General features: G+C 43.0%; 1 long non-coding RNA gene across 1 annotated transcript; it reads right to left on the reverse strand.

Annotated features, from left to right (window-relative positions):
- Nucleotides 1-3,901: 3,901 nt before the first annotated feature.
- Nucleotides 3,902-57,388, reverse strand: LOC140911927 (uncharacterized). The gene is made up of 7 exons (XR_013635879.1): nucleotides 57,194-57,388; nucleotides 54,043-54,138; nucleotides 50,370-50,396; nucleotides 48,952-49,083; nucleotides 20,234-20,432; nucleotides 6,454-6,605; nucleotides 3,902-4,013 (listed from the first exon to the last, which is right to left on the reverse strand). It is a non-coding gene; the product is annotated as an uncharacterized LOC140911927 (long non-coding RNA).
- Between the last annotated feature and the right edge of the window lie 14,701 nt (nucleotides 57,389-72,089).

Below are 72,089 nucleotides of genomic sequence, written 5' to 3' on the forward strand. Positions count from 1 at the left end.
CTGTTTCTTGGGATCTACCCCCATCCTGTGTAAGCACACTGTGGTTTCTTCCTCAGCTAACCTCTCACAGTCCAAGGGTCTCTGATCCCGTTTAGGAGTTAGGCTTTTGGAGGTCACTCCGTCCTCCAGGCCCCTCAGCTACGGCATGGCCTGCCATCCTTTCTTCAGGCTGTCCTTGTGTGGGTCACCCCTGCTCCTTTGCCCCCTTTTCCAGCTTCTCTTCTGCTCTGGTACTCTCTATCTGGGCCTCAATTTCTTGGTATTTGTCTAGAGTTCTCATTTTCCCACTTCTCCTTTGCCTGCACCTTTCCTCCCTGGTCCCCACTTTCTTGGCTTGTTGACTTCCATTTAGGGTTCTCTCATATCTCCCCCAGGAGGCTCGGAGTCCCATGCTTAACCCCAAGCCCTCTTTTCCTCCATTGAGGTTCCTTCCCTCAAGGTCCATTCTTCTCCTTAAAAGGAATGGGTTCCAATCAGTCCCCATGACCACAGGATGTAGCAAGGTTCTTATTACCCCAGCCCTTTCCCACCAACACCTCCCATGTACTTCCAATGGGACTGGTGCCACTGGATAGGTTCTCCCCCACCCCTCATGTATGCATTCTCTGCCTAGAGCATTCCACTCCTGAAACCAGCTAGCATGCTCTGCAATAATGAGCACTATGCAGCTGCAGTCTGCATTCCACATATGGGCAGTCCCACTTAAAGTGACCTGCTACCTGTGAGAGGGACAAATGATTTTATTCTGGCTGGCTGAAGTGGCTTTCACACCGTCTCACACTCACGGGCCTTACTGCTTAAGGAATCTTGCCTTTTTTCCTCCCCTTCACCCACTAGCATAGGACAAGCCACTTTCTTTAGAAAAAAAAAAAAAGAGCTTCTATACACTTTTTGGCCAATTTTACTGCTGCATCCAGTGTCTCTGGTTGGTGTCTCCTCACGCAGACCTTAGTGGTATCTGGGAGGCTCGGCATAAACTATTTAAGATGACAGTACTTCAACATCTTGCCCCCTTTGTCTCAGCTGTTGTTTGGTCCAATCAGTCAACTTCTGCTCAAATGCTCTGTGCCTTACCACGTGGCTGCCTACATTTCTGCCAGTATCTTTTGGCTGACAAACCTAGATGGTCTAACATAGCAGCCTTTAACATATCAAAGTTCTTAGCGTGTTCCTCATACAATGCTCTGTAAGCCCCTTGGGCTTCTCCCACCAGATAAGGAACTAACTGTACAGCCCATAACCCTTTATCCCAGCCTGCATTAGTAGCAATTCTTTCAAAAGTCAGGAAGAATGCATCAGGATGATCCCCAGGGCCCATTTCACAGAGTCCCAGCCTCCCCTCCCCCATGGCAGGACTTCTCACATTTTGTATTATATGCTGCTGTACCTGGGTCTGTTCCATCATGAATTCCTGAAACACTCACTGTTGCTCCGCCCAGCAGGGATTGTCACTCTATCTGCTGGATCAGCTAGAACGCCTGCCATGTCCTCTTTATCTCCTTCCGTTGTTATTCTGGACACCACATCAGCTCCCTATGTTTTTCCAGTTCAGCCTGTCCTCACACAGGCTACCTCTCAACCTTCCTGGCTGCCAAGTGAAACCCAGAGAAGCCCCCATTCAGTTCCTGGAAACTCTTGGCTAGTTAGCCCTCTTGGTGAATTAAGCAGCACACAGGTCCACCAAGGTACACTGACCACTTGTGTTTATAGTTTGTCTCCTAAAACTCCAGACACAATATAACTTTATAGCAGCAGTTATGAGGGACCATCACCTGGTCCCTGGGTTTGCAATTTATACTACCTGCTTTCCTTTCTGGCTTCTCCAGCTGGTGAGCTAATTACCTCATCAGCTCATCGAGCTACCAGCAGGTGTAAGTGCTCCTGTCTACCTTAGTCACACTCACTGTGTAATGATAACATATGCCTCTATAAATGCTTTACTGCCTGGGCACTCCTCTGGATTGTCTAATTTTTCTGTTCGAGTAAATGTTTCTGTGGTTCAAAGCCAGGGGTCACTCAGAACACACCAGAATCATTTTCAGGCTAACATGCCTTTGAGTTGCTATTTCAGAAAGTAAGCTTGAACTCCCTGAAATCCTCTGTGTGTATAGAACAGGGATCGGCAACCTTCCCACAGCCCCCATTGGCCTGCAATGGTGAATCGCGGCCAGTGGCAGCTGTGATCAGCCGAACCCGCAGACGGTGCAGGTAAACAAACCGTCCCGGCCTGCCAGCAGATTTCACTGACGGGCTGCGTGCCAAAGGTTGCCGATCCCTGGTATAGAACAAAATTCTGCCATGCCCTCACCCACATGGGCTGCATTGTGAGGAGGGGCAGAAGGTGCCAGCCTCCTACAGGTACCCTGCTAGTGGACAGGGGTGTGTGAAGAGGGAACATGTTTTGCAGTGCACTTTACTATTACTTTGACAAGGAGAAAACTTCATCCCCTCTTTGCTGCATGGGGACTACCCAAGAGATCATAACACTTCATAGCCAGGGGCCAGTGGCTGCCTTAGTTACTCCCCCTTCAGGGTGAGAATCCTGCCCTGTCTGAGGTGAATGTTCAGGGGCAGGGTGGTTTAGAGGCTCCCTGTACTTTCTTCCACATAAACGAGGCAAGATTTAACCCACAGTTGGAATGCACTGAGAAGGAGGAGACTATTTTATTGTGAGCTCTGACCTCCCCCTGAACTAGAAATGGGTGGTTAAGGGAAAAATAACACATTCACACACAATAAGTTTCCCAAATCTTTCCCCAGAGAAGAATAAAAATCAGATAAAATCAAGAAGCATCACCTGCCAAGGAAACTTCTCACTTCATTATTTTTGCTGCTTTTCCTGCAAATCTTGAAAACTAAAGGAAAAATTCAAACTCTCTGGCAAAGTATTATCCACATGTTCCAGGGCATCCATAATAACTGATTTACAATGCTCTGAAGACTGCAATTGCCATTAACAAATCTGCATTTGCCAATGACTGCCACACGATCCCATCTGGGTTTCCATACTTTCTTCCTGTACTTAGAATAAGGAATAACTCTTTGGCATCTGTTCTCAAAATGTTGACTTTTTAAATGGTGATCATTTTACATTAGGCTCTGAAATCTATGGGACCTATATATACCCCTTATAACAAATAAAATAAGCAGTACAATAAACATGAATGGTGAAAAATAAATAGTAAATTATATTCCATTCAATCAGGTCTACTAAGCAGATTGCAAAATTCATGGTAATTAATTATTCCTTCTCAAATTATTCTTATGTTAAAAATTAATGAACTCACATGACAAGGAGGGCTTGTGAAAAGCTTATCAGGAATAAATATTTAGGAAGCTTTGCTATTACAGTATCATTACTGACAAGTTTATCTTAAACGCTTTTGCTTTACATGAGCTTCCAGGCCAGTATTTGGACAAAAATGGACATTCAAAGTAGTTTCATCTACAGCATATTCATGATTTCAGTATGTGTTTCTAATGTTTCCCCAGACACAACTTAGAACTATTTAGGAAATCTCCAAGGTATTTAAGAATGGTGAACAGAATGGCACCACAGCCTGGGAACTAAATAAGTTTGAAAGAGAAATGCTCGCATCATGAAATAGTTTGTGGGTGCCTTGAATTATTCTCTATTATAGTCCACACTAGAAATAACTGTTGAGTGTTACTATTCTCAGAGCACAGCAGGAATTTTGGAACATAAGCAAATTTCCAAACTCAAAAGGTAACACCCAGAACAAGACAGGAAGGGCCCTCAATTGTTCTCCTCTGCAGAAAATATTAGTTTCCTTACATTTTTTAAAAGTTTTTCAAAAATGCTTTTTTATTAAGTCCAAACTTTTAAAATATCAAAGATCTCAATGGTTTTTATTCAAGTAAATTAATAACTTACCAGAACTCTCACGCATTTAATCTTTATTCCTCTTACTTCAATGGGACTGCTTATGTGAGTGAACATTTCTCATCGGTGTTAGGGATGCAGGACTGGGCTTCAAATTAATATCTTTCACCTGGAAGGGAGGCAGAATTTGTTCTATATTTGTTTTCTGTGATGGATCATTATTGGCCATTCCTGGAATCGTGCTAGTTAGAAGAACACAAACATGAAAGGGCACACATGAAAAAGGAGTGCTTGTTCATAAGTCAATGCAACTACGCCTTCCATTGCGTGCAATGGCAGCAACAACATCTGGATTCAATCCGGCTAGGGGTCCTTTTTCTTAATCCCCCTTCCTGCTACTAGCTCTGTGAAATTAAATTATAACCTGTCTGGTCACCTTCGCAGATGGTTCGTTCCCACTCACAAGCATACAGGGTCCTTTGGAAAATGGAACGACAAGTATCTTTGTATTTGGGGGAAAGGGAAACAATTAAAAGAAATATGACAACTCTTTCTGTATTTACATATAGGAAAACAAGTCACTCAAACCAGTACATCAGGAGTGTGCTCACCTCCGCAGTTTCCAACAATAAGCATCCAACTTTTTGAGAATCTTTAGTCCTACCAGAAACCCCACAGAACTGAACCACACTTACAGGTCCAGTAAGACTCAGTGGTAGTCAGGAGGTACCTCTCTTCTGCTAGTCTGCTCTACTCCATGAAGAACTACTCTACCAGTTTTTGCTCTGACATACAGCTACTTTGTTCAGGTCTGTAATGTAAGCTCTGCTTCTGCTGGCCTAGTAAGCCAGTGTACTGCAAAGTCAGTTCTGCACTATCACTACTGCTAGTCCAGTCAGGCTTCTCTAAAAGCTCAGCTCCTATAACTCATTCTACACAAGACCCAGAATTGTAAGGTGGGAAACCTAAAGCAAAACAGGATCTCTGTTTCTTGGGATACAGTTCCTGGTATCCTTTCCCCCTTCTTTGCTGAACCTGAATTTTGTTAACCAAACCAAAATCCACTACCTATACACACGTGGTGACCCACACATTCCAGGGCATATCTTGCACATTACCTGTGCCATTTTAGGAATACAGTAATGATAATAATAATCTATCAGATATACAATCTCCCATCTCCCAGTATCCCGTTCTTACACCAGAGTTGCCCTGCTGCTGAATAGTAGAAGATATACAGAGCCCTGCAGATCGGCTTCTTAGTAGAGAAGAAATCAGTGATGTGAAACATTCTGGGTATATTGTAAGTGTAGCTTGTCATATTCACACATATATACCAGCCCTGGCACAGGTGAGTTCAAACAGCCGGGTAATCCCTTCTTTCAGGAATCTCAGCTGAACACACTTTTCCCAGGGAGCAATTCTGTCTCAAGAATTGACTACAACCAATGACCAAGACAGAGAGCAAACTCTCCTGTTGCTCACACAGCTTCTTCTTCATGGACCATTGCCTCTTCCCAGAATGTTGCATGATGTAAATCAACAACAACACAGGATATGTCTTCTTAGGACTGAACGTTTGTTCACACACTAAGAAAAAGAATGTGGAAGACTTTGTGTAACAGGGCTCCGTGATGACACCTGCCACAGCAATAGCAAATACACAAATGCTTGCTATAGACCACACAATAGAACTCCATGGTTCTAGTTCTCAAGGGTTTGTGCAAATATTTTCTTCAGTTTATAGTCACATGGCATTCATTGAGTTTCAGGTTATGAATGAACCCAAAACACCCAAAGTAAAACTCAGTTGGAATTGTCAGCTTTCACCTGGTATTGCAGTGAAACGCTGCAAAACTATTTTGTATTTAGTTTTTTCTTTTGGTTTTTATTCCAGACAATCCTTCATGGAAGGCTATGAAACAAGTTATTTTAAAAAAGAGTGCTTACATTTTGATAAGCTGTAGTATTAAGGCTCATTGCACACTGTTACAACAGATCTAGAACTTTTAGGTGGTAGGTTGGGAGAAAATACACACTATACCCTAACGGAGCAACAAGTTGTCAAGACCATGTCATCATTAATAATATTGTTAATAAAGATATATTCCCTTCCAACTTGCCCAGTCACATTCAAATGTGTATGGCCATAAACCATCATGACAGATGAAATCAGGACTGATTGTGGTCCCTGTTATTCCAGATGCCTGTTAACAACTCAGCTGTATAAGATGTAAGGTGTTATTGGTGTATGGTTATACTCTTGTTATGTATTATAATAAATGTTCTTGCAATTCAACATGGAGTCTAAAAGTTCAAGATGGCTTATGTAGTAGGAGAGGTTTGAACTCCATCTTGGTATCCTTTCTTCATGGCATTTTCCCGCCAAAACTCTGTTTCCTGCCAGAACTTGAGAGCTGGCTGGAACCGGCTGGGGGCAGTGACTGCCAGAGTGTGCCTCAGGAATTCATGCCACAGCAAGTATATAAGGAACTGTCAGCAATGACGCAGAGGCTATCCACCATCGAGGCAGCCTCGTCCAGTTTCTTTGCACGGCCATTGGATCAAGACTTTGGCCACTAATACCTGACAAAGCCGTTGATACTTACCTGATATCTGATTCCTGTATTCCATCAAAGGATCCAGTGAAGACTTTGCTATCAGCCTAGATCTGTTGATCTCCTGCTTTGGTGGTAGAGAGCCAGATCCTCTGATGTTTCTGAGACTCTGAGATGGTCCATCAGTTGCTGGTGACCTCCATCTGCAGTGAATGAGAGACAGTAATTGTTTTTCGGGTACTTAACAGTTTAACCAAGGGACGGTTTAAGGGTCTGGGCTCTATGCCCCTTGCTGGAATCTATTCTTGGGTATTTGTAGTGATCCCCTTAGTGGAGCCTCCTCTCCCCCACCCAGTTGTAACTATCCCTAATAAATCTTCTTTCTATTTAAGGTTATATTCTCTCTATCCTTTATTTCAATGCAACACGGGTGGGAGGCACACAAATTTCTAACTCTCCCAGTTGATAGATGCTGATAGGAGTTGGACCTCTTTATTATTCTACAACAGAGATTTTGGGGTAACATTTACTGGCAACTGCAGAAGGACTCCTCAGAGATTTAGCTCTCTGATTGTGGTCCTTAGGTTGAATAGATTCCAGTTTACAGTCCATAGACTCGGGGAGGGAAGGGTTTGAAACAGTGTTGGTGACGGCGTCGACCGGTTGGTTGGACAGGTTCCCCAGGTCACTGCCTGTTCAGACATATGTTGTCTCCCCACTTGGTTGTAGTTTATGTAGAGTGAGCTAGAGGCCCACAGGCCGAGGCTCACTGCAGTGTAGGATTCTGCTTACACCAGTAGCCTGGGAAGCGGACCCAAGCAGCCTGCAGCAAGGCAGACTGTTAAGTCCTGCGTTAAGTAGACCTGGCCAGTCTCTTAATCTAAGGCAGAGGTGGAGGGTAAGGCCTTAACCGTCCATCTCGAGGACAATTGTCTGTGATCATGACTGAGCACTGCTGGGTTGGGAAGGAGGCAGCTGTGGGGTCTCGTGAGTTACTGACCATAAGCGAATAGCCACCACAAGTCTAGGAGGTGGGCTATTCAGCTTTGACATAACTACAGTCTATTTTACCTGTGGTAAGATAGAGAAGGTCTTCAGCCTAGAAGGATGGTCCCGGCAGTCTAATAAAAATAGTTTGGCCTATGCAGTGTCTGTTTTGGGGAAATCTCAAAACCCTTGGAAGGAAGGGGCTTTCCAGGGAGATGAGGCACTACAAAAATTACAAATATTGTGGGGACGATATTTGGCAAGCAAGCCGGTTCCCAAGAAAAAAATTACAGAAGCGAGCATTGATTTATGGTCTCGCCCTGGTGTGCAGGGAACTGGATGGTAGGGTCAGACACCTAAAAGCCCTAGCCAACCAGGCAAAAGATCAGGAAAAAACAAATGGGTTGGAAATGGAGAAGGCAGTGGCACAACATCAGATGAATACTGCCCAAATGAAAAAAGCTAGGCAAACCATGCAGCTAGAAGAACAGCTGCAGGAGGCCAATTCATGCAGGGCAGAGGCAGAAAGGGAAAATCAAATCCTGTCCACAAAATTAGAAGAGGCCCCAGCTACTATCAGGCAGCTCCTGAGGGAGGCCAAGTAGGCTCAAGGATCAGAAGTAATAAATCATTCAGACTGGTTGAACAAGATTCAGAGGCTGCAGCAGCAGCTAAAGATGTCTAGGGGTATGATTAGCATGATGGAAACTAACCTGCTAGGCGAGTTCACTTTTGGGGAAGGTTCAGACGTAGAGTCTGAGGAACACAGGAATGATCCACCATGTTACTCTACCGCAGAGAAAGGCCTTATTTCATCAGCGCCATTTAATTTGGATGAAGGCCCAAAGATGACAGGACAAAGTAATCCACCGATTGCCCCGATCACTACTATAGTCACACAGTATGGGGCTGAACGGCCTACTGAGATGCGCTATGAAACAAAGGTGTTATCGGCAGAACAAGCAAAAGCTTTAGGAAAGCAGCTGGGCCAGCTTGATCGGAACAATGCTTTGAATTGTCTAGCATGCTTAAGCTGCTTACCTAACTTTAGCAAAGAAGATTCCCTTATGCTAGTCAGGGAATGTCTGAGTATAGAGGATTTCAATGCCTTACCAGATGGATTGTCTATGGGACATGTCACTGAATTTGTAGATATATATATATATATATGCGTGTGAATAAAATGTTTTTTCCATACGATAACCTTATTGGGAAAGTGTATTCAGAGAAACAGGAAGCTACAAAGTGTCCAGAGACCTATATAGCAAGGTAAATGTTCTTGTATTGGTTAGCTGGTATAGCACCAATAGACCGTAATGGTAATGTGCAGTATAATGTGCCAGCATTTTGTGAATTCGTACTACAACGGCTTACATCTGCCCTGAGGTTAGCTATAGGACCAGTAAATCCAGCAACCATAGGGCTCCAGCAATTGGAATCAAGAGTGAGAGAGGCCTACGAGCTAACTAAGGATGCAACCAAATTAACTGGTACAATCTGTAAAAAGAAGGTATCAGCGGTAAAAGGGTCTCTGAGTTCACAAAATGGAAATTTGGCCATAAGCCTGGTAACAATAATAATAAGCAGAGCAACGGGTTTAAGGAAGAAACAGCAACTTGGTTGCAAGGTACCACTGAAGAGCTAAAGGCTTTCAGGAATGTATTGTGGAAAAGACTTTTAAAATATGAAACCAGAAAGTAATTAGATCGAGTTCCTACCACTGAACTCTTTAAAAGACTGCTTAAATATGAGGGAGAGAAGCAGCAGGCAGAGGGAAATACACAATGGTGTTCTCCCTGCCTGGAGCCCCAGTGAAGAGGCCCAGATTTCACTCCCCCAGATTTTCTGGCTCCCATCATAAATGATGAGTGGGGGAGACCAACGGTTAACATCATGTTGGAAGGAAAGTTTGGATCATTCTGTCATCAAAAGGTGTTGATGGATACGGGGGTGTCAGCCAGCATCTTGTGCACTGATGGTTCACCACATGCTAAATTGCTGCCTATTAAGTGTGTAAAGACTCTTGAAAGTTACAATTGTAAGAACAGTATTGTACCCTTTTCTTAGGACATAAAAAGTGCTTTAGGACATTTATCAGTATTAGTTTCTTGGGGATTACAATCCTTAGGGGGCTGTGGAATATTAGGAATTGATTTACTGAAACAGCTGAGAACTATTGTGGACATTCCTAACCAATCCCTTAGCGAATCCTTGGAACAAAACCACGGTACAGTAATATCTGTTCACAGACTATGTGCTTTAAAGGCACCTGCAGATTTTGTTCTTCCCACATGGGAGAGTGACATACAGATGGCTATAAAGAGTTATCTACTGGTTTTTGCTAAAAACAAACTCAGCTGTGGAAAGGTGGTAGCAGTGGTTAAAGTCATAGGACCTGACCCTAAGCCTATTCAGCTGAGGCCAAAGAGGGTATAAAAAAAGAAACTATAGTAGAATTACTAGATCAGGCTGTGCTAGTTGAATGCGAAAGCCCATGCAATGCACCAGTGTGGCTGGTTTTAAAGCCGACAGCAAAACGTGGCATCTCACAATAGATTATCGAGCATTGAATAAGGTAACACCAAAGCACTGGAAGTGGGGTGGCAAGGAGGCAGAAGCTATATACCAATTGAAGCAGGCATTAACTGAAGCATCTGCCTTGGCATACCCACAGCCCGACAAATCTTTTTACTTACTCAGAGAGCCATTAGTGCAGTGTTACTCCAACATTAAAGCACCACTCTACAACTAGTGGCTTATGGCTCAAGAACTTTATCAGAAATAGAGTCCAGGTTTTCTAGTTGTGAAAAAGAAGTCTTAACATCGGTATGGGCCTTACAACACTGGGCTTATATTATAGGTATGTCTCATATAATACTAAAAACAGCACACACTCCTGTACAGTGCATCTAGTCAGGAAAAGCGAATTCAGGGAAGGTCAGCAATCCAAGGCTGGTAATGTGGACTTTAACCCTTTTAAATATGGATATAGAACTGCAAAAGGTTCCACACTTGGCTGCTGTACCTTATGCTTTGATGACTGCGGGAGAAGCTCATAAATGCCTATTACCTGAAATGCATGCACCAGCATTTAAGACTCCCTTTTTCCTTGAAGTTAAAGATGAGGATGCTAAAGAACACTCTTGGGAAATCTGGGTGGTGGATGGATCCAGTTATCACCATAATGGATCCCCTTTCACTGGTTTTGCAGTATGCAGCCTTTTTCAGGGAAGGCAGTGCAAGACACCATCTGTCATCACTCAGTGCAAGCAGCTGAAATCGCAGCAGTGATAGCTGCTTTAAGATCAGCAGATCCACAGAAGAATATCATGGTGTGTACAGATTCGGACTAGGTCCTGGGGGCATTCATCGATTAGATGGCAGTTTGGTTGGAGAGGAACATGTGTTCGGTGGATCAATGCCAATAGCTCATGCTTCGTATTTACTGTACACTTGGAAGCTGGCAAAAGAAAGACAAGGAAAAACTTTCCTATTCAAGGTCAAAACCCATAGGAAAAATCAGTCAGAGATATCCACCTTGAATAGTGCTGTGGATAAACTGGCAAAACAGGCTGCCTTATTGAGCATGGACGCTGAATGGAACGTACCAACGGATGTTGTGAATGCTGTCCATCCCACCAAAACCTTGCAACATCAGGATTGAAAGCAACTTCAGCAGGACACCAGTAGACAGTAATTGCTTTTTAGGCACTTAACAGTTTAACCAAGGGACAGTTTAAGGGTCTGGACTCTATGCCCCTTGCTGGAATCTATTCTTGGGTATTTGTAAGTGATCCCCTTAGTGGATCCTTCACACACACCGCCTCCCCCGTTATAACTTTCTGTGTAAGGTTATATTCTCTCTATCCTTTATTTCAATGCAACACGGGTGGGAGGCACACAGATTTCTAACTCTCCCAGTTGATAGATGCTGGTGGGCATTGAACCTGTTATTATACGTCACCTCATTATTCTACAACAAAGATTTTGGGGTAACAAGGTGCAGTGGTGCTAAGACCAGGAGGGGAGTCAAACAGACCACAGTTGAAGCGCTAAGCTTGATATTAATATTTAACAAATAAATATTAAATGGGAAGAGCTTCTGCAGTTTTTGCTGAAACTCTAAGACCTGAAGCAATGATAATAGAAAGGAATACCTGAGGAAGGAATGTGAGCTCAGGCTGAACATGCACATATGAAAGAAGAAAAGATCAGGGCCTTGTCTAGACTAGTAAACATGTTATCTGACAGGTGTTAAATAAGTATGCAGTGTAGGTGTAGCCATGTCGGTCCCAGAAAAATAGAGAGACAAGATCTCTCTAACATATTAAGTAACAAATTTTTAAACACCACTTGGAACACAGGATACTCCCTAAGTTGACCACAATCAGCTGACAAGATTTTGAATACCACTGTTTTTGTCTGTGCTAGGGATAATATTTTCAAAAATGCCTTAGGAACATAAGTCTCCATTTGCGAAAAGCGATTTGGGCCATGTCTACACTACAAACTTACGTCACCCTAACTTACGTCAGTATGCAGCCACTGCAGTCATTAAATCGCTTGTGTATGTGGACGCTTGGCTTCTTGTGTTGGTGGTGCATGTCCTCAACAGGAGCACTTGTACTGATTGTATTGTCAGTATGGGGAATTGTGGGCTGGCTCCTGAAGGCCAGTAACAGTTGACGTAAGCAATGCAGTGTCTACACTGACACTGTCAACCTAATTACATTGACTGTGACTCTACACCGCTTGGGGAGGTGGTGTTACTAATTGACACAAAGAGGGACTTATATCAGTTTCAGAGTAGCAGCTGTGTTAGTCTGTATTCGCAAAAAGAAAAGGAGGACTTGTGGCACCTTAGCGACAAACAAATTTATTTGAGCATAAGCTTTCGTGAGCTACAGCTCACTTCATTGGTTGCATTCAGTGGAAAATACAGTGGGGAGATTTATATACATAGAGAACATGAAACAACGGGTGTTACCATACACACTGTAATGAGAGTGATCAGATAAGGTGAGCTATTACCAGCAGGAGAGTGGGGGGGAGGGGGCGGGAATCTTTTGTAGTGATAATCAAGGTGGGCCATTTCCAGCAGTTGACAAGAACATCTGAGGAACAGTGGCAGGGAGGGAGGGGAATAAACATGGGTAAATAGTTTTACTTTGTGTAATGATCCATCCACTCCCAGTCTCTATTCAAGCCTAAGTTAATTGTATCCAGTTTGCAAATTAATTCCAATTCAGCAGTCTCTCGTTGGAGTCTGTTTTTGAAGTTTTTTTGTTGAAGAATTGCAACTTTTAGGTCTGTAATCGAGTGACCAGTTCTCAGACTGGTTTTTGAGTGGGAGCCAAATTTAAGTGAAAACATTTTCACAGCTAGGTCGGCACAAGGCATCTTAGGTTGATCTAACCCTGTAGTGTACACCAGGCCTTAGGCACTTAGAAGCCTACGTGTTAGTGAAAGTCAATGGGACTTATGCTCCTAAGGGCTAGATTCACAAATGGACTTAGGCTGCTGCTTTAGGCACTTAAGTCCAACATTTAGGCACCACTGGCATTCACAGAACCCCTGCTCAGCTGCTGCCTAACCCTGCAGGTGCATAAAATCCCTAGGTGCCTAAATTCCCACTGATAAAATCGTGTAGGCAGCTAAAAATCTGTTACTGAGCATGTGCACAGTTGCTTAGTCCTGACCCCCATGCTTCTAGCTAAACACTGGTGGAATTCTCAAACAAGCTATTTCCCACCTATTGCGCCTGCAGGGCCCAAACCGGTAGGCATGCTCTGAGCACTGCAGAATCCACACAGAACAGCTGGAGCAGGCAATGAGGCCACATTTGATAACTTTTAACCCAGTGGTTAGAGCACTCCCTCAGGAAACCCAGGTTCAACTACCTCCTCTGCCTGATGTCGAGAAGGGAGTTGAACTTGGGTGTCCCCACTCACAGGAAGGGCCCTACCACTAAGCTATAGGGTTATCTGGAGCAGGTGTCTCTCAGTCTCTGCTGTCAAAGCTATTCCACTATGTATAAAATACTTAAATATGCATTGGAGCCGGGGAACTGGCACCTCTGTCTCCCACCTCCCAGCTGAGTGACCTAACCACTGGGCTAGAGAGTCATTCGCACTCTCTTTCTGGCCCAATAGATATTTAATTATTCACGCACAGTGGAATAGCTTCAACAGGAGTGACTGAGAGAGCCCTGCAAGAAATGGCTTAGATGCCCAACTCCCGCATCCCTCTCCTGGGCATTTCCTACTGGCTAACTTAGGCAGCTCCCTGCTCAGCATGCTGGCTTTTTTGGATCCCATTCTTAGGTGCCTAACTCTCCCCACACATTGTAAAAGGAGCCTGGGCACCTAACTCAGGGCTGTGAATTCCACTGGTGGGCAGGGCACCTAAAAGTTAGCTGCTGCAAAGCTCAGTGATGCTTTAGGTCACTTTAGACTCCTATGTCACTTAAGGTATGTCTACACTACAATAAAAAAACCCTGTGGCTGGCCCAGGTCAGTTGACTTGTGGTCTAGGGGCCCAGGCTGTGGGGGCCATAGAATCATAGAAGTATGGGACTGGAAGGGTCCTTGAGAGGTCATCTACTCCAGTCCCCTGCACTCAAGGCAGGACTATGTAATAACTAGATCATCTCTGACAGGTGTTTGTCTAACCTGCTCTTAAAAACCTCCAATGATGGAGATTCCACAACCTCCCTAGGCAATTTATTCCAGTGCTTAACAACCCTGACAGGATTTTTTTTCCTAATGTCCAACCTAACCTCCCTTGCTGCAATTTAAGCCCATTGCTTCTTGTCCTACCTCAGAGGTTAACAAGAACAATATTTCACCTCCTCCTTGTAACAAAATTTTATGTACTTGCAAAATTGCAGTGTAGACAATTGGGTTTGGGGTGTAGCTATGATGGGAGAAGGTCTAAGACCCACGCTCCAGCCCAAGCCCAAATGTCTACAGTGCAATTTTATATCCCTGCAGCCTGAGCCTCACAAGCCTGAGTCAGCTGACTCAAGCCCGCCATGGCTGTGCCTCAGGTCTTTTATCACAGAGTAGACATACCCTTAGGCATTTCTGAAAAAGTTTCCCTAAGTGATAAGTGTTAATTAACACATTAGGCATCATGTTTGCTAAACACACTTCATTTTCCTAGGCCAGATCTACACTAGAAACATCTAGTGTAGATGCACTTATACTGGCAAAAAAATACTTTTTTGCAGGTATAAACTCACACTAAGAGGGTTTGCTGCTATAGCTATACTGGCAAAGCTTTTCTAGAGTTCACCTGGCTATAGTCTAGACAGGGCTATAGTGGCTGGGAAAAATGGTTTATTTTTGACAACCGTGCACTAAAATGCTCAGCAAGAACATGAACACTTTCCAGAATATGGATAAAGTTCTAAAGACTGGACAGCATAGTGTGGGAAGATGTAGCATTTTCATCACATGCAGATACAAGGAATCAGACAACAAGGAAAGTGAGCAAACCCAGCCGAAGCACATTTTGAAGATGAGGACAAAGCTAAAGTGCTAATGTCACAAGAAACCAGTTGCTTTTGCATAACTTATTTCGTCACATTTAGCCCAAAGAAGAGACAACTGGCAGTGTCATGGGTAGGTCTTTATCTTGAATGAAATCTAGATGATGACCGAGGATAGCATAATGTAAAACACTATTGGGGTGGCAATTTAAAGAAACATTGCAGATATAAAAGAAAGGTATAGAGCAAATCAGAATGGTCAACAAAAGACTTGCACTAAGAGTCAGTAGTTACCCAGCACTTGCTGTTATTGTATTTTAAAGGCAGTTATAATGTGCAGTTTCTCCTGTTACAATAGACAGTTATGCTCACCCAAAGCATTAGTGATGTACTGTACTGTATGTCATAGTATTCTGCTGCTGAAAAAAAGTTCTAGCAACAGCAACAGCCCATTTCTATTGTTTGTTCCAGAATAAATACTGGTCCATTTACCACTCAGTCTTTCCATTGTGGTAGAGGGGCATGCTTCCATGTGACTTCTGACCTTTGTCACCTTGACTTGTGGAAACTTTTGTAGATAAGATTTTTTTATTAAAGCACTCTGCTTACTGCTGCAAAGGATATGTGTCTGGATCCATTTGCTTGTTTGTATTCCTCACTAGGGTTTGTGACTATCAGGAAGAGAGAAGGAGAGAGAGAAAAAGGGTAGTAGAAAGTGAAGAGTGATTCAGAAATGTGTCTGTTCTTTCCATTCAAGCCACTGTACAGAAACTGTGCCTCTATTGTGGGACAAAGACCTTTGAGCAGAGTGAGATGTGTTTATGCTGCTCCTATCAAAGAGCCTTTCATCTCCACAAAGCAAATTATTAACACATTCCATTGAAGATGTGGGGGTGGAGGGCAGGCCTTGGGAAAAAGCTGGCCAAAAATGAACATTTTTTTATAAACACTTTTAATGATAGTGAATGGCTCCTTGCCAAGGCTCTTATGCCCAGTGAAGCACTGCAGGCTGATTGTTTGTCTGGAGAAGTCCCGTGGGCTGAGCCTTTTGTGCCGAGGAATTTCCAATTTGAAAGCCAGTGGTGTGGGAGGTGTAGGCCTTTCCAGGTTCAGTGAGTTAAGGCATGTGTTGGCAGTTGCCTTAAACCTGTACCAGAGATGAATTTTTGTTGGATGAATGACCATCAGCCACTGTTCCAGATAGTAAATCTTTGCCTTTTGAGACAAGTTAAAAACAGGGGGAGAAACCTACACAAAATATGTAGAGTAGTGTTCTGGCTTTGTTAATGGATTACTCCTCATGGCAGACATCCTTTGCAGATGTCTGGTTACCTAGCAAGTCTTTTCTAAGCAAGAACTTAGATTTTTTTAAAAATGAGAATATATCTTATAAGCTTTGTTCCCAAATGGAGCTGTGCTATATTTCCTTAGAATAAGGTTGCTAAAAAAGCTGAGGTCTTAATTGAATTTACTTATAGCTGCTGTAAAAATCCAAGTTTAATAGCTCTGATATTTTGGTTTCTCTTCTGCCATGTCTTCTGTTGCCACATAATGCCAACTCAGTGGTGCCCATGTGAAAGTCACTTTTTAACATCACTCGTTTCAGAGTAGCAGCCGTGTTAGTCTGTATCCGCAAAAAGAAAAGGAAATTTATTTTGTTAGTCTCTAAGGTGCCACAAGTACTCCTTTTCTTTTAACATCACTGTGATTGACATTATAGCGAACATGTGAATGGATTCAAAAATCACCTCTCAAGTTCCTCTGCAATTCAATGGCCGGCCTTTGGAAGAAGAGGTACTCACACTGAGCGTTTAGGTGAATCCAGAAGGTGATGGCTGGTTTCCTTTTGGTCAACTTTCCACCTCCTCTTGTAAATAGGAGGAGATGTGTAAATCATTTTTTCTCCAGCAGTACAGATTTTGGAAACACGACTTTCCCACTTAGAAGTCAACAGGGCAGAAAAAAACAGCATCTCTCAACTGGTGGCTTCCAGCCTGCAAGTAGGGAAGGCAGCTGTTGCCAGGGTTGGGTCAAAGATAGGTTTACAACAAACCCCCTCTGATGGCCAGCCAAGAAAAACCCCAGGCTCAGCAGAGAGGTGAAGGAGCTGGAGAATGGGACAGAAAGCGGAGTCTACAGCCAAAGAATAGAAGTTAGGCAGGTCTGTTCCTGGACCTGCCTAACTTTACTGAAGTACTGACTTCAGAGATCATCATCATAAATGGTAGCATCACTGACGGATGTCTTCTTTGTTGTGTTTTCAGTCACAAGATAAACGAGGCACCATTTAAAGAACCATAGGTGTATCCTAGCATGATGGCTTCCTGTATTTCACATTTTATTGGTTCCCCTATAAAACTTTGCAAGCTATTCTCGTAGCTATGACTTTATATTAAATCTGGTTTAGCCCACGGGGTATTTTTCCTTTCCTGAGGAGCCACATTAAGATTTCTGATTCATTATTCTGAAGATCAATGTCTTGTATGTACCCTGGGAACTTCCCCAGTTGTGTTAAGCATTGCTATCTCTATTCAGCATGTTTTCTCTTTGACCCTTAAATGCTGTTATTGTCAATCATTTGTACTTTTTTGTATGTGACCCAGGTGCTTAACTTCAGCAGACAGTTTTCAAGAATGTGTTTTCCTTTGACCTGGTGCTCCACGCAGTTGGAAACACTTAAGTGATAACACACAGGCGGGTATAAAATCCAGGATTTCCCTCCACCTTTGAGCTGTTTAAGTTTGAAAGTTCTACATGAGTAGAGTGGAAAAGACATAAACAGTTGAAATGCTGAGGTACAGTCCTTAAAATAAGAAAGGATAATAATCTTCTGACCTGGCCCTCTGTCTCAATCTGCTTTCATTCATTTTTATCATGAAACTGGTATAGGAAAGCCCAACACTTAAAAGTAGATGACTGACAATCCACCCCCAGAGCTCTGGGGACAGACAGCAAGGGTGTAATAGCAGACTGAGTAAATCCTGCAATGGGACAGTGAAGGGGTGGCAGGATACAGATCATTCCCTATTTCCAGTAACTGCATGCCCTGCTTCCTCGCACTCCCAGTCCCACTCACACTCTCCTCTCTGTGGTCCAGGAACAGACCTGCCTAACTTCCATTCTTTGGCGGTAGACTCTGCTTTCTGTCCCATTCTCCAGCTCCTTCACCTCTCTGCTGAGCCTGGGGTTTTTCTTGGCTGGCCATCATAGGGCGTTTGTTGTAAACCTGCCTTTGACCCATCCCTGGCAGCAGCTGCCTTCTCTGCTTGCAGGCTGGAAGCCACCAGTTGAGAGATGCTGTTTTTCTCTGCCCTGTTGACTTCTCAGTGGGAAAGTAGTGTGCTGAGGCAGAGAATTGCTGAGGGAAGTGAGCATGTTGAGGGATCAGCTAGGAAAGGAGGAGAGGGAATTCCTGCTAGTCCACCAGCAGCACCAGGTCTCAGTGGTGTTGGAATAGTTTTCATAGTGGGGGTGCCAAGAGCCATTGAACAAAACTATAAACCTTGTATACGATGGAAACCATTTCAAGCCAGGGGGTGCTGCAACACCCCCAATACCCCTAGTTCCAGCACTCCTGCCAAGTCTTCTCCATCCCTTGCAGAGTTAAGATCTTGGGGAGGAGGGATAGGGAGAGGGATAGGGATGAGAAGAACGGCTGAGGGAAAAACCTTAAGCAGTGGAGCAAGACCTGGAGGGGCAAAATCCTGTATGGGCGAGAGAAACTGAGGGAAAACTGGGGAGGAATGACCTTGGTAAAGAGGGAATAGGGAGACTTAGTGAGGGAGATAGAGCAAGAAGGTTAGAACACTATGGGGAGAAGAGAGGTGGGGTGGGGCACTTCTGAGGAAAAAAGGTCTCCAGCCCCCTGGGAGAAGAGAGGTGCTGCCCTTGAGATCACTGTGGTTGGGAATGAGCTTGCTGTCTGTTCACTGAGAGCACCACCTACTGAAGGTTTGTGAGAGTTAAAAAGGCTTCATTTTCTGAAGGCTGTTCATAAATGTATGGAATTTTTATCTGCATTTATGCAAATTTTATACGAATATGAACTTTGAGCTCTTTTGATAGCCTCAACTTGGCATGTTTGCTCAGGGATGAAGAGGGAGAGTTCCAGATTTAAAGAGTTATAGTACACAGCCAGGCTGACCCTCGTTCTTCGTCTCTGGTGCTTTTCACTAACAGCATACAAAACCTACCATACCGTAACCTGAACTGCAGTTTGCAAAGGTTACAAAATTTAAACAAACTATAAAAATTGATGCTTGAAAAAAGAAGAGGCAGACAGCTTGGAGGGTGAGCCCCCAGCATCACTTCCTAGACCACATAGACTCTGTGGTTGTTTGGACAAAAAGGTCTTCTGCAGGAACAGAATCTAGGGCCTTCAGCTGTAAAAAGCATGCCCCTTCTCACATGAGGTAAAGAAGCATCTCCAATAGCTGCAGCATTAGTAGGTTATATCCTCTGGGGATTGCAGCCACTAGAGGGTGGCATGTTAACATACACTGTGAATATCTGACATTGCAACCATTAGAACAAAGTGGGGCACACACGACCAGTCTATTACAACACCGCGCATATATACTAATCTAGTTCTTACATATAACTCAGTAACACAGATCTGTAGCATTTCAACTGATCTTTAGAGAAAAGTATCAATTAGATGACAAAGGATTTTGTTGCTTATAACCATTTCAGGAATAAATTCAACTTTTGTTAAAGACGAGCAAGTGCTGGGGAAAATCTGCCAACTGAACATGCTCACTTCATTGATATTCTTTTAAAAAAAATTACTGCAGAGATAACCTCAAATAAATAGAGTCCTGCAAATCTGCGGATATCTGCTTTATATCTGCAGATATCCACGGACCATTTTTGTGGATTGGATGCGAATACAACTGCGCAGAACTCTACTCACTGGTGGTGTTGCCTGGTCAATGGCGTCCAGCTCAGGCAGCCCGGGAGACGCAGCATGGTTGAGGCCGGCAGCAGCAGCCAGTAGTTGGGGCTGGGCGGCAGGTCAGAGTTGGGGCGGTCCTGCAGCCACTTGCAGCGCTGCTTCCTGTCCAGCAGCTTGGGCCTTTTGGGCAGCGCCAGTGTCTGCACCATGGCCTGGCCCAGCAGCACTGGCCATGCTCCTAGTCCTGGGCCCAGCCCTCCAGCTCCTGGGCAATAGGCCTGCCCCCTGGCCATGGGGCTTAGAGCAGGGGGGACCCTGGCACCCCATCCCTCCGCCCCACTGTGATGCAACACGCACTGCTGCTGCCGTGTGCCATTGCTCGTGAGCCCCCGGGAGCAGCACGCAATGCGACACTCCTTCTCCCCAGCCCCCATCCCCGTCCCCACACGGCCCCTTACCCCCATGTCCCTGCCCTTGCGCTCTGCCTCTTCCCTTCAAGACACACACACACACTGTCGCTAGCCCTTATGAGACAGCTTGCTGCTGCGGGTGCAGATACTGGTAAAAGATGGCTAGCAGATCGCGGGTCGGATTGTGGGTTGATCCTAGTGGATGCAGATCAGATGTGGATCCACATTTTTGTATCCACGCAGGGCTCTACAAATAAAACCAATAAATACAAAAATAGTAAGCATTAAAAGAACTCTTTTATAGCATCTGCATTTATTATTTTGGTTTATAGGTAATTTTAGATCTGTTGTATTATTCATAAGGATTCATCAGAACACGTAGTTGATAATCAGCTAAATTGTTTTTAGTCTATATTCTATGGAGTTCAGACTGAGCCAGTTAGTTACCAGGAATTGCTCAGCACTTCCCAATCTACAATGCAGCAACCCCAAGTGCTGAGAAGCCTGAGGAGTGCAAGGGACAAAAGTTCAGGGTCACAGTTTTCTTTAGGGCCTCTCTTCCTCATTGATATCATAATGATTGCATGGAAACTGGGGCTACCAGGTAAATGGTAGAAAACTTGCTCCTGAGAGTGGGCAACAACCATGGCTCTGGGGAAGACTTTGCACTGCTTTCTCCCAATCCCAGAGTGGATACGCTAGAAAGCATTTAGATGCAAGGCACTGCACATTATTTTGCACTAACAAAACCAGCTCTTAAAAGGTACTAAAATAGTGCTACTCTCTGCAGTGACCCTGTTAACCAAGAATATTTGAAAAAACAAGCTGCTTCTTCTTTGGCATTCATCCATCATGTTGTATCTGAAAACTAGGTCAGAGAAGACTGACTTTTTGACACTCACTCTCGCATCATCACTCTTCATTTTGAATTGCAAGGTCACCCTGATTCAGTGGCCTGAGGAGAGACGTAGCTGCCAGAGCAGCTGAGAGCTCCTATTCATGGCAGATTACATGTTATGAATGAACTGTGACAAAAAAGCCTACCTGTCAGCTCTGTGGCAGGCTGATTAGGTTAATTAAATCCTTGTCTACAAGTACAATCATTAGAACTGACAATTGTTTAAATGAAAATAAAAGAAAGGTAACATTCTAGGAGCAGCAGCAGAGTTCGGAAGTACTAGTCAGATAGGAAAGGAATCTGTAACAGACAGTGACTAATACTTCCCCTTAGGCAGTCTCACTTATGAATAATGTGTGGTGCGGAGGGGGGTAGGGGGTGGGGGAATCATGGTCAGTTGGGTTTGTTTTGTTTTGCACTTATAATAATGAGGATCAAAATGGACAATGAATTTTTAATCAGTTTTATGGGCTACAAACATAATGGTAGCCTCGAGGTAACCTTGGGAAAACCTAACTCTCTGTTCATGAGAAAGGTCTGCTCTACAAACATATTCGCCTTTATTTTTTGAATTTTTCTAGTCAAGGTGTAAGAGTCTCTCTCATGTAATCCTGAAGGGCTCGATTATTCAGTAAAGGCCTTGGGCCTAAGTGATCAGGAGGATGGTAGCACTGTCAACGGGAGGAAAAAATGTGGTACGAGACTATGGTTTGGGAGTAAAGAGAAGGAACTCCATTTTGGGCATATTAAATGGAAGTGACCAGGGAGGTATGCAACAGGAGATGTCAGCGAGAGCAGTTAAATGAAATACAGTGGTGGATGGAGAGAGACAAATCACAAGCAGAAAGGCAGGTTTGTGAATCGTTAGCTTAGATAGCAGTTGCAGCCAGGAGTGGATAAAATCATTCAAAGAAAGGGTGTAGAAGTAGAAGATGAGGGGACCAAGGACTAGCCCTATGGGTTCCTCACAGAGAGTAGATGCTGTAGGAACAGATGGAGAGGGAAGGAACCTGAAGAGGACAGCTTTCCGAAAGACAAGACAGGATGAGATTTTGTAGAGTATGATTGACAGTGGCAAAAATGGCAAAGAGGTGAAGGAAGAGGGGGATGGAGTAGACACCTGGGACATTTGGTTAGGAAGAGGTCACTAGAGACCTTGCCATGTGAACCCTGATGTTCACAATTCTTCACACTATTTTTAACTGTGTGGCCTTAATAGTGCATTTGCATAGATTTTTGCATTTCATTTCCTAATATTTTTTACAAAAGAGTAAGAAAAAAGGAAAAGTCTGTGCTTAATGTTTGTAAACACACACACATCAAAAAAGAAATAACGTGAATCAAACATTAATGAAAAAACCCTTCCATAAAACATTAACTACTCTTCTCCTTATTGGTCTGTCACATAAGGACTGGTGTACTTTCTAAATCAGGGGTTCTCAAACTTCATTGCACTGCGACCCCCTTCTGACAACAAAAATTACTACATAACCCAGGAGGGTGGACCACAGCCCAAACCCATCTGAGCCCCACCACCCTGGGTGAGGGGGCCAAAGCAGAAGGCCAAGGGCCTCAGTCCCAGGCTGGCAGGGTGTAACCTGAGCCCTGCTGCCCAGGGTTGAAGACCTCGGGCTTCGGCGCCAGGCCCCAGCAAGTCTAAGCCAGCCCTGGTGACCCCATTAAAATATGGTCACAATGCACTTTGGGGTTCCCCGACCCACAGTTTGAGAACCGCTGTTCTAAATCAAATTGAGTCATTCTAAATCAAATTGAGCCTCAGTTTCATCCATCTTGAGTGCCATATTCAGTTGTTGTCATTGTAATCACAACCACAAATCTCCTTAGCTCCTGTTGCTGAATACATAGTGACAATACCCCCACACGCAGAAGCCACTGCACTATAACTAAAGATGCCCAAGTAATTAAAATATCGATGAACACAGTTGATAGCACTGAGAGTCACGCTAGTGCCTTAAACCAAGACAGAATCAGAGCATGGCTATTTACTATCTTTAAAGGACCAAACTTGATGGAGAATCTGGGCTATTGTCTTGAGAATAATAAGCATTGGAACTTTGTTTCTGTCTGTGTTTTTGTACAGCCTTATTTACTTATAATACCACAAATAAAAATATAATCTTAGTAACTCCCCTACTTACACAGAAATTTATAACCAAAATGTAGGAAGTGTTTTGCTAGTATTTATTGATGAAACAATACACACAACAAAAAATCACTGTGCAATAATTTTGTGACATTTTGTATGAACTAAATCACACCCTTCTCACCTTTATAGATTTACAGTGAAATTTTCAAAAATGCTCAGCATTGCCCTAACTCTGTTCCCACTGAAGTCCATGGTAAAATGTTCATTAAATTCAATGAGAGCAGTTAAGCCAACATTGAGTACTACTGAAAATCTCACCCTTACAGCCTAAGCTCTGGGATAGGAACCATGAATTTGAGTTCTAAACCCTCTCTGCCCTGACCTTGCTGTGTGGCTTTGACCAAGTGGCTTAACCTCTTTGCAACTTAGTCTTAGGTCTTCTTCACAAAAAAGTTGTATACCTCCCTAGTGTGGACACAGTTATAAAAGTATAAAAATTCCTGGTGTACACTTAAAAGTTATATCAGCATAGCTCCTTTGGTCAGGGGTGTGAAAAACTACAACCCTGACCGACACAGCTATGACAACAACCCCTCCCCTCACCCCACCCCAGTGTAGATGCAACTCCCATGCCGATGGAAGAGTGCTTCTGTCAACATAGCTAACATCATAAGAACATAAGAACGGCCAACTGGGTCAGATCAATGGTCCATCTAGCCCAATATCCTGTCTTCCGACAGCGGCCAATGCCAGGTGCTTCAGAGGAAATGAACAGAACAGGTAATCACCAAGTGATCCATCCCATCGCCCATTCCCAGCTTCTGGCAGTTGGAGCTTCAGGGACACCCAGAGCATGGGGTTGTGTCCCTGACCGCCTTCGCTAATAGCCATTGATGGACCTATCTTCCGTGAACTTTTCTAATTCTTTTTTGAACCCAATTATATTTTTGGCCTTCACAGCATCCCACGGCAATGAATTATACAGGTTAACTGTGCACTGTGTGAAGAAGTACTTCCTTTCATTTGTTTTAAACTTGCTGACTATTAATTTCATTGAGTGACCGCTAGTTCTTGTGTTATGTGAAGAAATAAATAACACTTCCTATTCACTTTCTCCACACCAGTCATGATTTTATAGACCTCTATCATATCCCCCCTTAGGCGTCTCTTTATTAAGCAGAATAGTCCCAGTCTTTTTAACCTCTCCATATCTCTAAACATGTTTGTTGCTCTTCTCTGCTCTGTTTTCCAATTCTAATATTATAATTTTATTTTTTTTTTAGAAGGGGCAACCAGACCTGCGCACAGTATTCAAGGTGTGGACATACCATGGATTTATACAGTGGCATTATGATATTTTCTGTTTTATTATCTATCCCTTTCCTAATGGTTCCTAAAATTCTGTTAGATTTTTTGACTACTGTTGCTGCACACTGAGCGGATAATTTCAGAGAACTGTCCACGATGACTCCATAATCTTTTTCTTGAACGGTAACAGCTAATTTAGATCCCCATCATTTTGTAAATTTAGTTGGGATTATGTTTTTCCAATGTGCATTGCTTTCCACTTATCAGCATTGAATTTCATCTGCTATTTTGTTGCCGAGTCACTCAGTTTTGTGAGATACCTTTGTAACTCCTCAAAATCTACTTTGCACTTAACTATCTTGAGTAATTTTTTATCATCTGCTAATTTTGCCACCACTTGGTTCACTCCCATTTCCAGATAATTTATGAGTATGTTGAACAACACACGTCCAAGTACAGATCCTTGGGGGACCCCACTATTTACCTGTCTCCATTGTTAAAACTGACCATTTATTCCTTTTCTTTGTTTCCTATCTTTTAACCAGTTACTAATCCACGAGAGGCCCTTCCCTTTTAAACAAAGTAAGTCACCCTGGGATAAGAGCCTTTGCTGAGGGGCCTTGTCAAAGGGTTCCTGAAAGTCCAAATACACTAAATTGATTGGCTCACCCTGAGTGAATGCTTGTTGATTCCTTCAAAAAATTCTAATAGATTGGTGAGGCATGATTTTTCTTTTCCAAAAGTTTTGTTGACTCTTCCCCAACATATTGTGCTTATCTATGTGTCTGATAATTTTGTTCTTCACTATATTTGGAACCAATTTGCCTGGTACTGAAGTTAGGCTTAACAGACTGCAGTTGCCAGGATGTCTCTGGAACCCTTTTTAAAATTGGTATTACATTAGCTATCACGCAGTCATCTGGTACCGAGGCTGATTTATGTGATAGGTTACATGCCACTGTTTAGTAGTTGTGTGTCTACATTGTTTGAGGAGGTGGTGTTCCTACACAGACAGAAAGACTCCTTTTCTCAGTGTACACTGTGTCTACACTAGGGTGCTATGCTGCCATAGCTATGCTGACATATGCTCCGTAGCGTAGACTAGCCTCAGCATACCTTATTTCTGTAGGGGAAGAGGAACAAGCTATAGCAGTTTAAGACAACTTTATACCATTTTAGGGGGATCACACTTGGGGTTGTACCAATATAACTGTGTTGGTAAAAAAAACCATACCCCTAACTGTCACAATTATATTGGTACAAAAATTATGTGTTCACCAGGCCTTGTATAATGGGAAAATTTAATATTTACTCTTATTTGCAAAAGGGTAATGTGAAGATGAGGGGCGGCAGGTTTGTATAATTTTTGGTGGTGCCCAGAATGGGTCCAAGTCCTGCCCCCCCCCCACACACCTGCCTACGGCTCCGGGAGGGTGTGCGGGTGTGGGAGGAGGTTTGGGGTGCAGGCTCTGGGAGGAAGTTTGGGTGCAGGAGGAATGTGGGCTCTGGGACGGAGTTTGTGTGCAGGAGGAGGTTTGGGGTGCAGGGTCTGGGAAAGAGTTTGGGTGCAGGAGGGGTGCGGGCTCTGGGAGGGAGTTTGGGTGCTGGGTGCAGGCTCTGGACTGGGACGGAGATTGGGATGCAGGAGGGGTGGGGAGGGGGGGTTGGGGTGTTGGGTGTGGGAGGGGGTTTGGATGCTGGCTCGGGGGGGTGGGTTGGGTGCAGGGATGAGCAGTTTGGGGTGCAGCAGGCAGGCTTCCCCAGGGCTGGGGCAGGGGATGAGAGAGGAGGACTCTCCCCAGCCCCCCTGGCATGACCTCACCGAAGCACCCCCCCCCGAGGTCCAGCCAGGATAAGCTCCCCCACGGAGTTGCCTGCCAGGGAGGGCTGCCATGTGCCTCCTCCCCTCCTCCCTCCACAGGTGCAGCAGCTGCCTCAGCCTGCCCCTGGTGCCGCTCCCTTGTAGCCAGCTGCGGCAGTAACTGGTCCCTTGTAGCCAGCTGCGGCAGTAACTGGTGAGGGAGCGCAGCGCGGAGCTGCCGGGGACACTCGGTGAGGTGCGCGGGGGCAGCACGAGGGGCCTAAATATTAACATAAGAATCTAACTTTGCACCCCCACTTTTTAAAGTTATTGCCATAAAATGTGAAGTATATTATTAATACAGTCAATTCAGATAAGCATCCAGAGTATCCAAGTATGCTTACCACTAGCTTAGCCAAATGAATCTGAGCCCACCTTCCATCCAGTGAACCCCCTTATCATGACAGATGATTGTAGGGCAATGGTTAGCTGTATCCTATGGGTATGTCCATCCCAGAACATCTCTACTATTCTCACTGAACAGTGAGTGAGTTTTGTTTCCCACTTTGTGCAAAGGAGCAATCTTCCCCTGATGAGGTTGGCCCAATGTTCAACTGGCTAACAATGATGTCTTCTAGGACATATAAGCATATGTATCCTGTTTCTCATGTAGTAAATGCTATATGCAGATTAGATGAACACCAGAGACATGGTTAGCTGCAGACTGACTAGTATAAAAACAGAGCAAGCAAACATTAAAACAGGGATAACAGTTATAGGCTTTAGCTGCAAAATTTGTAACTGGATCCAGATTTTAACCTTTCCAAAATTAGAGGATGTTTGGATTTGGAGTTTTATTTTGAGCCCATCTCCATGTATAACTAACAAAAAAGTTCTTCATACAACGTGCCAATTTGTGCAGATGGATGAAAGGAGCTTTGGATTCTTAATCAGTGCTCCTCCGACCCCCGCAATACTACATCTGTTTTGGATAATGAAGGAACACAATTTAATAAGATCTTTAGTATGCTCTTCTAGTTTCATATGTTTCCATAATTATTTCAGATTGTTATATTAGAGAAATTAAAAACTACTAAACAAAAAGAAATACATATTAATAGCAACAGGACTCAGATCTGAGCAATGATATAAACCAGAGAAGCACACGACTTGTGGGAATGTCCTGGTCAGCACACTAATAAAATTTTCTTTTCTTCCCTCTTGACAAAGGCTACATTTTACAGAGCAGTCTCCTTCTGACAGCTGTATTAATACAGTTAGATGTTGTTGCTGAGAAACTAATGAGAGAAATGTCTAGAAATAGACTAGATCCTCTCATTGATTTAAAAACAGCACAGAGTTTGAAACAAAACCATTTAAAAATAGATTCAATTTCTTAGCTGATATTGTGAATAACTCCAAACTTGGCGGTAAACTAAAATGTCACAATAACGCTACAGTTTAAAAAGATTGCAAAAAAAAAATGTTGTCCATTTTGACTGATAACACAAATATCCTCATAACTGTTTTATATTTGATTTAACTTCATTGTTTGGAGAGATCTAGAGAAAAATAAATTAGGGGTAGACACTCAACTGCTGTAAATTGGTGAAGCTCCATTGGCTTTATTGGAGCAACATCAATTTATGCCTGCTGGGGATCTGGTAGTTTCTAGCCTTGCATCATTGTACATACAATATGACATATGTACATACAACTGACAATATGACAACGTGGTTATCTTCTCTGTCCTTGTAAGTGATAGAGCTAAAAGACCACGAATACATGCATTTAATCACATCTAAGGTGATCCTTCTCTCCAACCCCTCCAGGTAAGAGAGTTTAGTGTGAAGAGGGCGCTGGAAAAAAGAATAGATGGTGTAGATTATCTGTGAACGTTAGAGCAGCATTGAATGGCTAAAAATGAACTCCTATCCTGCTGTCCCAGACAGTCTTTCTGCAATTTGGCACGGAGAACATTTTGTCGTTGTGCCCATTCCTATATAATAGTGTTTTAGTGCCCATCACTATCCATTCTCTGCTTTTCACTGAATTATAGAAGCCTTTTGTAATACAAATTGCCAGAGAAGGTGACACGGAACTTGGATCCACCCTTACCAAATTTCAGATCCATACAACTAACGCTTACTGAGAAGACACAATTGTAAATAGCTTCTCCACAGGCTTTCGGAAACGAGCACTGTTTCTCACTGTGCAAAGCAAATTCTCTTTCTGATTCATTAATTTCACCGGGCAGCCTGTAATCATCGCAATCCTCCCTCCTGACCGGGTCGTTGTCAGAATTCGGGAGGCTGTGGGTGGAGTAATGAAAGGAACACTACGGAAGTGCCAAGGAAGTGTAAGGAAGTGCTGTAATTCATACAACCTTACCCTGGTGCCTTACAAACACATTTGGCACATAGCTACGGTACAGCTGCTCTTTGCATCATCGTGCAATTAAAAATACAGTGTTTGGTTTAGATATGGGTTAGATTTGGTTAGGTAAGTTCAGGTATCTCTTTAGACAAAGTTTCCACTTAACTGCTGATATCTTGCAAGCTCCCCTTCTTTAATATGACTGGGTGATTACCTTGCACTGCTTCCCTCGATTTAATAATAATAATTAAAGAACTTCTTGGAATAAGTGAGGCAATTAATACATACAAGTGTCGTGAACAAAACTAAACCTTAACAATAATGAGAAACAAAATTAACAGAATGATAGAGTTGCAAATTCAAGCACTCAAAAGTTAAGACATACCAGATTTCACACTTTGGCAGTCCTGGGCTCTCCACATCTAGTCCCAATCTCTACCAACCCATCCTGGGCACCTCTTCAGATCTCAATTCCCCCTCCCCTTAGCTCTGTCTAACCGTAGCTGGGCAAGCCCTACCCTTTCTAACCCTACCGTAGCTCAAGAACTTATCCTCTGTAACCCTAACCCTAGCCCTGGGAGCCCTAGTCACTGGAACCCTAACCTTAATGTGGGGCGCCCTGCCTCTGTAATCTTAACCCTAACACACAGAACTCTACTTCTTTTAACTCTAACCCTAGCCCAGGCAGCCCTACCCTCTTTAATTATACCTGTAGCCCACGAGCCCTACCCCCTGTATAACTAACCGTAGAAGAGAGAGCCCTACCTTCTCTAACCCTAACCCTAGCCCAGGGAATCGTACTCTCTGTATCCATAACCCGGGGAGCCGCAGTCTGTATAACCCTAACCCCAGCCTGGGGAGCCCTACCCCCTGTATAACTAACTATAGTCCAGGGAGCCCTACCCTCTGGGGCTTTAACTAACTCTAAACCTAGGCCTGGGATCACTACACTCTGTAACCCTAACACTATCTTAGACAGTCCTACCATTGTAATTCTAACCCTAGCCCAGGGAGGCCTATCCTCCGTAATCCTAACCCAAGCATGCTGAGCCCAACTCTCTGTAAACCTAACTCTAAACTGGAGTGCTCGACCCTTGTTTAACCCTAACTCTAGGTCGGGGAGTCCTAGCCTCGGTATCCCTAACACAAGCCCAGCTAGCCTACCACTGTAACACTATCCTTAGGCTGGGAGGCCTTATCCTGTGTAACTTTAACCCTAGCCCAGGGAGCCCTATGTGCCGTAACTCTAACCCTAGCCCAGGCAGCCCTACTCTTTGTATCCATAATCATAGCCCAGGTTACCCTACCCTCTGTAACCCGAACCCTAGCCCAGGGAGCCCCACCCTCTGTATAATAGGCTGGGGAGCCCTATCCTCTGTATTTCTAACCCAAGGCCAGATAGCCCTGCACAGGGAGCCTACACTCTGTAACCCTAACCATAGCCTGGCTAGTCCTACCCTCTGTAACCTTAATCCTACTTGGGTGAGCCCTATCCTTCGTAACCTTAACTATACTCCAGGGAACCATATCCTCTTTAACCAGGATCCCTACCCTCTGTAACCCTAACATTCCACTGGGGAGCCCTGCTTTCTGTAACCCTAACCCTGGGCTGGGCAGCCCTACCCTCTCTGTAACACTAATCCTAGACCAGGAACCCCGACATTCTGTCTCCCCAGCCATAGCTCGGAGACCCCAACTCTTTTTAAACATAACTCTAATCTGGAGAGGCTTACCCTCTGTATCCTTAACTCTAGGCCAGGGAGCCTTACCCGCTGTAACCCTAACCCTAAACTGGAGAGCCCTACCTTCTGTAACCCTAACCCTATATGAGCAAGCGCTACCCTCTGTAACCCAAACATTATCCAGGGAGCCCTGTCCTCTAGAACCCTAACTTTGAGAGCCTTAACTTCTACTATCCTATCACTAACCCGGTGGGCCCCATCTTTTCTAACCATAACTGTAGCCTGGGGAGCTTCACCCTCTGTAACCCTAAGAATAACTTGGAGAGCCCTACTCTCTGTAACCCAAACTAGAAGAGTCTGATCCTCTGTAACCCTCTGTAACCCTAACCCTAGGCCAGGAAGCCCTATCCCTCTGTATCCCTCAACCTAGTCTGGGGAGCCCTACCCTCTAGAAACCGAACCCTAGCCCCAGCAGCTCGACCCTGTGCGTTCCTATCCCTGGGAGATCTAATCTTTGTAGCCTTAACCCTAGCCTGGGGACCCTGTCTCCTGTCTCCTGTGACCTTAACCTGGCCCTTGCCCCCTCTGCATTCCAGTAAAGCTGCTTCCTCTTTCTCTTCTATGCTTCCTAGGCACAATGCTGGGAGGCACTGAGAGTGCAGGAGAGACTGACCTGCCTCCTTTCAATTCTGGTACCACAGCTGTCCCAGCAGCTGAGACGAGCAATTGCAAGGAAACTCCTGCTCATCCCCTGAAGCCCTGGGATGGTCCTTGCTCTGTGGGCATTGTGCATGGCGAGACTGGTTGGCATGTAGGAGCTTTCGGGATAAAGTTCCATTTTTACGATTAGTCACCTCACCCTCTAAATCGCTGTTTTGTTCCTGTTGTAATTTGTTTAGCTCCTTAAAGATATGATCAGCTTCTATACACAATGAGATGTGTCATAAAATACATAACCCCCGTTTTAGTTGTAAAAATAAAGATTTTTAATTCGACACCCACCCTCCCCAAATTTATGTTGTATTTTCAACATGAATTTAACAACCACAACCCACATGAAGATCAGATGGCCTGTGTATAATGGTATCCTTTTACCATGGTTTCTTTTGGTCTTTATAGGGAAAATAGTGCAGATACTCTGGATTGGTTTAACTGTACTTGACCCAAGCTCAGAAGTAGAAGAAAGTGGGAATCTGGTGGTGGTGTGAGATAGACCAGATTGATGGTTGCTCCATCTGATGCCAACATCCTCCAGGGGCCATTACTACAGCTTGGGACTAGGTGAATGAAACAGCATTCTGGCCAAGCCCCCTTCTGCATGTATGATGGGGTAGTGGTGGAGGACCCACTGCAAGTGAATGATCCTCTCACTAGTTAAAAAGTGGCTTTAAGCCTTCATGAGGCTCAGGATCTAGCCAATAGCTTGGGAGAACTGCATGTGCAATATACAGTATGGGGAGGGAACACTTAGGGATCAATTTGGACAAGAAATAAACAAATACTGATAAGTCAGGAGGTAAAATCCTTGTTACTTGAGGCCACTAAACAATTAGGAATGTTTACCCTAGTGCGTGTGCCTAATTCTCAGTTGGGTAAACTGTTATGCTTACTTGAAAATGCCAATTGTACTTTTAGTTGGATAAGATAGTCTTCACTTCCTATTCTTGTGCTGTTAAACAGTTGCTGTATTCCACTCCAAATGTGACTGCACTTCTCCTGCATGCGATTTAGGATCCTTGGGGAAAAAGTTAGTTGCTAATATAACTATATGGGTTATCATCCATCCATCCATCCCTCTCTCTCTCACACACACACACCCTTGTATCAAAAAGAGCATGATGTAATGTTTGGTTTGGCTTACATGTGTGACCAACCAGGTAAATATATAAATTAAAAACACAGAATAATAATAATAGGGAAGGTGCTTGTTTTAATCTAAAATGGACTCCTTTTTCAGAATCCAGGTTATGATCTGGTTTTGAATCTATTTATTTTTTTTAGCTTCTGAAAGGACAATTTGGGAACAGAAGTCATTTACGGAAACCTTGTAAGATATAGTCTTTGGAAGCTAATACACTTTCATTGTTCCAGTATCTCCTGCTGTAGAGCATTAACTGCTCAATAATGAAGTCTTTCAAATCAACCACTCCTGTCACAATGATGCACTTGAATCTACTGACTTGGCTGAGCACAAGATAGGGATAATTTCCATTAGTCTTTTGTCCAATATAGTATCTTTGCTCTCTGAATATGAGCCATTTTCATTACAGTTCAGTTATATTAGATATTAATTCAGTGCATAAGACTCATGTATTTTTGGCGGTTTGCTCAGTCTGTTGCATGTTCCTGAAGTGTAAAAGAGTCTTCTATGGTAAGAAAGGTTGGGACAAAGCTGTCTTTCTTCTGTTTTTCTAAACGGAAATAACCTTCATTTTTATAATTAATGCACATTTTTATAATTAATCTGATAAATCCACTAGTATAATCTACCAGAATTAAAAAACAAACAAGAAAGTATCTTGTTATGCAGCCTTAACTAAAATTCAAGGACATTTGCTTCAACGTGTCCAGTGGAGAAGGAATGTGAGGAAATTATATGCTCAAATCTAAGAAGTCTCTACTGAGCATAGACGTATAGAGTTTAAGGCCAGAAGGGACCATCAGGACCATCTAGTCTGACCTCTTGTACACTGCAGGTCACAGAACTTCACCCACCCACTCCTGCAGTAGGTCCATAATCTATAGCCCTACACACTGTATGCCTAACCTCCAGCTCAATTAGATCTCTTGCATTTCCTTTGTCTTGATTTAAAGCTTTCAAGTTACAAAGAATCCACCATTTACTCTAATTCAGACCAGCAAGTGACCAGACCATGCCCCATGCTGCAAAAGAAGGCGAAAAATCCACAGGATCTCTGCCAATCTGACTTGGGGGAAATTCTTTCCTGACCCCAAATACGGCAATGGGCAAGACCCAGCAGCCAGACACCTGGAAAAGAATTATGTGAAGTAACTCAGAGCCCTCCAATGGCCCTTCTCCGGTCATTGGAGATATTTGTTGATGGGGCATATGCCAGTGTAGGCAATCTCATCATACCATCTCCTCCATAAATTTATCACGATGCATCTTAAAACAAGTTAAGTTTTGTGCTCCCACTACTCCCCTGGGAAGGCTGTTCCAGAACTTCACTCCTCTGTTGGTTAGAAACTTTTCTCTCATTTCAAGCCTAAACTTGGTGGCTAGTTTGTATTATTTGTTCTTGTGCCAACATTGGCATTGGTCTGGGGTTGGGAATACAGAGTATAAGACTCCCTGGGCTACAGATAGGGAAACGGATAGTAGGGTTTCCCATGCTAGGGCTAGGGATACAGAGGGTTGAGCTCCCTGGCCTAGGGTTCTGGTTACAGAAGTTAGGGTTTCCCAGGCAACCTTTAGAGTAGGGTTAAGGTTAGTGTTACATAGTGTAGTGCTGCCCAGGCTAGGGTTAGAAATACAGTGAGTAGGGCTTCCTTGGTCTATAGTTAGGATTACAAAGGGTACGGGTCCCCAGGCAACTTTAGAATTTACAAGAGTAGGGCATCCCATGTAAGGATTAGGGATACAGAGTGGACGAAAGAAATCAAGTTAGAACAATCTACCTGTAAGCAGAGTCAGGATGAGCTCCACCCTGACATCTGGTGGTGAGGTGTGGCAAGTTGTGGAAAAGAACTTCTGGGGCTGATCTTATTTGCATAGGCACACCCATCCCACCTAGCATGAGCCCATAGCTGCCCAAATGGTCACTTTGGCTGCTGTGAGACCCCAGTTTCCCTGTTATTGGGGCAGGAGGAATAATTTATTATCCTGATTTTGTGAATCAAGGACAGTGGAACTGTACTTGGCCTTTTGTTATGATGGAGGGACTCGCCATCAACGAAGTAGCACTCGCTAGGCAAGGGACATGGGTTCCAAAACTCAGTGAATTGAGAGAGGCTGGGAATAGGTAGCAGTATTTGGGGCGTGGGCCCAGGTCTTACATGCTAATTACACTGCCTCCTCTCTTCACTGTGGAATATCAGAGCTAATCTTGATTCTATTAGGAGTCTAGTTACAGGCTGTTGAGCTGAATTCACTTTGGGCCAATGGTGCACCAGTGCTGAGGCTCCCCTACTACAAGCTGAAATCACAAAAGAGCTAAACTTATTAAGAGCTGAAATCACTGAGTGTTGTGTTAAGCAGTGGGGGGCCTGAAGATATATTGCGGAGCAGTTTGTGGGGATGGCTAGCAGAGCAGAGCGGCTCATTAGGGCAGCTGGCAGAGCGGAGCAATTCGTGGGATGGTTGGCGGAGCGGAGCTGAGCCCCATGGAGAGGTGGGGCAATCGGCTTAACCCCTGAACCCCCCCCCATCTTCACCCAGGTTGGGAGGTAAAACTGCAGATAAACTTTCGAACTCTGGCACTGCACTGACCAGGGACAGAGACTTTTGGGTTGTTGGACTTTTGGGACTTTGGGTTGCTGGACTCAAGAACCAAAGGGAAAGGACACGCCCCAATTTGCTTGGGGTGGGTTTTTGCTCATGGGTTGTGTTATGAATCCTGTTGGTGGTGTTTCCCCAACATAATGCCACATTGTTTCTCTCTGTTATTAAAAGGCTTTTGCTACACTCAGACTCGGTGCTTGCGAGAGGGGAAGGCGCCTAGCGGGGGTGGCATATATTTGTCCCAGGTCACTGGGTGGGGGCTCGAGCCAGTTTTGCATTGTGTTATATGAATAGAACCCCTAGATACTGAACCCGGCCCTTGTTGCAGCCAACTCTGATGGGCAGAAGGGTTACATACCTATTGTACAAACACATTGTATTTTTTCTCAGTTACCATTTACCTCCATGTCTTTAATTATTCTCTCTTTCAAAATTTGTTCTAAGACCTTGCATATAACTGAGGTCAAACTAATGAACCACTAGTTTCCTGGATCAGTTTTTCCCCCTTTTCTTAAATATAGATACTATATTTACAATTTTCTGGTAATAGGGTATGAGCGCTGAGTTTTTGGATTCATTAAAAATCGTTGCTATTGCGCTTGTAAAAGTTCCTTTAATATTCTTATATGGAGATTATCTGGACCCCCCAGTTTGGTCCCATTAAGCTGTTTGAGTTTGGCTTCCACCATGGATAAGGTCATTTCTACTTCCATATCCTAGATACCCTGCTACTTCCCCCAAGCTTCTTGTTACCCTTATTAAAAACTGAGGCAAAGTATTCACTTAGGTGTTGGGCCATAACTAGATTATCTTTACACTTCACCCCATCCTCAGGGCTTAGCAGTCCCACTTCTTCTTTCCTTGTTTTTTTCTTTTTATATGGCTAAAGAATTTGTTACTATTAGTTTTCATTTCCTTTGCAAGGTCAAGCTCTGCTTGGCTGTTCACGGTTCTCACATTTCCCTGTAATTTCTGATCTCCAAGAGATAGCCTGCAAGGAGTGGAAGAAGGGATGGATCAGCAAGGAAAGCTGTCTGATTTCTTTTAAACAAACATCAAACTGCAGACCAACCCTTCCCTACAATTTTTTTCCTCCTCACTTGTGATGTAGGCTTCAGATAGTTTCTGCAACTTTGACAACGTAATTCCAAGCCTGCTCCACATTCAAATCCTTGAGTTCTTCAGTCCAGTCCCCTTCCCTAATTAATTCCCTTAATTTTCAAAGTTTGCTCTTTTGAAATCAAGGACCGTAGTGTCACAGTTCTCGGGCTGCTGATGGATGACTCCCACTGTACAGACACAGAAAAGTCCTTAAGACACCCTCACCAGTCTAAGTAGGGGTCCCTATGATACAAACTTAGTTAAATAATTCTCTTGTGTTTGAAGGGGATGGGGCTCTTGGTTCCTACTCCCCTAGTCCCTTTGGTATGGTCTCAAACTCCCTAACCCTGAAAGGGGTAGAGAGTAGTGGTACCAACTGCCTAATGGCATGCCTTGGAGCTTGCTGAACCTGTCCTGCCCATCCAGTTTGCCAGAGCCACTGTCTCCTTTTAGGCGGGGGGAGACAAAGGGGAGAGGGGGCTGGTAAATGGCTTCCTGAAAGCTTCCAGGGGTCTCCCTTGGGAGCTTTAGAGCTGCCATTTTCTCTCACAGAGCTGCCCAACTTCCTGTTTTTAAGCCCTTAGTCCACTCTTGACAGAGGGGAGGGGCCAGCCTTGCCCACAGCAGCTCTTTAACCCCTCCATCACTGGTATGGGGTTTATACATCCCATCACACTTACTTGTAGACCTATTTTTGTTTCTCTCTCCATTTAGTTTAAACTGACTCAACTCATGATCACTCGAACCAAGTTTGTCCTCTGCAACCAGTTCTTCTCTGAGATCCCCACTACTTACCAATGCTAAATCTAAACTGGCATCACCTCTTGTTGGTTTGGTGACTGTTCAGCTATCACATCCAGGAATATTTGGACCCTACCATTATCTTGTCCTCCAGTCTATATCTGGGAAATTAAAGTCTCCCATAATCACACAATTCCCAGTCCTATTTATTTAATTAAAAATATTAAAGAGGTCTCTATCCATATCCAAATTGGATCTGTGGGGTCTGTAGCAGACCCCAAGCACTACCTCAGTGGAGCACTTACCTTTCTTCCCCAAAGGATTTTGACCCAAACGGTTTTATCCATTCCATCACTTCTAATTTTTACACTCTACCTCATCACTAATATACACTATCCACCATCTTTACCTTTCTTTCTGTCTTTTCTGAACAGCACATACCTTTCAATAACTATTCCAGTTATGACTACTATTCCACCCTGTTTCTGTTATCCCTATACGTTGGGATTTCCTCCAAGACCTTTTCCACTCAGCTTATCCAGAACAACTAGTCCAGTTCTAGAAGAACACTTCATCCAGTTCTCGGGGATCCAAAACACGCAGTTCGACTCTGGATTTCCTCACTCAGATTCCTTTATTTGGCATACAGAAAAGCTACGCTGAGTTGATCAAACTCAAGTGTAAGGGGTGGGTATAAGGTGTACCACATATCCAAAGTTACATGGACAACCTCTTCCTTCATATACATGTACACATTACATTGCATTTGCTATATATCAGGGGTTTTCAACCTTTTTCTTTCTGAGCCCCCCGCCTCCCCTCCGCAACATGCTATAAAAAGTCCATAGCCCACTTTTGGAATAACAACTCTTTTTCTGCATATAAAAGCCAGGCCCGGTTTTAGGGGCTAGCAAGCAGGGCAATTGCCTGGGGCCCCACACCACAGGGGTCACTGTGAAGCTAAGTTGCTCAGGCTTCGGCTTCAGCCCTAGGTGGCAGGGCTCAGAGCCCTAGCCTTCAACCCTGCACAGTGCAGTTTCGGCTTTCTTCCTTGGGCCCCAGCAAGACTAACACTAGCCCTGCTTGGTGGACCTCCTGAAACCTGCTTGCGGCCCCCCCAGGGAGCCCCAGATGCCTGGTTGAGAACCACTGCTATATGTTAAATCACATATTTTTGGATTGGCTTGGTTACTTTGCTGGAACCAATCCCTATACAGAATGCTCTGTCCGTGTACTGTTCACGTGGAACTTGATCTTTACATTCCAGGTTTATCTTGTCCATAGTCCCTAGTATTAGGGTGTTGCTGCTTATCTTAGCTAGCACAGATATCCTGACTGCAACATACTGTTTGTCAGGCCCCTATTTACAACTCAACCTTTCATTCACCTTCCCAATTATGCCCACTAAGAAATGAGGCAAGTTCCTTATGTCAAGCCAGGCCTACGTTATATCTGCTTTCACTTCCCACACCAGTAGTTCTAGTTCCTCCATTTTGTTACCCAGGCACCTTGCACTGGTGCACAGACATCTTAGTTGTTTCTGCCTGGCTTTACCCAGACTCCTCGCCTGATTAGGTACAGTCATTTTACTCCCAGTATCACCTACATGACTTTTCCTGTAAGTAGTATTGGCACTATCTTTCCTCTTCCTATCCATTCTCCTGCCCTCTGTTGTTCCTTTCTCCATTGCTATGTCCTCTTGAGCATGCATCAATTGTGATTTTTCAAAGGCTTCTGACTTGGGTTGATCTTCATGGGGATGGTAAAAGACACACCCCTGACACAGAGGACACCTCCCTGCCAAATTTTGAGTTCTTAGTCCAAAGCATGGGAGAACTAGAGCTTTTCAGAGATTCCAGATTTTTTTTTTTAACATGGGCAAAACAATGTATTTTTTCCTATTCTCATTCTCAGAAACAGAAGACTGTTTTCCCAAAATCTTCAAAAAAATTCATCCTGAGGCAGACACCTGACTTGGAAAATTTCAGCCCAAATGTTTGAGTTATAAGTAAGTGAAAACAGGCTCTTAAAATGGGAAGTGTTGGGTAACTTTAATAATAGGCAGTGCTACCAGCCCCACCGATAACAAAAGCTTACATTTATACAGGAACTATGATTCTAAAGTATTTCAGACTTAAGCTGATATACAACATATATCTCTGGGTCGCTTCATCCATCATGGAAATGCAGCCACTTCTAGAATGAATTGTAGCAACTCTTTAACAGCAACACTTCACAACAGTTTAGGACAAGAAGTGAACGAAACTTATCTGGCTGAGACAGCAGGGAGGATTTAGATAGGCAACAGGAATTTGCTCAAAACACCTTTTCTTTTCTTTTTCAGAAATGCTATGGGATTTTTATTGCCCACATAAAATCAGGGCCTCACAGTTTTACCTCTCATCTGAAAACTGGCACTGGTTGTAGCTTGCTTCCCATTTGCACCATATTGGGGTAACAGGTTCTGTAAAGACTCGGAGGAAAGCCTGGCACCTACTAAACCAATAAGGGAACTTCCCGCAACAAGATGAAAGTAGGAGATCTCAGAGCCAAAATGCTTACTTGATGCTACTTACTCTGGGAAATCACAGCACATGGGGGTATGGCTGCAGGGAACACACACAAAATCATGTTTGGGAACCTGGTTATTGTCTGAGACAGGATTATTTTTATTACTTGCATTACAATAGTGCTTAGAGACTTCAACTGAGATTGGGTCCCATTGTTCTAGACACTGTACAAACACACAATAAGAGACAATCCCATCACTTGCAGTCTTTAAATCTAGACTGGATTTCTGTCTAAAAGAGATTGTCTAGCTCAACCACAAGTTATTAAGCTTGATGCAGGAATCACTAGGTGGAGTTCCATATCCTGTATTATGCAAGAGATCAGACTGGATGATTATCATGCTCCCTTATTATCTTAAATCTGTCGATCTATACAAGATTGACATCTGTTTCTATTTGCTAGGAGTCTAGAGAGTTTCTGAACTCTACTAGGGAGCCAACAATATTTACAGAATTTTCACTGTAAATATGTTTTCATGGGTCAAAGGCAGAGTATTAAAATCCCAGAATAGTTTTATTGTGAAGCTGTCCAGTCCTGCAGGTCTTCTTCAGTAATACCCTTTGCTTTAAGAAGGGTTCCGTGTACTTTCTACCTTCAGGGCCTAATTCTAAAGATGCAGAAGTCAACAGAAATTTTGCTATTGTCTTCAATGAGAATGGGATCAGGACCTTATATTATACTAACTCTCTGACCAGACCTCCTGGGCATCAGGACAAGCTGACCATGTATGCAGAGAAAACCTACATACCCAGAGGGACTCAGGAAAGAGAAACTGACTGACTGCCTGCCGCACCTGACCTAGTGAACTCTGGTGCAATAGTCTGCCTAGACATAGGGGGTGCTATTGCATTGATACGTCAGCCCACACACTGCAGTTATCATCTGCTTGGCACACATAGGTACTACCATGGCACACATAGGTAGGTCCCTATGAGTCATCAGATTCTTCATGCTGCTTCAGAAGTTCTGTACATTCCTCATCTGAGCAGGCAAGTCTTTTGGTAGCCATGTGGGATGGATTTAGTGGCAGCTTTGCAGATTGCTTTTGAGAAGCAAGTGTAAGTGTTTCTACTGAAATATTATGTGGTATGCATACTATATACTCATCTGTCAACTCTGAGTACTTTTTCAGTCTATTCTTCTTTAGTTCCACTGCAATCTACAGTCATAACGGGGATCATCACTCCTGTCCAAGTACGAATGGAATGGAGCTGGGTGCAAGGATGGTGTCGCCAGGAGGGCTTCGGCTTCCTTGACCACAGGATGATGTTCCAGGAAGAAGGACTGCTAGACAGAGATGGGGTCCAGCTACAGAGGAAGGGGAAAAGCATATTTGTCTTCAGACAGGTTAACCTAGTGAGGAGGGCTTTAAACTAGGTTCAATGGGGGTAGGTGACCAAAGCCCACAGGTAAGTCAAAAACATGGAGACCTGGGAGAAGGGTTGGAATTTGGGGGGGGGGGCATTGACTGTTATAGCAGAAATAAGGGAGAGACAAGACAGAACTGGGATGGGGGAAATCAAATCAGTGTCTTAGATGTCTGTATACTAATGTGAGAAGTATGGGGAATAAGCAGGAAGAACTCGAAATGCTAGTAAATAAACACAACTATGACCTAGTTGGCTTCACAGAGACTTGGGGGGATAATACGCATGACTGGAATATTGGTATAGAAGGGTACAGCTTGCTCAGGAAGGACAGGCAGGGAAAAAAGGGAGGAGATGTTGCCTTATATATTAAAAATGTATACACTTGGACTGAGGTTGAGATAGAAATAAGAGACAGACTTGTTGAAAGTCTCTGGGTAAGGATAAAAGGGGTAAAAAACAAGGATAATGTCATGGTAGGGGTCTATTAAAGACTACCAAACCAGGAAGAATAAGTAGATGAGGTTTTTTTAAACAACTAACAAAATCATCCAAAGCACAGGACTTGGTGGTGATGGGGGACTTCAACTACCCAGACATCTGTTGGGAAAATAACACAGTAGGGCACAGATTATCCAACCAGTTCTTGGAATGTACTGGAGACAATTTTTTATTTCAGAAGGTGGAGAAAGCTACTAGAGGGGAGGCTGTTCTAGATTTGATTTTGACAAATAGGGAAGAACTGGTTGAGAATTTGAAAGTGGAAGGCAACTTGGGTGAAAGTGATCATGAAATGGTAGAGTTCACAATTCTAAGGAATGGTAGGAGGGAGAACAGCACAATAAAGACAATAGATTTCAAGAAGGCAGACTTTAGCAAACTCAGGGAGTTGTAGGTAAAATCCCCTGGGAAGGATTTCTAAGGGGAAAAACAACTGAAGACAGTTGGCAGTTTTTCAAAGAGACATTATTAAGGGCACAAGAGCAAACTATCCCACTGCATAGGAAAGATAGGATGTATGGCAAGAGACCATCCTGGCTTAACCAGGAGATCTTCAATGATCTAAAATTCAAAAAAAGAGTCCTACAAAAACTGGAAACTCGGTCAAACTACAAAGGATGAATATAAACAAACAACACAAGTATGTAAGGACAAAATTAGAAAAGCCAAGGCACAACAAGAAAACATTCTACAAATACACTAGAAGCAAGAGGAAGACCAAGGACAGAGTAGGCCAGTTACTCAATGAGGGGGGAAAGACAATAACAGAAAATGTGGAAATGGCAGAGGTGCGTAATGACTTCTTTGTTTCGGTTTTCACCAAGAAGGTTGGTGACAATGGGACATCTAAAATAGTGAATGCCAGTGAAAATGAGGTAGGATCAGGAGTCTAAAATAGGGAAAGAATAAGTCAAAAATTACTTATACAAGTTAGATGTCTTTAAATCACCAGCGCCTGATGAAGTGCATCCTAGAATACTCAAGGAGCTGACTGAGGAGATATCTGAGCCATTAGCAATTATCTTTGAAAAGTCATGGAAGATGGGAGACATTCCAGAAGACTGGAAAAGGGCAAATATAGGGCCCATCTATAAAAAGAGAAATAAGGACAACCCGGGGAATTACAGATCAGTCAGCTTAACTTCTGTACCCGGAAAGATAATGAAGCAAATAATTAAGCAATCAATTTGCAAACACCTAGAAGATAATAAGGTGATAAATAATCGTCAGCATGGATTTGTCAAGAAAAACTGTGTCAGACCAACCTGATAGATTTCTTTGACAGGGTAACAAGACTTGTGGATAAGGGAGAAGTGGTAGATGTGGTATACCTTGACTTTAGTAAGGCTTTTGATACGGTCTTGCATAACCTTCTCATAAACAAACTAGGGAAATACAACCTAGATGGAGCTACTATAAGGTGGGTGCATAACTGGTTGGAAAATTGTTCCCAGAGAGTAGTTATCAGTGGTTCACAGTCATGCTGGAAGGGCATAACGAGTGGGGTCCCGCAGGGATCAGTTCTGGGTCCGGTTCTGTTCATTATCTTCATCAATGATTTAGATAATGGCATAGAGAGTACATTTATAACATTTGCAGACGATACCAAGCTGGGAGGGGTTGCAAGTGCTTTGAAAGATAGGATTAATATTCAAAATGATCTGGACAACCTGGAGAAATGGTCTGAAGTAAACAGGATGGAATTCAATAAGGACAAATGCAAAGTATTCTACTTAGGAAGGAACAATCAGTTGCACACATACAAAATGGAAAATGACTGCCTAGGAAGGAGTACTGCAGAAAGGGATCTGGGGATCATAGTGGATCACAAGCTAAATATGAATCAACAGTGTAAGGCTATTGCAAAAAAGGCAAACATCATTCTGGGATGTATTAGCAGGAGTATTGTAAGCAAGATACGAGAAGTAATTCTTCCGCTCTACTCTGCACTGATTAGGCCTCAGCTGGAATATTGTGTCCAGTTCTGGGCGCCACATTTCAAGAAAGATGTGGACAAATTGAAGAAAGTCCAGAGAAGAGCAACAAAAATGACTAAAGGTCTAGAAAACATGACCTATGAGGGAAGATTGAAAAAAATTGGGTTTGTTTAGTCTGGAGAAGAGAAGACTGAGAGGGGACATGATAACAGTTTTCAAGTACATAAAAGGTTGTTACAAGGAGGAGGGAGAAAAATTGTTCTTCTTAACCTCTGAGGATAGGACAAGAAGCAATGGGCTTAAATTGCAGCAAGGGCGGTTTAGGTTGGACATTAGGAAAAACTTCCTAACTGTCAGAGTGGTTAAGCACTGGAATATATTGCCAAGGGAGGTGGTGGAATCTCCACCATTGGAGATTTTTAAGAGCAGGTTGGACAAACACCTGTCAGGGATGGTCTAGATAATACTTAGTCCTGCCTTGAGTGCAGGGGACTGCATTAGATGACCTCTCGAGGTCCCTTCCAGTTCTATGATTCTGTGAAATACTGAGCCCGACTCTGTGCTAACATATGCTGGCATATATGAAATAATTGATATCAGTGGAGTTGTTAGTGTAAAACCAGGGTGAGTGGAGAATCAGCCCATATTTTTACACTAGTACAGATGGTGAAGCCTTTTCTAACATGAAACTAATTTAAATTTGGTTTCTATGATGAATTTCCCCTTATTGCAAAACCTCTAAGAGCACACGTTATGGTTATTAATGGATACATTCTACCCTCCAGGAGTCACACAGTGCATCTGTTGACTTCAGCAGGAGCTGCACTAGTGTCTCAGAATGAAGAGCTGGCCTCACAGTATTTCAGTTGAAACTGTTGTTTTTTAATGCACCTGTTCAGTTAGAAAAAATTGCAGAGCTCAGCTTACTCAGACAAAGTAAAACCAACAGGTTTTAGAGTCAAATTTTGAATATCAGAGCCGCTGTGGTTTTGATAGGACACATCGCTCTATCTAGGTCAGCCACTGCTAACTGTAGGGCACCGTGCATTTGTATTTCTTTAGATGTCACTCACTCATATATAATGATCTACATTGATTTCTTTTTGAGGAGTTGATCTGCAGTATTGGCCCTTCTCATTCTATCCAGACTTAAAAACAATCAGTACCTGAAAACTATGGAAAGTAAAAGCATAACCATATTTAGCCAAACAGGACATTACAAAGAAATCACATGATGCTTGCCCTGTGAGACATGAGCTCTGAGCTCTGCTAAGCTGCACTTATGGATACAGCTACAAGCAAACCCTCCTGTCATGCATTTATGCACAAACATCCCACATTGCCTCTTGTAACAACAGTCACATTATGCTTCCTTGCACAAAACCAGCTTTCAGTTTAGATTTCCTTAATCCTGTCAGATTCCAACTCAGCCAGCTAACAACTATTATCTATGGGAAAACCTTCCATGAAATAAAGCAATGTCCTTACTGAAATGACATGTCATAAAAATTAGCTAATGCACCAATCTTATGAAATATTTAGTTTATATCTGTAAATTACAGACTCTTGGTTGCCTAAACTTTTGTGCTATAAATCTCAGAAGCACAGCAATATACAAACAGCACACACAAAATCCGAATCCTAATTCCCATATTTACACATCATACATTGCACTTTTAAACAATGCATTATACACATATAGATACCTACACATTATATATACACACATGAGTGTTCTATTAAAAGTATGAATGTTTTGTAGGATATTCATATGTCGATATTCATTTAAATCTACGTCCTTAAGGGCAGATCCTCAGCTGCTGTTAATGTTATAGCTCCAATGAAGTCAACAGAGCTATGACAATTTATACCAGCTGAGGATCTAGCCCTTGTAGAGAAACAAAGACAGTTCTAAACATGGTGACATAGCAATCTGCCACTAACAGTGAAAGAGCTAAAGGTAAGCCTCACTAAAGGGTTAACTTAGAAGAGTACCCTAATCATTTCCTGAAAGCTGTAGTATGAAACTGCATGGGAAAGAGAGGAGAAACCCAGTGCAAGGTGCACATCACAGAATTGGTTTGCTCCTATAATAAGGGTGTGATTCATAGGACTGTTGGTAAGAGGTTAATCTTTATGTCAAGGTCCCACTCACAGGATATGGGTCAGAGTATCTGTTAGCAAATGCCATCTTGGAATCAAGAAAGTGGGCTCAAGCATGCTGCTAATTTATAGCCTTTTGAATCACCTCATGGTGGCACAAATTCAGTATTGTCGCTTCTCAAGGTGTTGATTGGGGGAAGAAGCAAAATTAGTTTTCTATTTTTTGTTTCTCACTTATATGCGTCAAATGGCAGCATTATTAAGCATTCAAAAATCATGAGTCAGTTTCCAAAATATGCCATTAGAGTATCTTAAAAATCATGAGATTTTAAAACAAATAAATAAATAAATAATCAGGGGTTTGGCCCGCAGGGAGCAAAGGAAACTAAGGAGGCAGTTTATTAAAACCTGAACCTATTGAAGATAGTTCAATCCCCTTTATAAATAAAGCTGTACTATATTTGAGATACGATTGGCTGGTCTCTGGTCTTAGTGCCTTAATGTCAGTAGAATCCACGGCTCCTATGCTACAGCCATCGTGTAAGAAACACAAATCAGAATATGTACATCCTGGCCTAGGAGTGTATATTACAGCTGTTAATGTTGACCTTTTTTTTTTTTTTTATAATAAAGGGAAAATATTAGCTGGCATTTTTTCTGGTATATGGGGTAAAAGCTATTTTATAAGCTTGACTTCTTACAATTGACTTTTTCAAACTAAACTGGTACTTCTTTGCTAATGGCTATTTCTAACATAATTGTTTTAGTGCTGTCAAGTTCAACTAGTTGGTGGTGGTGGGAAAACGTTGAGTCATCTCTACCTAAGCTTCTAAGCAATCAAGCTAATAAGAACACTGTCTCAGGGTTGGCTGGCTTTCTACAGAGCATCAGGGTTACAGCTGAGCATTTCACATCATGTGTAATGGCGCTGCACATTTGATGTAAAAAGGTAAAACACATAGTGCATGAGAATTTTTTTTATAGGACCATATTTCCAATGTGATTTTATAAGTCAATATTAAATCAGTCTGAGCTTCTAATTGTATTTCTGGAAACAAAAAAAAAACAAAAAACAACCCATCCCAAAATGTACCATGTCTGAAGAGAACGAAAGCAATAAAAGGATAATCTTGCAGTTAAAGGACTAGATGGGTATGGATGAGAACTGCGTGCAATTCTTGGTTGTATGACAAACTTCCTGTCTGACTGTAGGCAAGTCACTTAATCTCTCCATGCCTCAGTTTCCTCACCTGTCAAGAGGGGTAATAATATTTCCTTTCTTTCACCCTTTGTCTATCGTGTCTATTTAGATTGTAAAAATTCTAGACAGAGACCATCTCCCTGTAAGTGTTTGTTCAGTGTCTGGCATAATGGGGCCCTGATCTCAGTTGAAGCGTATATGTGCTATTGAAATAAAATAATCACAATGATAAGAAAAACATAAAATATTTAAAACAAAACCAAAAATAAATATGGACAGGCAAGACCACTTTAGTCAACACCCAGCAAAGTGATCAATGGCTCCATGTCTAGTTGGTAGCTAGTATCAAGCGGAGTGCCCCAAGGGTCGGTCCTGGGGCCAGTTTTGTTTAATATCTTCATTAATGATCTGGAGGATGGCGTGGATTGCACCCTCAGCAAGTTTGCAGATGACGCTAAACTGGGAGGAGTGGTAGATACACTGGAGGGTAGGGATAGGATACAGAGGGACCTAGACAAATTGGAGGATTGGGCCAAAAGAAATCTGATGAGGTTCAACAAGGACAAGTGCAGAGTCCTGCACTTAGGATGGATGAATCCCATGCAGTGCTACAGACTAGGGACTGAGTGGCTAGGCAGCAGTTCTGCAGAAAAGGACCTAGGGGTTACAGTGGATGAGAAGCTGGATATGAGTCAACAGTGTGCCCTTGTTGCCAAGAAGGCTAACGATATTTTGGGCTGTATAAGTAGGAGCATTGCCAGCAGATCGAGGGACATGATCATTCTCCTCTATTCAGCATTGGTGAGGCCACATCTGGAGTACTGTGTCCAGTTTTGGGCCCCACACTACAAGAAGGATGTGGAAAAATTGGAAAGAGTCCAGCAGAGGGCAACAAAAATGATTTCGGGGCTGGAGCACACAATTTATGAGGAGAGGCTGAGGGAACTGGGATTATTTAGTCTGCAGAAGAGAAGAATGAGGGGGGATTTGATAGCTGCTTTCAACTACCTGAAAGGGGGTTCCAAAGAGGATGGATCTAGACTGTTCTCAGTGGTACCAGATGACAGAACAAGGAATAATGGTCTAAAGTTGCAGTGGGGGAGGTTTAGGTTGGATATTAGGAAAAACCTTTTCACTAGGAGGGAGGTGAAGCACTGGAATGCGTTACCTAGGGAGGTGGTGGAATCTCCTTCCTTAGAGGTTTTTAAGGTCAGGCTTGACAAAGCGCTGGCTGGGATGATTTAGTTGGGGATTGAACCTGCTTTGAGCAGGGGGTTGGACTAGATGACCTCCTGAGGTCCCTTCCAACCTTGATATTCTATGATTCTATGATTCCATGATTTTAAGTGATCCCAACTTTCATCCTGGCTTACTAGTGATCTCTAGGGAAAAAGCCATGTAATCTGACTGAGTTTTTCAAAGCAGTTCAGGGACATTGCGTAAATCCTGGCACTCACAAAATCAGTAGGAGTTTAGTTATTGACTTCAGTGGGGCCAGGATTTCACTCATTAGTTTCAATTGAAGATATGTATCTAAATCCGTTAGATTGTTTGGAAAATTTCAACCTACACATATATTTTACACCCCAAAAAACTACATTAAAATTATTCAGGTTGCAAAGTCTGGCTCTCAAAAGTTAGGAAATGCCAGAATTAAGATTGCCTGTGCATCCTTAATTCAGCCACCTTGTGTATATGTATTAAGATACAGTATTTAATTACATGATCACATCCTATTCTTCCATAGCACCCCTCCCTTATTCTGTGCCCAGGAAGTACAGTGCTCAGGGACTGAGTCAGAGCTGGGTAGTAAAAGAGACTTATAGGAGCCATGACTCATTTGTTGAAGAAGTTGAGAAGGTGTGTAGTGAACGTGGCAATGGATTGCAGCCCATTATCCACGTATAGTTCAACTCAGGATCAGCACCAGATCATAGCACTTAGATATATTTATAGAGAAGAGAAGCATACATTTATTACCAAAGATTCAAGATTCAAATGATAAGGATAATGGAAACAAAAGGTTCCATATAAAACAAAATCATCACATGGTTTTTGGAGACTAAACTTAACAGGCTAACCTCCTGTCTAAAGAAGTTTCTCTCATCCATCAGTGCCCTCTGCAGTGTTTCAACCAAGGCTGGTTGTAATCCCGTTTTCATGAAAGTAAACGTACTGTCTGTTTACTTTCTAGATGTAGGATAAAAGGGCGTGTTCTTTGCTGACTACTCATATCCCCAAAGTTCATTGTCTGTAGTCAGTGTAAGCTGTTATTCGTGTATGGTTATATCTTTGTTATGTATTATAATTAATGTTGCTGCAATTCAAAATGGCGCATGTGGTAGCAAGGGTTTGAACTCCATCTTGGTACCCTTTCATGACATTTTCCTGCCAAAACTCTGTTTCCCGCCAGAACTTGAGCGACTGAGAGCTGGTTGGAACCGGTTGGGGGAAGTGTCTGCCAGAGTGTGCCTCAGAAATTCGCACCATAGAGAGCATATAAGGCAGCCACGTTCAGCTTCTTTGCGCGGTCATTGGATCAAGACTTCAGCTACTAACATTGGATCAAGACTTTGGCTACTAACACCTGCCAAGGACTTTGATACTTACCTGATTCCTGTGTTCCACCAAAGGATCCAGTGAAGTCCAGATCTGTTGATCTCCTGCTTCGGCGGTAGAGAGCCAGATCCTCCGATGTTCCTGAGATTCTGAGATGGATTATCAGTTGCCGGTGACCTCCATCTGCAGTAGAAGAGAGACAGTAATTGTTTTTCAAGCACTTCATAATTTAACCCAGGGACAGTTTATGCCCCTTACTGGAATCTATTCTTGGGTATATGTAAGGGATCCCTTTAGTGAATCTTCCCCCAGTTGTAACATTCCCTTAATAAATCTTTCTGTTTAAGGTTATATTCTCTCTATCCTTTATTTCAATGCAACACAGGTAGGAGGCACACAGATTTCTAACTCTCCCAGTTGATAGATGCTGGTAGGAGTTGAACCTGTTATTTATGTCACCTTATTATTCTATAATAGAGATTTTGGGGTAACATCAGAGTTAGGATAACCATTCAGGGCTTATTTTTCCTGTTTGCTACTTCTCTGTTGATTTCACATCTCTGTGTTGACTTCAAATATAAATGGGAATACTCTGTGTTAATGTACAAAGCTTAATTTACACCTCAGAGAGACAGATGAAGAAACATCTTTTGTCTGACAAAAAAACAGTTGCCAACTCTGTCTTGATACAGACTTTAAAACATTATTTATGTGTGTGTGTGTGTGTGTGTGTGTATATATATATACATATACATACACACACACAACTCTTTATATAGTATCTGTACATATATTTCTCAGTGATATTAATGACCAGTGTGAGCCTGGCTTTCATTTAAGACCTCACATGACATTCTTTGGAGAACCAGAATATATATTACACACACCAGAATCAGTTGGCATTAGGGGCTTCTTGGGTCACAGCCACATGCTGAACAATGAAGAGAAAATACAATATTGAATAGTTGCTCATTTAGTGAGCAGCATCCATCCTGTGCACTGAATGAGGCACTATGGAAAAAATAGAGCGTGAGCGTGTATTTAAAGACTGTATCATAAGGCATACACACGAGGGGCCAAATTAAGGTTGCACAATTAATTCTGACATTTCCTAACTTTTGAGGGATTGACTTTGCAACTTTAACATTCTTTTAATGTAGTTTTTTTGTATGTAACACCAGATATACATTGTACTGCAAATTCATCCTCCCATATCAGTATAATGGGAAATTTCAACACGATTTTGGGAGGGGAGTGGGGGAGACACTGAACTTGTGATGGCTCCAGGCCCAATTTACTATTAAGAGGCCACTGTGGTCCAGCATACTGGGCACTGGACTGGAAGTCTGGAGAAATGGGATTTTGGTCCTGGCTGTACTACTGACCTACCGTGTGTGGCCGTGGCTAGAGCACCTCACCTGCCTGTACATCCATCTTCCCATCTGTAAAATGTGGATGATGATCCTTACCTTTCTTTTGAGAACTTTGGATGAAAACTGCAACACAAATGTCATGTATTGTTGAAACTAATCCATCCCTGGCCATGCAGAGGTGAACTTGGCCAGGACCAATTTATTATTACAAGACCAGCTGTAAAAAAGCTGAATGACCTGCATGAGGAACCTCCTAGATTCAGCATTTTCGAGGCCTCCTGAAGTGTAAGGATGGCCTCTGCGTGCAACAATTACTGCCCTTTCTGTGGGAACAGCAAGCAGACTTCCCACACCATCTGTGCAAAGGTGCTGGTAGCTCACACAGCTCAAATCACAAAGGACTAGAAATCTCATAAGAAAGCTGCTCTCACCAGACTTCCAGAGCTTATGTGAAACTCCTTGGGCTTAAAAAGCATAGAAATGAGATTCCAAACCTTTTAAAGTTCACCAGTAGTAATGAGGCAGTTCACTTTTATGCCACTATTCTGCTTTTGCTGAGGGAAACTTGTTGAACTATTGGATGTGGCCACAGAACACTGGCTATGTGGCTAGTCTTTTTTTTTTTTTTCCTCTGAGGATTATATGGGAGTATGCCCTTGACTTTCCTTGATAGAGCCTTGGTTACCCCATAATATGCGTGCACACCTCAGCTATACTCTCAACTCCCATTGAAGGGGGCTCAACTCAGTCAGCAGGATCTGAAGGCGTTCGGCACATTGCATGACTGAGCCCATGATGTGCAGAAATATACAAGAGTTGAAGCAAAGAAGAAGTTGAATAATATTTCACACAAACATTTCCTGTACAGGCTTCCGATATTTCTCCCTCACCAGGACAGAGTGACCGACCTTGTGTATGCATTTCTCTGAAAATATTGCACATAGATTCAACTGTAATTTTCCCCTTCTTCATTTACAGTATATAGCTGCTATTTTGAAATCCTAAAACCATCTGGAAAGTTGTATGAGTAAGACAACTTGAATGAAGCCTCTGGGGTTTTGCTGTCTAACAAATATGGACCCAGCAGGTCTTTTGTGAATTTTGTAAATTTTAGCCAGAACAAGAATTTTCACATCATTTAATTAACTTCATGAAAATTTAACATAAATTACTAGAGTTTGGATTTTGTGAACTTTGCAGCATCAACACATGTAAAGAAATATGAGGAATTTTTCAGATTTCACTGAAGCAAAAGGCGAGCAGTCAGTGGGGAATAAGGTTCTTGTGTTTTGCTTTATAATGCTATAGCAAGGGAAAGGAAAGCAGTGTTCTCTTCAAATCAAAGGAGATTGCATAGCAGCTAGAAGCCAAGCTAGACAGCCTCCTTCTTGGTCTTAGTTAGACAGGGCCCCAAACCACAAAGTTCACATCAGGATCCAAACTTCCCTCAGTTCAGAGGTTTCCAGATCCTTGTTTTGGATTGGACCCATCTCTAAATTAGAGCTAATTACATCAGACCGGGTTTAAAAATCTGTAGTGTTGCTATGTAAAATATCACACAAATAAAATACTTTCCGTAAGATTTTGCCAATGGAAGCATTTTGTACTCCGACCTCACTCAGCTCCAGAAAACTATGGGCCATCTTCTGCATCATGATTTCTGCACAACTTCCTATTGATTCCAATGAGGAATCCTACATGAAAACTGATGGCTGGATTGGACCCATCTCTAAATTAGAGCTAATTACATCTGGCTAGAAAACATTTACACAACCCCAAATTGTGTAAAACTAGAGATTTGCATCGCAGACTGCTCAACAATCCTGAAATTCTCCATTGGCACCACCACAAGGAGAATGAGAGGGACACATTCCCTTGTCTTTTTACCATCCTGTTGCTGTTGCCCTCAGTGTGGCTGCAGGTTTCATGCAGTTGGACTCCTGTTCCTCTCAGAAAACTTTTATTTAATATTGTTGGCCTGGATTTCCTAGATTTCTAGCTTTGGAGTCTCTTCTTAGCTGCTGCAGGACAATCTAGCAATTGGTGTTTATCTACCTGCCTGAAGCTTAAAGAGACAGCTAAGCCCCAGTTGCATCAGTTAAGTTTTCGTGCTCTTTCCCTGGCTTGTTTTACACAGTACTTCTCTCTGCAGAGCTAGTGTCTATCTCCACAAGCACATCACCGTGTAAGCAGCTGCGAAGGGGAGGGGCGGAGAGAGAACAAGGTGGCAGAAGCCATGGTGGGGCCTGTCTGGAAGGTGGGGGTGGAGTCCCTGTCTATGAAAAGGGAGGCTGAGGGAGCACATGTGGGGAAAAGGGACATAAGGTATCTGTGTGGAGAAAGAGGTACAGAAAGTCCTAAGAGGAACACAAAAATAAAAGCAATGGAAAATTATGTAAAGAAGGTCAAAAATAAGAAACAAGAGAAAACAAACAGGAAAGAGCTCACTAAGAGAGATGGTGTAAAACAGGAATTTCACAGGCTGAGCCAAATGAGCTTTGAAAAACATGGTGAAGAAAATGTTAGAGAAAACAGAAGAAAACACCGGACCCAATGAGTTATTTATCAATACAGTTCGTGAAAGAGATGTGCTTTATGTGCATTGAAAAACTAGTTAGCATGTTAGCATCTAAGGGATGACTGCCATTAGTGTATGCAAACAAGCTCTCCTCTCACTAACAGCAGTGCAGCTCCCTAGAAATTGATTTGCAGTGAGAAGTTCTTTTCTTTTTAGAAGAACTTTTCTTTTAAAAAAAGAAGCGATAATCCCCGCTAGTATAAATAAAGTGCCTCAGATGCAAAGATGTAACAAAATCTGTGCTATAGCAGCACAATGTAAAATCACCCAAGCATGTCATCACCTGTAGGTGACTTAAACACATGCCCTTCACTTAATGGGTGTGGTTTTAGTGTGTATTGAAAGTCAAAATATGAGAAAGGCAATGTTTGCCTAAATGCAGTAAGAGCATCTACCTTTATAGCTCCTGGAGACCAAACAGGCAGCAGATTACACACGAGCACAGCAGTCAGCTCTGGTGCAAGCGATTGCTCTTATGCTGTACATACAGCAATAGCACAAGGCAGCAGATACGAGAAGCATAAAGTGAGAACAGGTGTAGAGGGAAAATTAGGGAAAGTAAAGTATTATGTCTGTACTGTGATCAGTACTGGGCACACCTACAGAATATTACTGTACTCATTGTGTGTTAGAAGGCATTGCCAATACAAATCAGCTCCCACTACCACCTGGTGAACTCATGTCACTTCTGAATATAGTACGAGTCCCTGATGTTGCTCTTTTTTCTCATGTGACATATTACAGTGTCTCAAGGGCAGAACAAGTCAGGAGATCGGGGCATCTTGACTTGAGTCTGAAATGTAACAGATAGACTTGCACTTGTATTGTGCAGCCCGCAAGTGGTTGTTTGCTATCAGTTGTCACAAGCAAAAGCTGAGGAACAGAAACTATATTTGCAGCAGGCGCATGGTGTTTCCTGTTATGGGAAGGATTAGTCACGGGCACAATATGCCAGTGTTCACTAACTCAACCCCAAATCCCACCCAGCACATATCCAAAAGCAAGCAAACCTCAAAATAAATGCAATTGTCAGTGCAACTGACACTGGCCAACTCTGCAAATGTAAAATGATCCTCACAGAAAACTGATCCCATAGGGAAACACTAACAGCTTAGTGCTGATTTACACAGGCGAAAAATGAACACTGTATTGCCCCCTTGGCCAGCTTTACATTGTGAACCCCTTACTCACCTCTTTTTACGTTGCTAGTCTAGAGGGCAGCAAGGAGTATGAAAGCTCTGAGGCTGACCATGCCCACTTTTGGAAGGCTGTGACCACTTTCCTTCTCTAAAAGAGAGACACAGAAAGGACAGGATAAGTAGGAAGCCCAGAGGAGGAATAACTTGGAATTTGTTTGGATGTTTTGTTTTGATGTTCCTCAAATTTAGGAACCTATCATATCTATACAATAATGATTCCATTCTTAAGAAAGTTCATACACTCATAGATAACAATGCCAGAAGTGTTCACTGTGATCACTTAGTCTGACCTCCTGCATAGCACAGGCCATAGGACTTCCCTGTTTGAACTAGCGCATATCTTTTGGAAAAAGCATTCAATTTCGATTTTAAAAATTGCCACATTGGAGAATCCACCACAGCCCTTGGGAATTTGTTCCAGTAGTTAATAACTTCACTGTTAAAAAAATTGTACCTTATTTCTACTCTGAATTTGTCTAGCTTCAACTTCCAGACATGGGATCTTGTAATATCTTTGTCTCCTAGCCCATTATCAAATTTCTGTATATTGTAATCAAGTCACCTCTTAACCTTCTCTTTGTTAAACAAAAGAGATGGAGCTCCTTGAGTTTATCACTAGAAAGGAATGCTTTCCAGTCCTTTAATCATTCTTGTGACTCTTCTCTGAAGCCGCTCCAATTTATCAACATCCTTCTTGAAGTGCAGACACCCAAACTGGACACAGTTTCCAGCAGTGGTCACACCAGTGTCAAATACAGAGGTAACATAACCTCTCTTTCTCAATATTCTCCTGTTTAAGCATCTAAAGATTGCAGCTCTTTTGACCATATGATTGTTCTGGGAGCTCATGTACAGCTGATTATCCACCATGACCCCCAAATCTTTTTTCAGAGTCTCTGCTTCCAGAATAGAGTCACCTATGCTGTAAGTAAGGCCTACTTTCTTTATTCCTAAGTGCATAACTTTGCATTTGGCTGTATTAAAACACATACTGTTTGCTTGTGCCCAGTTTAACAGGGAATCCAGATCACTCTGTTTCAGTGACCTGTCCTCTTCAGTATTTGCCACTCCCCCAATCTTTGAGACATCTGCAAATTTTATCAGTGATTTTATATTTTCTTCCAGGTCATTGATAAAAATGTTAAATAATGTAGTGAAAGAAAGTATTTATTAAGGTGATGAAGATGGTGATAACGTTGTGACAGAATACACCCCGTATTCACACCCTACACACTACTGTATTAATCTTTGTACGCCTTGTAAGGTATTATTTGAAAACTCAATTGGCTGGTCAGTATAGTCCTGATAAAATACATATAGGAACATTCTATGTGAAGTTATATGATTCCCCTGTATGATGTGTGACAGACCCAGATCAGTGGGGTACAGGAGTCTGGTCGAAGGCAAATATACTGGCCCCTGGATGAACAGTTTTCTGTTCCCTGAGTGACCAGAGGAGGGGCTGCACTAGAGCAATCAAGAATCTGCCAAAACCAATTAAGACAGGCAAGCTAATTAAGACACTGGAGCCAATTAAGCACATACTAGAATTAATTATGGCAGGCAGACTAATCAGGACACCTGGCTTAAAAAGGACCTCCCATTAATTAGGGGTGCGTGTGCAAGGAGTGAGAAGGTGTGCTGTTGGAGGACTGAGGAGTACAAGTGTGATCAGGAGGAAGATCCTGTGGTGAGGGTAAAGAAGGTGTTGGGAGGAGGCCAGGGGGAAGTAGCCCAGGGAGTTGTAGCTGTCATGCAGCTGTTACAAGAGAAACTGTAGACAGTTGTAATCTACTGGGCCCTGGGCTGGAACCCGGAGCAGAGGGCGGGCCTGGGTTCCCCCCATCCCCCCTCAACTCCCTATTTGAGACAAGAGGAGGTGACCTGGACTGTGGGTCCCACCAGAAGGGAAGGTCCCTGGCCTATCCTCCGACCCACAAGGTGGGTCAGCAGAGACTGTGGGGATTGTTCTCCTCCCTTTCCCCATGCTGGCCAGTGATGAGGTTAGCTGAGTGAACAGCAGGTTTGAGCCACTACCAAAAGTGGCCAAACTGTGGGCGGCCATGAATCTCTGAGGCAAGCAAATTTGTCAATAAGCGCAGAACCCACCAAGGCAGAGGAGGAACTTTATCACAGATGTTATTAACACATGTTCCAAACCCCACAGCCCTGCCCAAGCAGAAGTTGACAAACGGGTCTGTCCTAAACAGAGGAATGTGTGCTTGCCCTAATTTGCATTTAAGCAGTAAACAGAGTTGTCATGCAGGAAGGGAAAACAAAAGAAATTCAAACAGGTAAAAAAAAACCCCAGCAGGTTTGTGTGTCTCCTGGTCTCAGCTGGAAATGTTTTTTAAGAGGGAGACTGAAACTATAAAAGGAAGGGACCAACACTGCAAGGCACCCCACTACCCCCCCTTCCCACTTAATTCTTCACACCTGAGAAGACAAAAGGAAACAGCCATTGGACTCTGGGGGAGGGCTCCTAACCTGAAAGTTTGGTCAGTAATCTGCAGAAGCATATGGTGAGAAAGTTTGCTTTGCAACTAAGATAGTTTCTTACATAGATACCAGTAAGAGTTTTATCTTTATTTTTTTAGCCATTTCTGACTTTTATGCCTCATTACTTATACTCAATTAAAATCTCTCTCTTTGTAAACAAACATGTTTTACCTAATTCAGTGTGTTTAAATTAAAGTTTCTGGGTAACTCTATTTACGATAATAAGCTGGTGTATATGACCATAGTCACTGGAGGGGCTATACTAAGACTGGTCAATCAGGGCAAACTGCAAAGAATAGGGCAGATGATCCCCAAAACTGGTGGTTTATTTTATAAATAGATTTACCAAGCCAGTAACTAAACAGCTCCTTACTGGTTACCAAGAAGCTAAAATATAGTTTCCTTTAAGCAATCCAGCCTTTGACTCCCACCCAGACAGCCAAGTCTATATAGTGAGGGTTATTTAAAACCTTATTCACCATATATAAAGTTCTACCAATCTCACAAGATGGGACACATTATCCACCAGGTCAATGAATATTTCAGATCTTACCCAAATACATGCTTACAGCCAATTCTTATTAACTAAATCTAAGATTTTTTTAAAAGGAAAAGAAAGTTAGTGGTTGAAAGATTATACATACTGATATGAATAAAGTTCTTAGGTCAGTTTCATAGCAGAGATAGTGTGGCTGCTGATTTGTAAAAGTCCTTCCAGAATCAGTTCAATAGTTTATAGTCCAATAGGCAGTCCATGTTCAGAGTTTGTTCAAATTCCTCCATGAGAAATTGCAGGGCTAATCCAAAGTAGACCTGGAGATCTGAGTCTTGTGGCTTGAACTTCCCCTGACAAAGTTTAAGCAGATGGGAGATAGTAAGGATAAAGGCCCCAAAGTGCCTTTACAGCTGAAGTTCAGCTGACATACTTGAAGGTCTGTATCCTTGAAGGCCCGTAACACACACACACATACCCTTTTACAGAGGTTACGCCATCTCGGACATCATGGGGTCCCTTACCTTATGCGTTCCATGGGCTGAGTCTGATCATAGCAGTTGTTGAGGATTGTGCCTTTGGGATAACACCACTCCAACTGCCAAGTTGGAAGCATCTGCTTTGATGATGAAAGCATACAAGGTGTCAGGGTGGACCACTATGGGACTGGTGGTAAATAAGTTTTAATTGCTCGAAAGCCTGCTATGCTTCAGGAGACCGGAGGAACCTGGTGTTTTTGTGGCGTGAGGGGGCAAACTGCTTGGAGAACTTTCTTCCCATTGCTTGCATAGATGATTGTCAATACAAACACAAGATCTGTGAAGACATCCAGAGCTGCTGGGGTCTCAACTTGGGCCAATTCATCCTTAATCTCGTCCCGTAAGTCCCACTGAAACAGACATAACTGGGCTGACTCATTCCATTCCGTGTCCAGTACGAGACAGCAGAAGTGAGCAACTTAGGACGCGGTTATTGATAACCCTTGCTGGAGTTTCTGCAGGGTGGCCTCAGTGGAGTGGGAATGATTGTGGTTGTCAAAGATGGTTGACAGGGCCATCCTTCAGCATATGCAGCATACACGGCTGCTTAGGGCACCACTAAATTTGGGGCACCACTGCCGGGATGGGACAGCAAGCAGGTAAGAGCGGGCTTGGGTCGTAAAGCCGAATGCGCCGGCGTGGCGCATTCTGAGGGTGGGTACCACTGGGGTCTCTGGGAAGGGATACGGGAACTAACCTGTGTGACTCTCTCACCGCCGCTGTGAGGTGAGGTGGGCCAGGTAGTGCTGGCTCCAGCGGTATCCTTTTGCTGCTGGCATAACATGTTTTTCTTCTCCCCTCCCCCACCCCCGCAAAGTGGAACCCAGCCCCCAACAATGCCTGGAGTCCCATTCCCCCAGGGCTGAGTGAAGCCCCCACCTCCGGTGAAGTGGCCATCCCTGCCCCCAATGGGACTAGGTGGGATGCAGGTGCTTGGGCTGGCTGGCTGCATGCTGAGGAAGTGAGTCACTTCTTCGGCAGCCAGCCCGAGCACCTCCGCTCCAAGTGACTTCATGGACTCGAATGCGCACAGCTGGTTGGGCTGGGAAGCGCGTTTCCTGCCTGGTGGCAGCCTGGTAGCAATCCATCCAATCCGGGAGGAGCTGCATGGGGCTGGAGGAGCTGCCACAGCCCCATGGGTCCCCCACCCCTGAGATGCTGCACTTCACCATAGTGCCAGCCGCGGTGGTGGACAAGCAGCGGGGGGACTACGACACAGCCTGGAAGGGGTAAGCAGAGGTAGACTACAGCAAGCTGGGCGGGGCACCCCATGGACCCCTATGACACGGCCAGCTCCGAAGGTGAGTCAGGCAAAGTTCCCCCAACTTCTCTGGCTGGCCTCTCCCCTCCCCTGGGGGCAAGAATCGCCACTCGGCTCCAGGGACATCAGCAATTGGTGGTGGGGGGGAGGCTTCTGGTGGTCCACAGGTGGGGGTGGTGACTGTGCTCCCTCGACACACTGGGGTCAGTTGGGCACCAGTTGAATAATACTGCGTAGGGCCCCATAAATCCTAAGGACGGCCCTGATGGTTGATATCGCCTTCTGGAAGACATCCCAATTGGACAGAACTGGACTGTTGGCTTCCAGCAAGGGAGAGGCCCAGTCCAATGCCTCCCCAGTCAGCAGGCTGACTACATCTGCAGTCAAAGTAAGAACAAGAGGCAGCACTGACTCATTGGGGGGAGGGATAGCTCAGTGGTTTGAGCATTGGCCTGCTAAACCCAGAGTTGTGAGTTCAATCCTTGAGGGGGCCATTTAGGGATCTGGGGCAAAAATTGGGGATTGATCCTGCTTCAAGCAGGGGGTTGGACTAGATGACTTCCTGAGGTACCTTCCAACCCTGATATTCTATGATTAAGCCTTGGAATTTGGGGCAGGTCCCATTGAAGCTCTTGAGCAGAGGGATAGCAGGTCCCAGCTCAGGTGACTGCACATCTGGATGGGCCCAGAGCACAGTGTTTTCTGTGTGGAGTTAATGAACTTGCTTCTGCAATGCCTAATTCTCAGTGGCCAGCTGTGCGTTCTGTGCCTGCAGTGCTTAGTGGTCTGCCTGGAGGCAGACTGCCTGCTTATGCAATACAGTTACCCCTTCAGGGAACTCCACCGGTTCCATCCTTGGCTGGATCCACTTAGAGAAGTTAATAGCATCCAAATAAGCCGTAGGGACTTGAGTGTGGATGGTCAGGCCTAATGATTAGAGTCATGGGCCTGGAAATGGAGCTAGAGCCAGAATCAGAGTCAGGTTCCACGCTGAAGGTCAGAGCCAGAGAGAAAGTCAGGAGTCAAACCAAGGGTCCAAGCTGGAGTCAGCATCAGGGCAGGGCACAGGAGCAGGGACCTGGCGTGAGGCAGGAAGGCAGTAATCGGGAACAGATGGGGGTCTCGGATAAGGACAAGAACAGGCTGGGAGGCAGGAACCAGGATCAGGCTGGGAGATAGAGCAAGAAAACAGGGTCCATAATAGCAGCCAGCCAAGGATTCCTCTAGTTTCTCAGACAACTTCCTGTGCCTCTTTCTGGTTTAAGTAGAGCTTCCCAGCAAGCCAATCAGTGGAGCTGGCTGTCTCCCCCAGTCACGAGCTTTGTGGGTAGGGCCCTTTGTGAGCTAGAGCTTTGCTGGCTCGCTTCTCCAGTCATTCAGGTGAGCTGCTGTGTGGTGGCCATCATCTAAGCACTGCCTAGGGATCCCCCGTTCCAGGTTTGAGACCTGAGAGCTCTCACACTCCTCCCAGCTTGGGGTCATCTGCAAATTTTATAGGAGTACTCCTCACTCCATTCCCCAAGTCATTAATGAAAATATTGACTGGTGACAGACCCCTGTGGGACCACCAATATTTATTTTCTCACAGTTTGACAGCGAACCATTGATAACTACTCTTTGAGTATGTTTTTTTCAACAAACTGTGTACCCACTTTATAGTAATTTCATCCAGTTTGCTATGATGTCATATGACAAAGTCAAAACCTTTACTAGAAATCTAGATATATCGCATCTATTGCTTTTCCTCACCCCCTCCCCCGTGCACTAGCTAGTAACACTGTCAAAGAATGAAACAGGCCGGGGCTCCATTGTGCTAAGCCCTATACAAACACATTACAAAGAGACGATTCCTGCCCCCAAAGAGTTTACTATACTGCTTAAAGGGAGCATGAAAATAAATATATATTTTAAAATCACTCTAGTTAATGTTTCCCAGGTTATCTAGGTGCAAATGTTTGCTGCATCCATAAATTATGCTCAGGTACTATGGTGAAAGTGTTCAGATTCAATTGTGATGAGTGCAGTATAAATACAGAGAGAGAGAAGATCTCAAGTATGTATTGGAGATTACTAAACTATTACAAAATCTTTAATCCGCTTTAAGAATTGATCATTGCTTTGTGGCTTGCTATTGTGGGCAAATAAATCGCCGGAAGAAAAAAGTTAAACTATTGGGAATTAAACATTAAAATATTTTGTACTGGCAGAAGTAATCAAAATGCCAGGTTTAGTTTAGTGTCTTGAGGCTGCATATATATATAATGTGCAAGAGTTGCTCCATCCTATTTATAAGAGGAGAGAATTTGGCCATAGAATAACATTGCACTCCATCTAGAAGAAATCCAGGATTTTCAGCAGTCAAAATGTTTTAAGCATTCATTTACAAATCTCCAGCTTCTAAGTAAATGCTGAAGAGTTATGTAACAAACAGTGACCCTTCAATGGACAATATGCCTTTCCCTGAAAGAATGAGGATCTTATACAATGATGCTAAAAAATGGATGGTTTTAGCTTGTGGCTAAATATATGCCCACTAATGGTTGGATGCAATCACAATTACTCCTTCTTCTGTTCAGAACAAAATAATAGAAACACACAATGCAGTTTGTCTAACATCATCTAAAGCACTTAATCTCAGGCAAAAATCCAAGAGGCTATTTAGGGAAGGACAAGCAAATCAAGTTCACATTACAGCTCTTTGATGTGGTACAAATACATGGATGAGTGGTGTATTTTAAATTTCTCAACAGAGTGATGGATTTTTTTTTAAAAAAGGAAGAATGTTGGAACCTGGAGGACATTCAGTATTAGATTAGAACCAATATTTAGATACCATATGTCAGCTTTAGGGCATAAACTCTCAGACTGTCCGGCATACAACAAACTCTGGATAGCAAAATACTAAAATACTATCTGGTTAGACAATGGTTTCAAATGTGCAGGACTACAATCTACGCTTAGAGACATTCAAGGAACTCCCATTGACTTTATTGCGAGTTCTACATGTGTATGTATCTGAGGGCAGAATCTGAGCCCGACTACACAAAGGAATATTCCAAGAAAGGCAAAATCTCCCTGATAAAATGTTATGCCTAATTTGCCTAAAATTGAAAAAACAACATTTACTATTGTTTTGTATAACATAAAATCTCTTGTGTTTAAAAGGAAAGTCATTAATCAGGACAAGTATTTCAGCTTTTTCTAAAGGGTTGGTGATTAAAGTTGGCTAGTCATCAGTAGTACAAAGTTGTATACAAGATAGATACTCATTTAATTGCTACTGCCTCTAATCATCATATGGATTCATAACATAATTACTTACATGCCCCATGCATTAGTATGGCAGAGGAAAAGGAACCAAATTCTTCCCTGACACACTGCACAATTTAACTGGAGAGAATGGGGTTTCACTGTGGGTAAACCAAGGTTTAACATGGCCCAGAGGTTTTGTCCATTTTTGTTTCTAAGGGTATGTCTACACTAAAACATAAACCCATGCTTGAGCCTGGGCTCAAGTCCAGCCCCCCGTTGCGTTTACACTGCAATTGCGTGAATCCAAGACTCAGCCCCAGGGCTCCAGGACCCTGCAGAGCGGGAGGGTCCAAACTCAATTTAAGCTGGGACCCAGGGTCTGAGCCCTATTGCTTTGAAGTGTAGGTGCAGCCCTGCTTGAGTCAGGTCTCGGGAGTCAGCTGGGAGTATCCCACAATTCCATGGGACAATTTCCTTAGTCCTCTCTATCAATTCCATGGGCCAACAATCTGCAGTTGACTCTACTGAAAACTGAAGCCACCCCTACTTTGCAAATGGTAGCAGCGCAGGTCAGTGTTAACCCATTCTCTTCCATCACCGACCTGCAAGCACACTATCAGAGAGCCTCCTGGGTTTGCACTGGAGAGCAAACCAATCAAGTCTTTTGCAAAGCAAGGTGCTTCCTGGTAAAGTGCAGGGCAGGTAGTAAAGTTTTCTCACAGTGCACCACAGTCCAAGGGCTTGAGCAGCCACATTTTGGGGTGGTGCTGGAGAGGGGGCGGCAGAGACTCTGGGATATGGTTACTTTGACTTGAGTACTTGTGGCACCTTAGAGACTAACCAATTTATTTGAGCATAAGCTTTCGTGAGCTACAGCTCACTTCATCGGATGCATACTGTATGCATCCGATGAAGTGAGCTGTAGCTCACGAAAGCTTATGCTCAAATAAATTGGTTAGTCTCTAAGGTGCCACAAGTACTCCTTTTCTTTTTGCGAATACAGACTAACACGGCTGTTACTCTGAACTTTGACTTGAGTCTGCACACTGCAGTGGACACCTTGAGCCCTCGGTTCAAGCACAGTTTAAGCTTGGGTTAAAATACAATGTAAAGGCTGAAGTCCAGGGTTCCCTAATACAGGTCAGCTGACTCCTGTCCCACTAACCTTGGGCTTATGTTGCAGTGTAGACATGCCCTAAAAGGGCTACATTCACATGGAAGAAGTTGCAATTCCTTAACTGGTAAGAAGGTGGCATGCAACTAAACTGGAGGAAAATTAAACTGCAGAACATTTACTTAGAAGAGTAGGCTCAGCATAGGCTTGCTAACAACTGCTTTGTATACAGAAATATTAGAAGTAATCAACCTATCCTCTTTATATGACTTATTATTTGTGTTATCATAGTGCCTATGAGTCGCAGTCACAGACCAGGACTGTTAGGATATAGATATTCAGGCCTGTCTGTAAAGGCCTATACTCTAAGCATTTAGGTATATTCTTATCACTTGGCTAGTTATAGAGGTATAAAAGAAAGAATCAAAATCACTGTCTGCTGGTGTAAGGTCCTTCTCTTACTGTGACAGTCTGAGGCCCTGTTCTTAGGCTAAGGCCTTTGGCTAAGCAGCAGAGGCAGCCATAAGCTAGGAAGCGACCGGTCACGTCCTCACATTCCAAACTAGTCACATTGAAAGAAGGTGCTATTGGGCTGTTAGGAATACACTCCTGTCCTGATAATGCCTATCACCTCCAGAGAAAGGGAAGTGCCTAGAAGATGTAAAAGGAAACTTAGTTTGATAGCATCCTGTCTGGCAAGAACTCACTTATCAATAGCTGGGATGTGAAATCCTCACTTCTGTATTGTTTTGTCATTATAGTTCCCATTTTGCTATTGTTTGTCTGCATAATCTCTGTCTGGTTCTGTGATTGTTCCTGTCTGCTGTATAATTATTTTTGCTGGGTGTAAACTAATTAAGGTGGTGGGATATAATTGGTTACATAATCATGTTACAATATGTTAGGATTGGTTAGTTAAATTTCAGGAAAATGATTGGTTAAGGTATAGCTAAGCAGAACTCAAGTTTTACTATATAGTCTGCAGTCAATCAGGAAATGAGTAAGTGAGTGGGTGGGTGGCTGGGTGGGAAATGGGAACAGGGAATGGGAGTGGGGAAATTGGAATCATGTTTGGCTAAGGGCAGGAATGGGAACAGGGACACAGGTGTAAGGCTCTGTGGTGTCAGAGCTGGGAAGGGGGACACTAAGGAAGGAAACTGGAATCATGCTTGCTGGAAGTTCACCCCAATAAACATAGAATTTTTGCACCTTTGGACTTCGGGTATTGTTGCTCTCTGTTCATGTGAGAAGGACCAGGGAAGTAAGTGGGTGAAGGAATAAGCCCCCTAACAAGGACCCCACTGTGCTATATGCTACTCAAACAAAGAAAAAAAGGATAATCCTTGCCCCAAAGAGCTTACATCGAACCCAAACCCTTGGGCGCCATATATGTGATAGCCAAAAATTAGTAGAAAGGAATAGTTCTCCAGTTCCTAGTGTAAGAGAGTTGACCAAGGGGTTATACAATATGAAGAGCAGGGTTTTTTTTAATGGAAAAGTATATTCAGATCACTCTGATACACCCGTTTAAGTGTTCATATATCGATAATCACACTTATATGGCAACAGTGGAGCACTATCAATTTTTTTTGATGATTCAGACTTTAATCAACCTCCTTAAAAAAAGGCAGGTCTGAGCCAGTGTTGATTCAAATAATCAGCACTTTGAGAACAATATATATTTGATAAAAAGAAAGCTAAGATTTATGCACCTAACAGATGTGAACACAGCATCTTGCCTTGGTCTGTGATTCTACGGCACCAGGAGACAGATAGTAAGGAGACTGGAATGACAACAAGCACTGTGATCAACGGAAATAGCTGCTGCCAGTTACAAAAGTAAAGCAGAAAACCCATCCTGTTCCCCTTGTTTCTCAGAAATAATCTATTTTTAAACTGGGGTTAGTTGCTGACCAGCGAGAAAAGCAGTCACCAAAATGCAGTAATAACTGAAATGATAAAATCATAGAGTTTAAGGGCAGAAGGCACCACCAGATCATCCACTCTGACCGTCTGTAAATCACAGGCCACCAACACCACCCAGCACCTGCGCACTAAACTGAACAACTGAAAACAGACGAAAGCTTTACAGCCCACAAATACACCAGACTAGGCTATTACTCAAATTCAGTGGACATGGTGTAAAACAATATCTATACAACAGAAAAAAATAGTGTATTTTGCCAGAATCCCAGATTTCTACCATTTATTTTCCTGATTTAGGCCTCTCTTCTCTGGCTTCACTGGCAACATCTATGCTGTGATACATCCTCCCCCTTTTCTGAGAAATAAACTGGACCTTAGACTTCAAAACCTGAATATCATGAGTGTGGGACTTGGGAAGCTGGCTGACTTTATAGGTGGGTAAGAAGACCAATGGGTCCTCCCTGTCTTCCATATTTTGTCAGAACAGCAGCAGTGGCAGGCAAGCAGTTTGGAAGTACCAGCCTCTGCTTAGCAGGAGGAAGTACTATGTTGAATCTAGACATGTTTGTCATATTTAAACATGTGCTTCCAACATGCCTCCCAGCAAGTGTCTCCCGTTTGGTACCTAGGACCAAATAAACTGCTGCAATTACCTACTTTAGAGTGGCTGGTTGATAAGGAGATTATTGCTTGTTCCCTCATGGAATAGCATTTAAAAAACTCACACATAATGAGTATCATATCCCACTATGACTAAGAGGGTGCGGTCAAGCCAGTTATCTGCTCGGGCCATGTATGCACTTTGTTCGATCCATCTCCTAGGTCTGATAGTTTATCATCATGACATATGAAATTCCAGAAGGGCCCAATATTGCAGCTGTAGCAGTAAATTAGGATAATCAGTGGGAGATCAGTTCTCTGTTGCACAGTACTGTATCACTGTATCATGTTGAATAAGCCTCTTGAAAGACTGTGTGTGGTATTTTTTCCCCTAAAGGAAAAACATACCTTTTGTTTATCTGACTGTGACAGGTTGAATCACAGAACCCCCCCCTGGGAGCTGCCACCTGATATGCCAAGACTACTTCTGCCCCTGCTTTCCTGCCCTGGCAGCTTAGAACTTCAGTGCCCTGCCTGGTTTGAGCCAGACCCGCTAGCCTGCTGCAAACCAGACCTGGGTCTGAACCACGTCCCCTAACAGCTGTAGGCTTAACTGAAAGCAGCTTACAGAAGTGTTCCTGTCTTTGACACTCAGATGCCCAACTCCCAATGGGGTCCAAACCCTGAATAAATCCATTTTACCCTGTATAAAGCTTATACAGGGTAAACTCATAAATTGTTTGCCTTCTATAACACTGAGAGAGAGGTATGCACACCTGTTTGCCCCCCCCCCCCCGGTATTAATACATCCTCTGGGTTAATTAAAAAGTAAGAAGTGATTTTATTAAATAGAGAAAATAGGATTTAAGTGGTTCCAAGTAGTAACGGACAGAACAAAGTGAATTACCAAGCAAAATAAAATAAAACACGCAAGTCTAAGTCTAGTACAGTAATAACTGAATACAGATAAAATCTCTCCCTCAGAGATGTTTCAATAAGTTTCTTTCACAGACCAGACACCTTTCTAGTCTGGGCACAATCCTTTCCCCTGGTTCCAGCTCAGGTGGTAAGTAGGGGATTTCTCATGATGGCTGCCCTCTTTGTTCTGTTCCACCCCCTTATATGGCTTTGGCACAACGTGGGAAACCGTTGTCTCTCTGGGTCCCCCCACACAAATGGAAAAGCACCAGGTTTAAGATGGATTTCACTACCAGGTGACATGATCACATGTCCTGTGAGATTCCAAGCCTTCATTCCTCACAGCCTGCAAACAGAGCCATCCACAGTCAGTTGTCCTGGCTGATGGGAGTCATCAAGATTCCTAACCACCATTAATGGCCCACACTTTGCATAATTACAATAGGCCCTCAGAGTTATATTTCATATTTCTAGTTTCAGATACAAGAGTGATACATTTATACAAATAGGATGACCACACTCAGTAGATTATAAACTTTGTAATGATACCTTACAAGAGACCTTCTGCATGAAGCATATTCCAGTTACAGTATATTCACACTCATTAGCATATTTTTATAAAATCATATAGAGTGCATCACACTGACTATTCCTGTTTATGGAGATTTACTATGGGCTTGGTATCAAATGTATGTGCACTGCTCCTCTTGCAAGGCTCAGAGGGAATAATGACTACCTTCTTTTGGATCAACTTGCCCTGAGATCTTGTTTGCTGGGCCTGGTCTCTGGACGGCGTTCCCTCCACTAATTCAAACTGAAGTCACCTCCTGAGCTGACCACCCTACCCAGACTGCTGTCATTGTCAGAAAAAATCATTTGTTTTTTTTTAGTTTCTGCCAACTAGTAAGTAAACACTTTGTCTCCCAAGCCGAGGTGAGGTCATAGAGATACTGAGCGGAGCTGGGAGTCTGAATGAGCCAGTTAATAACTTCACTTTTGTTATTTATTTGCCATTCATCCAGAAGAATCCCAAAGTGCTTCACCCACTTTACTAACTCTCTCTAACGGGATCACTTCACACACCACTGAAATCTAGTCACCTCCAGGAAAGAGTGCAGCAGCTGTTGACAGTACACAGGAACACTTCAGGACAGGAGGTAAAGAATACTTTACCCAGTTGAAACTACGAGGACATTTAATGTAATCGCCTTGTAGTAAGTTGGAATTTGGCTAGGATACCAGGACTAACCACCCCTATTCTGCAAAAAGTACCATGGGATCTTTAATGAACTGTGAGGTCAGGGCCATCTTCTCTAGCAACACAGAGCCCTCTAGCACTGTGTTAAGTCATTGATTCATTACTGAGTCAAAGAGAAGAATGCCACCTACAGTGGAGTTTTCTAAGACCCAAGGTATTTCTCAAGGTTATTGAAGGTTGCTTTTTATTAACTAACCTTACAGTCACCTATTGGTTATCACCCCTCAGTATAGCCCCAGCTAAATAAAGCATACTTCATGCTCATCATGGTAAACAGTTATAGCTAATATTACTTTTGTAAATTAGAATCAAAGCAGCATAGTCTAGTAGACTGAGCCTGGAGTTGGAAGTCAAGAATTTCCCGTTTCAATCTCGGTTCTGAAACTCACTTCCTCTGTGGCATGTTACTGAGGCCCTTAAACCGTAGGAATTTAAGCACATGCTAAAAGTTAAGTATGCTTTGATACTTTGCTGGCTAGAAATGGGATTACTCATGTGCTTAAAATTAAGCACACTTGAGTGCTTTGTTGAATTGGGGTCATAATCTCTCTATGTCTCACTTCCTTCATCTGTTAAATAGGGATAATAATGTTGACTTACCTACAACATAAAGATTTTGTTAGGATTAATTCAATTTATGTTTATACAGTTCTTTGAAACTATAAAGCCCTATAAAAGTACTAATACAGAACAGAATAGTTTATGCTCCCGAATGTTTTTATGCTCTGCTACTTAATGAAGTATTGAAGCTACATGCGTGCACAGTACAAATATCCACCACTTGCTATTAAAACTGAGTGAATAAATCACAGTAAATAATTTATTCTACAGATTCTGGCTTTTCCTCTTCTTTAAAATTGTCTACTATCATCAAAACACAATATATTCAAATACATTTGTGGATCAAAAGAAAAAAAAAATCACACTTTGCTTCAGGAAACAATGCTTGGCTTGAAGATCGTTTGCAAACATAAAGCCAGTTTGCGCTGTCAATTAGTTATATGTATCATGTAGTTTTATTTCTTTAACTTGGTTGGATGATTTATTTAATGAAACAACAGTGCAGACTTCAAATATAAACTGAAGTTTGCAGTGTTGATTAGTTACCCAAGACACATACTATTGTTTTATCCATGAATTGAGTGCTCAAATATTTGTGAAAAGAGAAAATAAAGTGTCATGAACATTGTACTGCATATTTGTGCTTGAATATGGCGTGAAAGTCAGAGGCTGCTGAGATGTCCAGTAAATACCCAAAGAGGTACAAAATGAGAGCCCAAGAAATAGAAATAGATTCTTTTCATAACTACTGCCTCCTGGGAGAGAGAGACAAGGTGGGTGAGGTAGTATCTTTTATTGGTTGGTAGCGTTGGTGTAATCTCAAAAGCTTGTCTCCCTCACCAATAGAAGTTGGTCCAATACAAAATATTACAGACACAAGGTGGGTGAGGTAATATCCTGGGACTGACACAGCTACAACAAACACTGCATACAACCCTGGGAGAGAGTCTATTTACTGTGCCAGCTGATAATATTCTCATCAAATTCACTGATGCTTGATGAAGTACAATTAGCCTAACTCTTTTGTCTTTTCTTCTCTTTGTATTGTGATGTTAGCACTCAGGAAAGCACAATTCACTTTTCCAAAGGTTAATGTCATACTATCTTGTAGGGGACAATGCAAATGCCTAGCAGAATCCTGGGTGCTCATTAATAATAATAGTCCTGCACTGGCAGAGGGAAAAGCTAGTTGGCCTAACTGAGCTATTTCCTCTCTAATTGCTACGGGCCATTTCATTCCCTGTATTTTAAAGCCTGGAGGGGATTACAGGAGTAGAAAGGGGCATCTTTCAACCCTGTTCAATTAATAGGAAGTGCCAGTTGCAATTAAAGCGGATATTGTTAGTATTAATTCTAGAGCTGGTTAAAAAGAAAAATAAAAAAATAAAAAGCAAGCATGTGCTGTAAGTGGGTGGGGGCAGAAAATTGAATCCCAAAACCCAAAATATTCTGCTTTAGAAATTCCTGCAACAGTACGTCCTGGGAGTTGTTGTTTAGATGCCTTATGATCTCATTCTCACCTATACACTGTGCTCCCTGGTCAGACTACATTTTCATGATGCACCCTAGTCTCCCCTCTTGGAGCCAGCAGGTAGTTCATTATGGGCTTCTCCAACCGTGGTGTATCATGGAAGATGTAGCCTGCACTTTTTGTGAAAAATTTCATTTTGTCAAAAATGCAATTTTTCATCAAAAAGAGTTTCAACAGAAAATTTTCAACCAGCTCTAATTAATTCTCAGATTCCTACTCCTATTCCTGAAAGTTGTGGGTGTGAGGCCAGGTGGGGGTTGAGATGCATTGACAGTACAACTCTCCCTGGGGTTAGCCAGTATTTGGGGCCTTTCAGGGTTGTTTTCATTAGGAGGAGAAATTGAAGATGAAAGTCAGGTATATCCATTGGTGCAATCCTGTTCATTTACAAAGAATGTACATAAAGTCCTTCCCCTGAATATAGTAGGAATAAACAGCATCAGGCAGTTTCCTTGCTTAAAAAATCCCCCACGCCTGCCTCTCCAGTGAGTTCTGTGCCCAAGAAATTTCATCTCTCTGCTTCCATTCAGGGACACGCTCACCACTGCTTCTCTCACTTTCTGCCTCTAATACCACAGCCTGCAAACCCAAGCTCCTTGGCTATGTCTAATCTACAGCTTATGTTGGCATAACTGTTCCTTCTCTTCTTCATTAGCTTTTCAAGACTGGGTTTTAAAACCACATGTGAAACCCACTCGTTCAGTATTGCAGGTGGGCTGCTGGCTGCAAGTGTAATAATCTGCACACTGTCATGTGTCCTGAAACAGATCAAGGCAGGCTGTCTGCGGAACTGTGATGGATGCAGTTAGGTGTTTTGGATAAAGAGCCTATGCCAGCCTCATGCTGTAGGAGGCTGCTGCACTGTGATACATATAATAGTATTACTGCCTGAGGAATGTACAAAAAGACCGAAAAAAAACAAACCCAACCCAATAACCCCCACCTTACCTTTAATATCTCTAAGATGCCTTTCTGTGCTGGAGGCCACCTGTGCATATCCATTATCAAACAATCCGCTTTTGATGGTGCCCTCAAAGGCTGCCTTTCGCTGCACTGATTGTAATATGTTAAAAGATTACTTTGATTTTTTAATAAACGAAGAGGTCCATTAGAAATGCTTTCTTCAAACAGCTCCAGCAACCAACCTTGCAGACTTGGCAGATTTCCCCTTCCAGCTCGCTAAGCCTCATATTAGCTGCAGTACGGATACAGCTTCCACTTTCAAACTATCTTCATTTAGCCTTCTTTAAAACACTGCCAAGCCGCACAGACCTGCTACTGAAAGATTGATTGTCATTTTGTGATCACTCCCCAAATGTCCCCAAGAACAATGAATAAATCACCCATTTTCATTAACTAATTTTTTAAAAAGAAAAATCAGTTTTTTCTTTGTAAATTACAGTAGAAGCATTATTTGCCAATGAAAAGTATAACTGGATTAAAAAAAGAATTTGGTAAGTTCATGGAGAATAGGCCCACATATGGCCATCAGCCAAGATGGTCAGGGACGTAACCCTATCCTCCCGGTGTCTCTAAACCTCTAACCGCCAGAAGCTGGGACTGGACAACAGGGGATGGATCACTCAAAACTGGCTTGTTCTGTACATTCCCTCTGAAGCCTCTGACACTGGCCATTGTCAGAGACAGGACACTGGGCTAGATGGACCATTGGTCTGACACAGTATGGACATTCTTATGAATTCAGTAATAAACCCCTATGCAAACGTTTTTTAATTCTGCTTTATCCCTTATATAACCCATTCTACTTATTAAAGTCAGCAAAATAAGTCACACAATAGATGCTGACTTTGTTTTGAGAGAGGGAGCAGGAGATCTATTCATTGCACAGCACTAATCCCTGCTTTCATTCTGGATTGTGGTTTACCCAATGAAACATACCAACTGTGGATTATTTATGATCACATATTCCCTTCACGCAAATATTCAATCTGTGATGTGCTTGCTTTTCTGCATTCCAAATATTTTCCAACTGAATTTCTCTCAGCAAGAAAAGTAGAGGCTGTGAAATTGACATGAGCGAGTTAATAAGATGTAAAGAACAGAATCATTTGACAACCTGATATAAA

This window comes from Lepidochelys kempii, chromosome 5 (genome assembly GCF_965140285.1).
Source record: "Lepidochelys kempii isolate rLepKem1 chromosome 5, rLepKem1.hap1, whole genome shotgun sequence".
Classification (NCBI taxonomy): domain Eukaryota; kingdom Metazoa; phylum Chordata; order Testudines; family Cheloniidae; genus Lepidochelys; species Lepidochelys kempii.